At 40.5% G+C, this 70,595-nt stretch overlaps 5 protein-coding genes across 14 annotated transcripts; 1 reads left to right on the top strand and 4 right to left on the bottom strand.

Annotated features, from left to right (window-relative positions):
• Positions 1–8,264: 8,264 nt before the first annotated feature.
• Positions 8,265–12,038, bottom strand: gxylt1b (glucoside xylosyltransferase 1b). Its single transcript, XM_079454769.1, has 7 exons — positions 11,780–12,038; positions 10,705–10,885; positions 10,440–10,571; positions 9,771–10,022; positions 9,381–9,504; positions 9,126–9,298; positions 8,265–8,992 (listed from the first exon to the last, which is right to left on the bottom strand). Exons 1-7 carry the CDS (start codon positions 11,959–11,961, stop codon positions 8,831–8,833), a joined length of 1,206 nt encoding a protein of 401 aa, XP_079310895.1. The 5' UTR covers positions 11,962–12,038; the 3' UTR covers positions 8,265–8,830.
• pphln1 (periphilin 1) lies at positions 11,127–38,070 on the top strand. 7 transcript variants are annotated; one of them, XM_079454771.1, is made up of 12 exons: positions 11,127–11,286; positions 22,082–22,177; positions 24,812–24,864; positions 25,016–25,098; positions 25,196–25,405; positions 25,490–25,557; positions 27,828–27,962; positions 28,124–28,299; positions 28,813–28,848; positions 29,887–29,963; positions 32,589–32,720; positions 37,277–38,070. In XM_079454771.1, coding segments are annotated over exons 3-12 (1,113 nt in total). In that variant the 5' UTR covers positions 11,127–11,286; positions 22,082–22,177; positions 24,812–24,863; the 3' UTR covers positions 37,472–38,070. The 7 variants fall into 7 exon arrangements, with proteins under 7 accessions (XP_079310897.1, XP_079310901.1, XP_079310898.1 ...); XM_079454772.1 differs by having other exon boundaries at positions 11,276–11,433; XM_079454775.1 differs by lacking the exon at positions 27,828–27,962 and having other exon boundaries at positions 11,191–11,286.
• yaf2 (YY1 associated factor 2) lies at positions 12,708–21,200 on the bottom strand. Of its 3 annotated transcripts, XM_079454777.1 has the most exons (5): positions 20,936–21,104; positions 20,530–20,655; positions 17,061–17,279; positions 14,136–14,288; positions 12,708–13,860 (listed from the first exon to the last, which is right to left on the bottom strand). In XM_079454777.1, exons 1-5 carry the CDS (start codon positions 20,959–20,961, stop codon positions 13,617–13,619), a joined length of 768 nt encoding a protein of 255 aa, XP_079310903.1. In that variant the 5' UTR covers positions 20,962–21,104; the 3' UTR covers positions 12,708–13,616. The 3 variants fall into 3 exon arrangements, with proteins under 3 accessions (XP_079310903.1, XP_079310904.1, XP_079310905.1); XM_079454778.1 differs by lacking the exon at positions 17,061–17,279 and having other exon boundaries at positions 20,936–21,200; XM_079454779.1 differs by lacking the exons at positions 17,061–17,279; positions 20,530–20,655 and having other exon boundaries at positions 20,936–21,196.
• On the bottom strand, positions 21,752–24,251 carry zcrb1 (zinc finger CCHC-type and RNA binding motif 1). Its single transcript, XM_079454781.1, has 8 exons — positions 23,919–24,251; positions 23,719–23,808; positions 23,558–23,586; positions 23,347–23,458; positions 23,149–23,256; positions 22,941–23,053; positions 22,702–22,774; positions 21,752–22,168 (listed from the first exon to the last, which is right to left on the bottom strand). The coding sequence occupies exons 2-8, from the start codon at positions 23,800–23,802 to the stop codon at positions 22,028–22,030; spliced, it is 660 nt and encodes a 219-aa protein (XP_079310907.1). The 5' UTR covers positions 23,803–23,808; positions 23,919–24,251; the 3' UTR covers positions 21,752–22,027.
• A 60-nt stretch (positions 38,071–38,130) lies between the features above and the next one.
• Positions 38,131–58,948, bottom strand: prickle1b (prickle homolog 1b). Of its 2 annotated transcripts, none has more exons than XM_079454768.1 (8): positions 58,696–58,948; positions 44,735–44,917; positions 42,717–42,830; positions 42,005–42,139; positions 40,996–41,199; positions 40,698–40,884; positions 39,762–40,607; positions 38,131–39,655 (listed from the first exon to the last, which is right to left on the bottom strand). In XM_079454768.1, the coding sequence occupies exons 2-8, from the start codon at positions 44,903–44,905 to the stop codon at positions 38,769–38,771; spliced, it is 2,544 nt and encodes an 847-aa protein (XP_079310894.1). In that variant the 5' UTR covers positions 44,906–44,917; positions 58,696–58,948; the 3' UTR covers positions 38,131–38,768. The 2 variants fall into 2 exon arrangements, with proteins under 2 accessions (XP_079310894.1, XP_079310893.1); XM_079454767.1 differs by lacking the exon at positions 58,696–58,948 and adding an exon at positions 47,611–47,864.
• Positions 58,949–70,595: the final 11,647 nt, after the last annotated feature.

The raw sequence follows: 70,595 nt of genomic DNA on the forward strand, positions 1-70,595 counted from the left end.
GGGAGTATGTAGCCTTTGTTTTCTCTGGAGCTGTAATGATCCAGCACAGGTGAGAGATTTTCTAGTTACACATCATCGATCCATTTCTCATTGTTATCTAACTCCTGACCATTCTGCCCAAATATTTTCTCTGAAAACCTCAGCAGGAGTATATGACAGTTAGAAAATGTTAAGGCAATGGGTGCTCTGCTATCACTGAAGTGATATTAAAGCGGCCCTAACTCAGACAGTTTCTGTACATCTCATGCTAATCTTGAGTACTTACAGAATAGTATCGCAGCCTTTAAATATCCGCAGAGTCTTTAGATTGAACACATTCACATCCAACGTTTTTATAACGTTCATTACCCAAATGCAGTGAACAAACAACACAGCTGAACTTGGCGAACATAGCTCTCTCTCCTGCCTACAAGTAAAAGTGACTTGTGTGCTTGCTCTTTCTCACGAAATTCTATTTAATACATCCAACTCGTTTTTTGACAAGTTGACCGTGTTAAGCATGAGAAAACAGCACTGTAAAAAAGTCAGAATGCATGACACACCGTTGCAACAGCCTTTTAATTATTACACAAGCAGCTTCTATGACCTCATATTGGAGAGATTTGGGAATGTGTGCGGAACTGTTTAAAATAAAACGGTACACATACAAATGTCAATAAATGTTCAGATATGTAAAATAAATGGTGGTGTAGATCTTGAAAGATGCACTTTATTTATACATTCACATTTTCTGGTCAAAATTCAAAATACTCATCCACACATTTCAGAATTCAAATAATTTTAGCTTTTGTCTTTAGAAAATTGCATTCTTCAGAGTGTTGCATATTGTTCGTTTTGCTCAATATTCTGAGTGCAAATTCTGATAAACGTGAAATGGCCCGTGCCAATTGGCCATATGGTTTCCTTTCTTCTCCAAATCCAAGACTCCCTTGTAAGTGTTTTTGGTTAAGTGAGACTTATTTTTATAAACATGAATCTGGTTGGTCGTCCACTTAAAAAAAATAAAACTTCACTATGGAGGTGCAAGGTCTGACAGCCGACTGTTCCGAGGGGCATAGATGGTGCTACTCTTACGGAAATCCATTTGAAATCCCTTTGAAGCCGTGGAAAAATAAAAATAAATCAAGAAACACACTCAAGAAGATTGAAATGGTTCATTCAGACTTCACGAGAAACAGAATTCCCGTTCCTGGAGATTCATTTTCAGACACCTGATGTTAGTGGGTTAGTGATTTATATCTAACCAGTCCACTGCATTGCCATTGGAATCAACATATCAGCAAATCAAACGTATGCTGCATAAATTTTGAAAAGACAATCCACCAAAACAACATAATTTTTCTGGACACAAATTTAATTGAAATATGCCACTTTTTTCTACAATGAATAAAGTGTTAAAGCTCTCTTAAGTGCACAAACTGCAATATATATAATGCAAGAGTCAGGCATGCTCTTCTGTGATCAATAAAAGATTCATTTCAGGAGAGAACGCGGGTGTGTAAGTGAACCACCGCCCACTTTGTGTGCAGGCTAATAAGATCAGCAGACAGCAAGATAAACAGCCCTACATGCAGATATTGATTTAGCTAATTAAACTCAATAAAAGTGTTTGTGATTGGAATCATAACCAAAGTCAGTTGATCCAAGAAGATCCACCAATGACACTTTTGCATTTGCTCATCCAACGTATCGAACGCTCTCTGGCGCCAAATGAATCCACATCATTTCGGCTCCAGACTCAAACGTTGTGTACTTTACATTAAAGCCACTTAAGACTAAAGTGCTAAGTGGCACATGAAACATAATTTTGGTGACTGGAAGAAAATCACATTTAAAGCAGTAATCTGAAGGTGCGTGGCATACGTTGGGTATTTCTTCGGTGAAAGAGCTGTGACCGTTCTTTTCGTGACAGGGAACATGTGTATGAGTGTGATGTTTGAGAGTTGAAGTTTGAAAGTCATCATCAGTCTATGGGATTTTTGGGAAGTTTGATCGGCTGTATTTTAGGGAAACCATAAGTACGATCCCTTAGAAAAGATATAGCACACTTCTTCAGACCAATCTGAAGATCTGGGTGAAGTTTGGTGAGTGTAGGTCGAAAGCTGTGATGAGTTAGAGTCAGAATATTGTGTCTCAGAAGAATAAGAATAAATGGTTTAAGTGAAACATCAGTATGTTGGCTTTCTCTAGCAAACACAACAAGAAAATTGAATAGAAATAGAAATGGATTCATGACCATGGTGATGAGGTTGGTGCACATGCTCGTATGATCTCCACAGCAACCTGTTCCTTTTGTTAGAGACATGAGTTTGTTCCTAAGTGATCTGATGCATGGTGGGTAGATTCAAAGTCTATTTTATTATTAGGTCTTATATTAAAACCATGCAAGCAGTGATTAGTTGTTTAACATTATCGTGTTTCACAAACTCGGATATGTAGATATAAGAAAATATGGCCCGGTTTCACAGACACAGTTAAGTCAGGACTATACCTTAGTTGAATATAGATATTTATGTCGCTTTTATAAAAATTCCTCAGAATAATACATTACTGGTGTGCATCTCGAGACAACACAATGGCACTGATATATTTTAAGTTATTTCTGGGCAAATTATATTCAGTTAAAACAGGTCAAACATTCATTTTAGTCAGGGACTAGCCTTAAACCTATAAATCTTAAATTAATCTGTAGTTGAATTATAAAGTTCAGGTGAATATGTGATTATATTGCCTTCCTCTCTGTGCTTGTTTGTTTATGCTTTTATTGCCTATGCAATGGCAGTACTGTTTTGGGCTAAATGTTGAAAATAAATCAGGTTTTTGCATCGAAATAAAGTCTGGGCTTTCTTTGACCTCAATACATTGAGTGTGTGCTTCTAAGAACCAGTCAGCTTTCTGTGAGTGTTGCTCATAACCAGAACTGGAGCAATTATTCGGGAAATGTGCTGTAGAAGCAAAACTGGCAAAAATAGAAAGACCTAGATACAGAGAAGCGTAAAATCTACTGTGTATTTGTGGATGATTCTGTCGAGGAAAATTCTTTGCCGGTCTCTCTTGAATTGGTATGCACATCAATTGTAACCTTTGTCAATATTTAATGCTCTTAAGTGTGTGACTTAAGTATGTGAGAGTGATGTATTGCCTTCAGTAAAGGGTCTTTCCACGCTGTGCATGTAACATTAATACCTGCCGTTTTAAAACTAGATCTTAATGACTTTCCAAATGTATCAATTTCCCATTGATTCAATCCGTTTAACTTTCAATCCATTTCTCTCATGGTCATGTTTCTAAACCCCAAAGGGGCCAAAACTTTTCCAACAACCTGCAGTTGCCCAAAATGCGATAAATTAAAGTCTCCCGAGCTTTCATTTCAATTCACAGCCTCCGTTAAACATCCTTCATTCGAGATTCACAAAGATATGATAGCTTTTCTTGTGGGATGTGTGAAAACATATAACATGGAAATTTATACAAACCCTAACAAATAGCTTTCAGTGTTCAGTTTATCGACATCTTGCTTGTTCCTATTCCTCAAAATATCTTCATGCTCCACTATCAAGATTGATTAATCTTAGAAGGTGTCTCGAAATCCTCCAGACACTTCACGGCGTCCCCCTGGGCGTCAGAACTCGCGTCTCGTGCATCTGTCAGGATCTGTATTCCCTCTTCTATACCGCCGCATTCTGTGAAGGACAAATTAATTAGCTGGTGCAAATGTTGGCAGATGGTTTTGAAGGACACGTGTGCTGCCTCAGGTGAAAGTACTTACTCGCAGCAATTCCCTTCACATACGTCTCATATCTCGCCCACCCTACGGAAGCCCTGAAGTGCGTGCTCTATATAAAAACACTGTGTGATTGAATTTGTGAAGCAAAACCTCTCGTTTGGGATCTTTATAAGCGGGTGAAAAGATGAATTCAGCATACATAGAGGCAGCTTGTGATTTTTAAGAGGGTTGGAATGGCAACCGCCGCGATCCGGCGTGGCCTCCTTTCACTTCCAACTACAATTACGAATAATCAGTCCAATCAGTATGCTAATCTCTAGCGTTCGGAACGACGATTCATCAAAGTCGCTAATTCGGTTGCCGTCTTGGGTCTTTTATTTTGCCCTCTTTCCTGCGAATGAAATTACCAGTTAACATTATCTGTGTTTTATCAGGCCGGGGCAGGAACAATGGTGACAGTCCAAGCTTGAATGAGCTGAAAAGGTTGCGTAAATAGACAACCATTGTGATTTTTGTCACTGCGCATCTGATAAAGAGAGTGTACGGGAAAGAAAAATGGAGGCCTATCGGTTATAGCTCAATTGCTTCCTATTCATTTATAATTTAATGAGGGGAAGACGGGTTGTGTAGCTCCGGTTCGGGGGACATACAAAGGCGCCAGTGCGCAGTACGCTATGCACTGGAAACAAAGCAAAACAAAAGCGTTTGTGAGTATCTTAGGGTTTGTATCCGAGCAGAAATTAATAAAAGAAAAGTTGAATTACCATGTTATTGTTTGTGTGCTTCAGTCAATCGTATTGAGACACAAAAGATCTAAACTCGTGAAGTACTTTAAATGACAGCAAATTCTGAATGCACATGCTGTTAAAAAAACAGCATATGCTGAGTTAGGTGGGTTTTGATGCTGGTCATGTGCTGGTCTAAGCTTGTTTCAGCTGGTCATGTGCTGGTTCTGAGCAGGTTTAAGCTGGTGAGGAACCAGCACACGACCAGCTTGGTGAGCAACCAGCACACGACCAGCTAAAACCAGCACATGACCAGCTTAAACCTGCACAAACCAGCATCAAAACAAACCTAACCCATCATACGCTGGTTTTTTAAACACGGGGTTGACGAACACATTTATTACAAATCACGTTGCCGTCTTATCTGTTTTTAATCTGTCTTGTCTGGCATTTGATGGAGCCGTGTTTCCTAAGGGCCCGGTGCCAAATTATGATGAGTTTATCAGCAAAATGCAAAAGAGACATCATTATTCTCATATAGTGATTAGACGTTAGATTTCCCTCCAGGTACAAAGCGTCGTCTCACACAGATTGCAGCAAATGAATGTAAACGTTAGACCAACAAATGAATGATTACTCCTCTCTAATTGGAGATGTTCATTTGGAGACAACATCAGCAGCCGCGTGCGGAAGAGCGGGGGAGATGCTTTATTGACATGGGTCTTCGCACAAATCAAAGGTGCAGATAAGCAATTGAAGCCATTCAGAAGTCAAGCACAAGTGACAAATATTCCTCCGCATTAGAAGATGTGGTGACTGCTGCATTTTTTGCATCGCGAAGTGACAGTTTAATTACCTTTGCCTTGGATGAAGATGAACCAGGTCACTATGTGAGCAGATACACATTTAGGAAGAATGTTTCTTTTCGCTTTAAATGACTCTATGAATCACAGGAACGCTCACGACAGCAGTTTTTAAACAAGCTCACCACTTACATGAGTCCAGAGCTGATATCATACGTCATTATATCTCTTTTGAGAATACCATTGAATTTAAATGATGTTGCTTTTAGGGAAGGGCTGTAAGAGTTTAAAAAACGGTTCACGCTTGTACATTTACAATTTAACACTGATAAAGAAGTTTTTGTCGCCCAAACATTCATGCAATTTTTTATTCTTGGCTTTCTGCTTGTCTACCTCTTACTCTCATCTTATCTTAATATAAAAAAGACAGTCGCAAACTGAAGTCAGAAAGACAAAGTTATATAACCTGTAAGACCTATTGTCACTCGGCTGGAACTCAGATCAAAGTCTGAAATCTATAGATAGCAATTTGCTCATATAAACGCACATATTCCAACCTGCACCACAGGGACCTCGGAGACCCTGAGATTAACTATTTGCTTTTATGTATTTTTTATATTTAATAGAGTTAACTCAATTCTGTTTGACATACGCTTCAATAATATTAATTGAATCACCCCGGGTGAGAACAGCTGATTGACATGTTTTGCCACTTTGAAGCTCACAGGTTTTTGTTCATTGGCTGCTCTGTGAATGGATTTCATCATCATCTTGCTACAAAGACATATGCATTAAGTTCATTGGGTTCTCTAACAGGGAAGCAAATTCTAACTGAATCGATACAGCGCTGTGATGAAACAGACTGAAGCGTAAATTGGCACACTTGGGAGACAGAGCACTTTCCAAGAGGCAATGGCCATTAAAGTGACCAGGAACACTTCATACAAGAGAAAGTCAATGCATATATACAGTATATATTAGTAAATGCTTATTTGCAGGAAAAGACTTGGCCTAATTTTTGCTTCCATTCTAGCAGTTTGATGTCTTTTATTTCATATTCACCTGGGTCTTGTTTTATATAATTGACCTGCCTGTTTATAAGTCTATTGTGTGTTTACAATAACATACTTTGGGATGTTGTTTGTCTTTAACAGCAGTGTGCGAGTTAAAAATTATTCAACACAATTTTAAGCTTTTTAAAAACACACATTTTTTACTTCTTTATTGTACAAAAAGTTTGTTTTATATGCCACAAAATGTTTTATAAGGAACTACTGTTTCCCCTTAAGGTGTAAAAATATCTCAAAAGTATTTTTAGGAACCATGTATCATAAATATTTTACTAGAAGTAATGCAATGATGTGACACACTAAACTGTTTAAAGATATAAAGATTTTATACATCATTGTACTGCAGGGTCTTTTATAAATGATGTTGCCATTGTTGATTCTAAACCTCATTCACCTTTACACTTTTCACCTTATAATACATTGTTCCCAACACCAAACAGTTTAGTCCATAATAAAATGTGACTCATTCATTTTCTCGAAGGTTCATTTTGTTGATGCCAGTCCAGAAATGCTTTAACGTTTCCCAGCATGAAGCAGCCCCTACATGCCGCCGGTCTGCCAAACTGAATACAAATGCATATATAAACAACTGAATAAAGCAAGCGCCTCATTTATTTCTTTGCCTCTGTACCTGTTTCACAGATTCTGCTTGGCCATTGATTAGACGCCACATTGGCTGGGTTTGCACTTCCCGGAGACTTGGACCCCTCTGAGCGGCCACACAATGGGATGGCTCACGTGCCAGGTAATTGGCGTCTGTGGGGGACAGGTGCTCCCACAATGCACTGGGGCTCTCGGCCGAGTCTCCTTTCACATGGCTGTAATTACCTAATTGAAAAGCTCACTGGGGGGAAATCGGAGAGAGAGATAAGGCCTCTTTCTCCAAACCACAGGCTGCCTTTTTGTTGACCAGAAAAAAAACATCTATTTGTTCCCACTTGAGGTAAATATTGTCCAAGGGAGAAATGAGAGGAGGGAAAGCAAAGATAGGGTATCCATTGTAAACGGGCTGATGGGAGTGCATACAGATGAGGGAATGTACAATAGACCCAAGGGTTTTTTTTTAGGATATCCATTTCTTGCCCGTAAACTGAAATTGTTGATAGTGGACTATAAATATGTGGGCAGACGCTTACAAATGGTCTTTTATGAAAACGTATTTTCATAAAACAACAAAACGTACAACGATGGATAGCTGTTGCGTTGTTTCATGAGAAGAAACTAAAATCGATCTCTTTGAATCTCTTAAAATAAACAACATGATCAGAAATGAATAATCAATGACCTTCACAAGATGTCCTGAGTGACAGTGGTTTTTAAATGCAGGCATGTTTGGTTATTGCTTATTGTGTTCTGTACTTTCGGTTGCTATTTCAAATTGTATCTGCCATTATGCACTTTTTATATACAAAATTCTGCAGTTTATTGTTGTTTATGCATCATAGAATAAAGCTAGTCCTCAAATTCACAGTGGCAGTGTTTATAATATTGAACAATGCTGCGCCCTAGTGGATGTAACCACCATTACACGCAATACCAATAACCTCCTTTAGAAGCTTTATTTTATTTGGTTAAGAAGCAGGGCTTTATTATGTAGTCCCAAAGGCTTTGTTTGACTATATTTTATGTTCTAGTATGTTGCAAGGTATATTACAATATTACCTTACAGTATGCCTTTGACAGCCTAGAGCAGTCCTAGTTCTTTCTGTTCTGTTGTCTTATATTATTTTAACCATTGATGGTATACAATGACAAAATGGTATTTTAATATATAATGATATTCATGATACTTATATAATTATGCTAATAATATCATCATTTTAAATATGTTGTTACAATAGTACAGATTGTGTGAAGACTGCATTACTGTCTGTCTCTCTTGAATATGAAGTCCCACGCAAGTTGTCTAAGTGATAGTATTTTTGACTCGGAACTGAAACCATTAGAAGAAAATTTAATTAGTAACAAAGTCATAAGGTCAATTATGACTTATATATATTTATTTTATTTGAACATCATTCAAGGAATAGCTTACTCAAAATGAAAATGTTAAACACGTTTTACTTTGTTTCTTTGATAGGCATACAGTTTAAGTGAATGGAGACCATGGATTTGGGTTCTGAAACATCATAACAGTGAGTACACAACATTTTTGGGCAAAAGTACATATTTACATTTTCGAGTATTTCCAACGTTATCTCTTGCAATACATTCAAAACAGTCTTAACAGGGTAAATAACTGAAATGCAAATGGCCCCTCAAGGGGTATCAGTAGCAATGCACATTTCATTGTCACACTGAAATTGTTAAGTCTTCAAGTCATGAAAACTTAAAGGTCACCATCCAGTTTCACGTCAGGGAGTTTAAACCCGCAGCGTGCGATCTTGAACTTGAACGTTGACGCCACCGATCGCACACGAGACTGGAACCGATGGCCCTTTCATCCAGTTCCTGAGAACTCCTTTCTGCTTGTATTCAGATACTTAAAAAGTCCCAGTGTCAGTCTCAGCCACCAGGTGCCATTGTTTTCTGAATCCTTCTTACAGACTTTGCAAGTCCTTTGGTAAACAAATGGCTAACTTTTCCGCAGTATGTGTGCGTGGTTGCATTCAGCGCCACCTTCAGGGGTAACAAGAATGACTGCAGAAGATCCTCTCCGAATATGTACTGCCAGAGAAGAAAGAGTGAATCCAGAATTAAACATTGCGGAATGTGAAAACTGTGGTTGAAAGTGATAGCTACTTGCATCTGCGTCGACTAAAAATGTATTTAGCCAAAAACAAGTTGGCAGATAACTCACCTGTTCAAAAGCCAGATACACAGCTTTGAAAGCTGACTGTTTGTCACTGTGAAACACTCCTCGGTTGCCGTGTAGCGTGACCACACCCTCCTCCTCGGCCGGTACGCAGTTGCTACCGTAGATGCAGTGGTCAGGACGGTAGTTCCAGTTGCAGGGGAAAATACACAGCATCTCTGTTTGGACACACACACATCCGATACTAAACATGAAAAGCCATAAAGCGATAGAATGTAACTTTATGCAAGAAATGCTTACCTGGATTGTAATGAAAGATGATGTTAATGAGATCTTGGTCCCCCCAGGTTATATTAAGTTTATATTTCTGTAGTAGAGGCATTAGAAGCTCATTCCAGTGAAGATCAACAGGTGTCATGTCATTCTGTTCATGAAAACGGCAGAAAGTACACAAATACAGGGTTAAAGTTATGTTAACAGTTTATAAGTCCCACAATGTAAAGAATGTATGTAAAAATGTAAAAAGATCTTTGCCACCCTCTCCTGGACACAAAACACAATAACATGCGGCCGAAATGGCCCAAATAGTGGTCAAAATGTAAACTTCTGCTGTTAGTTCCTCTTGGTTCAACCAACAATATGTAAATGAATAGCATCACTCTCCCTTTGTGGGCCGGCCCTTAACCTCACCTTGAATTGTGCCATTCGCATCCGGGTCAAATTCATAAGCATGACACCAGAGTTGATGCCGCTTTTTCCATAATATGGATGGCGGGAAAAGCGCCTGTACCAGCCTATTCGAGGCTCCTCGTGTTCTGGTGCCATGGCTACCAACTGAGTGGAGTTAAATTGTGCCAACATGTCCCAGATTAACTCCACGGGCCGGATGAAGAGGACATCAGTGTCCACGTAGAGTAAGGAGTCAACATTTCTCAGGATCATCTGTAAGGGACAACAGGAAATGAAACCGTGTGTTATTTTTATGAATAGCCGTATAATATCTTGACTGGTAATTTAATTATGTAAATTAGGTTATCGTATAAAATTTACATTCTTTTTAACACCTTGGAGAGGAAAAGCTGTACAGCAGTTTCAGATGTAAGCACTGTAATGCCCCAAAAAAGGACTTGCATTTGCAGTCAACAGCATATGTTGTGTTTTGAACGATGGTTGACAACATTGGATGTTGCATATTAAGCAACATAATATCCTTGGTCATTAACTAACTAAGCCTGTGCTGGTTGACCAATGTCAGGTTCTGCAGGGCAATGCCGTTTTACAGAGTAGACCAGAATCAAAGCAGCATTAACAAGCCTGTGAATCAGCATGGAAATGTTCCCCCATTACAGTAATACTCACCGGTAGAAAGAGTCTCTGTGATGCACACGGCTTGAAAAGCTGACTCCACTCTTCGTGGTTCTCACGGGGGAACGAAACGGGACGAACAACATAGCTGAATTTCAATGAAATGAAAGCTGGCCAGGAATCCAACTGTATAAGAGAAAGATGGATTTGGAAATGGCCAACCTTTTCTGTTAACTGAGACTGCTTAGCAACTTTAGTGTAACAGCTTTGCGTATTGACCTCTAGACATGCAGAAATGAAACAATATAATCATACTGACTGTGGCTTTAATGTCGGCGTGCAACCGATTCTCTGCAAAGATGTGAAATCTCATGGCACGGCTGCTCAGCATGGCCGCTGTCTTAAGCATGTTGACAGCTTCCCCGAGTCTCTGTCCGCAAGCCACCACTGCAAGGTGCATCTCACGCTGTCCAGCGAAATTCACTTTTTGTTCAACATCTCTGCAGACAGATTCATGTTTAACTTCATCTTGAGCTTAGCCGATACGATATAAAGATGAATGGTTCAACCCTTCCCCCCAAATCCCACTTAGATGTTTAGGGTAATATGTAGTCAGGTTTGTTTTGGGATGCGGATGAGTAAACAAACAAGGAAGTCAGATCCAGCCAATTAGTAAATAGAATCTTTTGAGTTTGACAATGAATGTGTGTTTATCTAGAATAGATAGTAATGCTTGAATCCATTATAAGTTGGACACTTTTGCTCACGATTGCTCATTAAACAATCACCTGAAACAGGTGTGCGTGAGAGAGGCGTGATTGACAGCTCGTCATCCGTTTCAGTGCTCTGCATCTCGGCATGATACAAGGCCATCCCTCAACACTTCTATTGAGACATAAAGGTAGGTGCGAGCATATTTCACCATAGTTTCACGAGTCGGTGTGGAATTAAACGCGTTCTTGTCACGTGCGTCGTTTCCCTTTCATGTGCGTTTCACACGTGTGGGACACTTCCTGTTTTCCTGGCTCCTTCATAAGCCGCTGTTGCTGTAAGTCAAAAATCATGTTTACGGACACAATGTAGCCTATTTATGACTTTTCATGGCAAACATCGACAATCGATCCAAATCCAGTTCTCGACCATTTACACTGTAAAACAGCCGCGCGCGAGATTAATATATGACGTTATCGGTTGGTTCGGACGCCAGGTTATCGTTATAACGTTAGTTCTCTTCGTTATGACGTATTTGAGTTGACACACACGACCCCCCATGTTGGTATCGACGCCGTAAACGAGCACATCCCGCGAAAGTCGTCATCGTTGTAAATCCCGTTCATTCACGCAAGATATCTAGATTGACTAGTAGAGAAATGAATGAAAAGAAATCCTATTACCCGACTTTTTGTGACCCCGCCGTTGCGGGTCGTTGTTTTGCTCCGTTAAAGTTCTTCGCAGGCGCCTTAACTTCCTTTAATCCGGCCGAATAACTTTCTACGTCGTATTTACTGAAAGCAAACAGCAAAGTGAGAAGCGCGATGGCCATACACAAGCCACATGTGCGAACATGCACCCGCATTTTACAAAGTATGGGCCTTGTCTTCGCTTCAGATGTGAACGGGGTGATCTGTCTGTACTCGCCCACTGACGACCACCATCCCCCACAAACAAGTTCTGCCCCCAGAGTCGCGAGAAAGACCCCTACATTGCTTTTTAGGGCGTTTTATTGGTTCCCATCCGACAGATATCATCCCACCAGTAAAACCCAAAGGATTATAATACCCAACAAAACCAATATAATTCCCATTATAGCACTACAATCTATTAGAATTGGTGTGATGTTTACTGGGATGTACTAATAAGCATAAACAAAGAAGGATAAATAAAAACAAGTACACGTTTCTTAAAAACAGTGAATCAAAAATGTTAAGGTAGCTAGACCCATCAAATTTCCATGTCGCATTAATATTCAGAACAGGTGGTGAGTTCTTTACAGCCTTACATGAACTGGCCTTTGTGTTCTTGACTACCAGCAAAACAGGCTTTCTGGCTTCTTTCAGTTGGATATGAATAAGGCATTAAATGTTTCCTGGTGTACACATTTTGTCAGACATGCTGTAAGTTGTTAAGAAACAAAGCATTCCATTGTATTTGACTGAACTCAGTTGCTAGATATTGCAAAACTCCTCATATTGTGGTAAACCCCAAACCGTTTGAAGGCCACAGTGAATATCAGTCCAATGCATGTTACAGGGAACAGAAACTGCTTTAACAGACAACTTCAATCCCTGTTCCCCCGAAATGAAATGTTGTTGACAACAGGAGTCTAAATCTTACATTTTATTAAGAGATATTTCCTATACTGCAATATATTTATATTCCACTGTTCGTCATGAAGGAGGCAATGAAATCAACATCTTACAAACACATTTTTAGTCATAAATGTTATGTTTTTGTGGAATTAACAGAATTATATCAAGATAATCTAACACAAAACAATGCTGGTAGAACAACTGCCGTACAAGTGATGCGATCTACCGTGAAGTGTCAAAACCATTAAAGAAAAAAAAGAAAATCTGCTTTTCAAGGTTTTTCCTTAAAACCATACCAAGTACCAGCAGGTGCGAGAAGCAATTGCTAAAGTTTAGTTTCCGTCACATTTCTTTATAGATTTACACTCGCCCTATAATGCATTTCATGTATATGAAAGTTACAATGTGCAACTGAAATGCCAGTAATGCAGATACAATTGCGTTTGCAAAAACGTTCCAGTTGATGCAACACATTTTTAACCACAAAGCTTGTTTAGCTTCAGGCCTGATTCCCGGGACGTGCTTTAACAGATCGTGACTTAAAAAATACAAAAGCATAAAACAAAAGTAAAGAGAAGGATGTGTGTCATTGTCTAAATCCTAAACACTAATGTGATTTGTAATTCGAACACGTTACGTTGATGCTGTACATAAATTCAGATTTGTCAAAATTATTTCTCCAGTTTGTTCTATATTAATCAAAGTTTCTTAAAAAGTCTACCATTTAGATGACCTATTGGGCATTGTAACCAACCCGTTAACATCCGGTTCTATAATTGTGGAAGTAGTGAGAAATGGCATGTATTGCTGGGTTAAGTCTGTGCCTTGGTAAGTCTTATGGTATGTATAAGCTTGCTCCTGTGTCTGCCCGTGGTAAAATAGATGCAGGACACTGGAAGTAGCGTTCATAATGCAAGGGTTCCTAGTGAGACTCCCCGTTGATTAATGAACCCTCCCCACGAGGGGATGAAGATCTGGAGATCCCCTTTTCTGTGTTATCCGAGTTGGATCCGCTCTGGCTGTGGTGGTCTCCAGAAGTTGCGCTGGAGGAAGAACTGGAGGAGGGCTTTGTTTTCTCCTTAAAGTCTGTTATGATAACCGTCAGGTCTCCCACGGTCACTTCCAGATGCTGAGCGCTGCTCCTGTCCACATTTTTTAACCTGGGCCTGTGGGGCAGAAAGCATACAAGAACAGATCAGACCTGCTAGTGCAGTAGAGTGTAAAGCACTTAGTGGTAAACAGAGTTAAATGGAACGTGTGTGATTAATATTTCAGATGTGTGCTCATAAAACCTGTCTGGCACTAAAGAGACTAAATGAGATACTCTACAGAAAAAAATCATATTACAACATCTTGGAAATTTAAGTTTTCTTATGAACTGATGTTATAATATATATATTTTTTGATAAATACAACAAGAGACCGTATCAGGGTGCATCACCTCATTTTCTTGTGGCAATTCTTTTTCAGTGTCGATTCTTTCTCGCTTTTGTCTTTTTCCGTCCTCTCTTTTTTTTCTTTCTTGGGCTGTGTGGGTGAAGCAAACTGCTGTGGGACTTGCTGAGCTGCCAGCTGGGAAACGGGACGAGGCTTCCTGTGGAAAAAGACGAAGTGAAAAAATGGGCAAGATAAGAGGCGAGAAAGTGTGTTATTTCGAAACTAGATGAAAATGTATTGGTGAGAAGGACTACGTGGGAAAAGAGCAAGTTAAAACAGGCAAGCGTGGAAGCTAGGTTGAAAAATCCTGTCTGTGTGGTGGAGTAATCTGAGAAGAATGTGTTTTCTTAACAGCTGAAAAACAGCAGCAAATTCCCTCATTGGTTTTCCCCTTAACCGCAGTAATACACAAACATTGGCAATTCAAATCAAGCGAAGCAGAACTTCCAGCTTTGTGTTTCGAAATGCAACCGTTGCTGTTGTTCAGGGTCGGGAGTTTGCTCAATGATGATCACCATACAGTATTGTGGGTGGTTGCTTGAATGTTGCAATGTGGTTAAAACGGTGTTCTTTAAGTGGTTAACTATCTAACATATTGCTTTGTGGTTGGTAGGGTTTCCTTTGTAATGCAAGCAAAGTAGATGTTTTCACCCATTTTACTGTCAGCCATACAAAAAAACAAGTAGAAGTTTGATTTAGGGGAATATTTGAGGTATCATTCATGTCCATAGCAGAAATAATGCAGGTATTAAAATGTTCACATAGATTTTCATTTACTAACAGGCGTTGAACTTTATTTATTATAAATGCTAGAAATAATGGCCTCACATTACAACAAAACAAAGCAACAAAATAGAAATAGGAAATAGAAAAAAGCAACAAAAGCTACAAATGTCAGGAGGACCAATAGGCAAAAGCCCAAACATTTCATCCTTCCTACAAACCACTGTTGGGAAACCATATCAAGGTTTACGTTCGCATGCATCAGTTGTTGCATCCCTATTTACAACCTGACAGCTGCAGCAATTAGATATTATATCTGAGACTGTGAAATAAACCACAATCATACTGATCTGAGATCGGTGTGCAAGAGCAGTAGAATAGGCCTTTTACCTGTCACTACGATGCAAGGTGATATTATGTGCTAATTAACATGTTGGTGAAGTACATGCGTTGTTTGATTTGACTGTATTTTAATACCAAATAAAAGCCGAAGTCGTTTACATATTTAACAGTTGAGTTTCATATGTCCAGTCAGTCAAAACAACAGGTGCTTGTACATGCTGTTCTGTTATCATTCATTTAAATTGTAATTCTTTGTTTTGTAATTCACTTAAAAGTAACTTCGCTGCTGTTAGGTCATGAATGGAGAAGACGCAGAGAGACATTTTTTTCCACTCACTGAAAATTGGAAGGTTTGTCCAAAATCTAGTCTTAACTATCGCTCTCTGTTTGTAAACACTGCACCACTGGTTTGTGCGCGCCTGTGTGTATGAGAGAACGCATCGAGAGGGTCTGGTTAAATGACAGATACATGCTTGGCAGAATCAGATCCAGAAACAACACCACGAACAACGTTAGAGATCGCTGTGTTATTATAAAAAGTGCAAAAAGATTTTCAGATTTGAAACTATGGCGAAAATAAATTAAGACTGTGGTGGGCTGTCATGGTCGCCTTGTTTATACACGCCCCTAGCTCCGCACCGTGGGTCTCCGCGATCCTGCGTGGGTTTTCCTCAATGGACGAGGCATTTATGAGTAATGAATGGGAAACGTATGCGTCCCTACGATCACGTTCTGTAAAGGAAATGATTGGACGCTACCATCCCAACGAAAAGGGGAATTACAAACTGCCCTCATTATAATCCGTCAAAATGGTAACGCAACCATCACAGTATCAAAAGTTATTAAGTTGACAGAGCACATTAAAGTCCAACCAAAGCATCCAAAACGACTGTTTTTTTACTTTGCTGTTGCCTGCTTTGCCAACACAAGCAAGCTGATTTTACAAACAGCATCAGTATCTGAAGCGCTGGTACAATGTTTACGCTTTCATCGACAACCCTCGGGAGCTTCGGGAATAGCCAATGAAGTTACAGATTGTGAAATTAGGACATCTAGAGCCTTAAAGCGGCGCAGCCAAGAACCGGTCATTAGCATTGATCCTGAGCCAAGGGCGAATGAAAACAGTCATTATTAGATGATGGTCTTCTGCATGTCAAGACCTGGCAGCCAGCTGTTGGTGCTTAACACCCTTCACACTCGCTGTTGTTAGGCTCTTTGCTTGGAGAAAATCAATGAATGACTTTTGTGATACATTTCCTCTCTGGCGGAAAGAATAACATTAATGCTGATCCTGCTTATTTCTCAATCCTCTTTAATAGGGAGAGAGAGATTTTGTGAAATTACTTGCACGCTCTTTTGTCTCGCATGTTAGGACTAAGCACTGTATAATCCTAGCTAGTAGTTTGCCTCTCACAAGTGCAACCTTGAGATATAATGTGGAGAACAATGCACAGATGGCTGGTCAATATTGAGTTTATTTAACAATAATGAGTGACTGAACATTATCCGGTTTATTACACAGCTGTTCTTTTAATCTTAAACTTGTCTCATAAAATAACTTTATAGCAATAATAGTTTTATATAAGCAATAATCTACTTGCTATGAGACACCATGCAGTATTGTAAATATATTGTTTTTTGTTAAGAATCCCTAAATCTAAATAGTTCCCGTATACTGTCAAAACGGACACAAGGGGCTGCGTGTCTCATCCAAGCGAAGATCCTCTCAGATGTGTTCAAATCTGCATGTTTGTATGATGGTGTAATGACTGTACTGGGAAGGGTTGTGTACTCATGGGCTTAATTGACGGGAGGGGACACAATGATTAATGCGCTACACTGTGTGAACATGCAGTCTCCATACTTCTCCTCGCATCTCTTCACTGCCAAGCCCCCTGTTTGACAGATGGCCCTTTGCCTCCCGCCGTTCCAGATCTTCCTTCCACACGGTTTTCTGCCGTTCTCTCCAAGCATTTGCTTTCCTTTAGCGTCTCCTAAAATCCAACATTGCAGTTCTGCATTGCCTCCCTCTGGCTTCAGTTTCCAGGTCCCTTCTGCTTTCATCGAGGCTCCAGAACTGTGTCTGTATCAAAATGAGGTCAACCCATTTCAGAGAGTACACACAGGATATGCTCCTCTGCAAACTGTATTCAGAAATATGTCTAATAAATAATAACAGGCTCTTGTAATTACTCCATAACGTGGCTGTTTTATGTGGCTTTTGGTTTATTTGGCAGAGGCATGCTGGGAAGGCTTTCTCAGACTGCATTAGTTTCGCTTTTTTGGGCAAAGAGACGAGCGACGGCAGCGCTGCTCTCTGGGATTCTGCACACATGCAATTAGAGCGAATTTCATACGCCGCTTTGCTCCTTCAAACGGTGCAGTGTGAGGATGGGTCACGACGGTTGACTAGTTTATTTATTTATTGTATTTTATATATTCATAGCGGGTGTTTTTAATTGCCGTAGTGACAGCATGCTGAAATTTGCATGGTAAAACTTAGAATTTAGTACTTCCGCTGAACATCCAGATGGACGTCTTTGCCCCATCTTCGTCCCACTACGGGTGCTGCATTTTTAAGATGCTTTGTAGAGTTAAAAATAGTTCATCACATTACAAGTGTGTCTTGACATGTTTCATTTCACTGCGCTCGTTCTAGGCATTTTTCAAAGCTTCTCATGTAAACTCCCTTAAGAAACGTGTCCCCCCCCCCAGGGGTCGGCTGAACCCGAAACCAGTCTAATAATACCGGCCTTCCTCATAACGGGTTAGTCAACTATTCATTCAAGCAACGTTCTCAGAAATGCAGAAGCTGTAAAAAATGTGTGCAACTGTACCACAGTGCACACGCACATTCGACCCTAAAGAAAAATGACTGAAATGCTCGCTATAATCATTCACTATAGAAACCGTTCATTTGTCATCACCTCACCGACACGGACATCCATGAAGGATGATGGGTCCGATTCTCTCTGTGATACCCCTATGGAGCATACAGGTTAAGTCAACAATGTATAACAGAATGCCTTAAATTTGTTATGACAAAACAGACGAACATTACTGTCAAGTCAAATAGAACGCTCAAGCTCGTCTGGCAAAACAAAACGTAATGTTTTTTCTTTGCTCAATCTGTCATCGTGAGGGGCTTTGAGTAAAAACCGGCCCAGTCTAAAGGGGGGCATTCTCTCCGTGTTTGTGGTAATTGAATGGTATAATACTCTCTCCTGCAGAGTGACTGTTTTCGCCGGGGGCAAACAGTGTCAATATGCTGAAATTAGACATTTGCTGGCTGGTTTGGGGTCAGTGAGGCAAAGGCCTGAAATGGTCCGCATGAAGAGCTCCAGCTTCATCAATTAACTGTCAGTCTGTCAGCACGAGGTAACAACCAGGTAAACAAATCAACAGTGAAAGCAAATATAGCCAATGCCAAAGAAACGCTACAGAGCCCATTTGCTCGGGAGTCTGTATTGGGATAATTTCTGGCTGTGCTTGATTGGGAAAACATAGTATTTGCTCTTTTGATACAGCAATTCAGGGAAAAGCTACAAGCCCTATTGCTGTCTTTTAACACGAATTATGTATTTGATGGGACAGCCAACAAACGTGCTCTTAATTTACACTTGTGTCATGCGACGGCACGCATGAGACACGGGCCAAGCTATTTTCTCACTCATTTGCCAAGAATTTAAAAAAAATTAAGCAGAAATCAATATAAATGCCACATTGTTTGTGTCTATGCATTCAAGTCCACTATTAACACAGCATAAAGCAGAAGTTCATATCTATGAGTCAAGTCTCAAACTCCTAAAAAGGTAAGAACAAAAAAAATTTTACACTACCCTTTTCTCAACGCAGTCACTTGTAAAGTAACATCCCGTAGCTATCACACATTCAAGGGGACATCATCATTAAAACCATCATTTGTGGCTGTCTCAAAGGCATTATAACGGGGTAATTGTGCAACCACGGTTTCATTTATGGACACGAGTGTCCGCGTGCGCATCCCGACATGACGATGCCTCCTTTTGATGAAAGCGTTCTTGATTAAGCCGTTGAATGCAAATGAGTTCAGGCTGTCTGGACGCCAGCTGCTGTGGTGACCTGGACGAGTGACAGCTCCCCACCCCCACATAAAACCTCCGCCTTCCCACACACGGTTTTGTAATGAAAATGAACATCGGTTGGCTCTGTTATGATACCTTAATTTAGCAACCGTAATGGATCCGAGACTCGCGATTCAAACGCTCAATGGTAATTAAGCCTTTATAAACACTCCACCGTGAAAAACGATCGTTATCTGGTGCTGGTGAGAGCCGAGGTTCATCATCATCTTCATAAGCATCTGTTTTTTTCCATGTTGCGAAATGACGATGAGAAATGTTTTACTTCCTGGCCTGATCTCATCTTAACGACATAAGGGAAATAAATGATTACCGACTCTGAAACCCTGAGAGTGGATTTTTATAACAGACGAGCTGAAGGTGAGAAAATACGAGCCCATTAAATGTTCTTTCTCTGATGAGGTCATTAGAGCTCTCCTGGGTCACCGCCAGTGAATAGACGCATTTCGAAAACAGGGAAAGGCATTACCAAATGCTCATTTTAAAGCCACAATTGCTTTTTGATAGCAAATGATCAAGATTACAAAACCGCCGGCCTTCACGACCTGGAGATTACACTGAGTCTATGACTGCATATAGCTACATTTATCTGAACGGTAATGAATCTGTGCGCGATGGCTCATTAAAACATCCATTTGACTTCTGAAAATCTAATCAGCGCCGCTTTCTAAGCCCAAAGTGAAATCATTTACAGAGATCATTTTGCGACACACTGGTTAATGCAGTATCCCAACGTGAAAGTACAGTGTAGTTATTGCTTATTGTGGGTTGTGCAATCCAGCCAATGCCTTGCAACTACTCATCTACTTAAAAAAAGTAACAATACCTTGACAAAACTAAAGTAATGGGAATTATTATGGGTACACCAGACGTTTAGCCATGTCAGTCTCATACGTTACAACCGTAGACGTCATAAACTATGTCATTAATTGTGGAAACGTGTTCAAAACTCAATGGCTATACCGAGACGGCGTTTGAACATTTACTTTAACATTTGTATTCGCTACAGATGTAAGACAGACATGTTAACAGTATGCGCGTTGGTTGATACTCGAACCCGTGACTTCTGCGTCGCGAGTTTACGTTTACCGCTCTGCCAATTTAGCTACAGGAACACGTCTGCCTTCTAAAACGCTTCCTATGTAGGCAACTCGCCACGATTCGAGTCCCCGTCCGTATCATTTTCCTAAGCAAACACTACGCTGTACTCACCGCGTTGACGTTCCCTTCCTGACATCGCACATCATGCATTTGAACGCTTCGGCGCTGTTCTTGAACGTACACACGCTGCAGTCCCAGAAGCCGTCGTCGGAGGAGGGCTTCGCTTGCCGTTTCGGCCTTCAAAAAGCAAAACAAATAGACAGAACATCACATCTCGAACTGCAGAAATGTCCGACACACTCATCTCGTCTTATCCACGAACAAAGTCACGATTCCCGCACAACAGACGCCGGGTTTTATTGGTTTGCTACTTTAGGTTCGTCAAACAGTCGGTCCGCCATGGTGGCCACTCTGTTGCGTCTTTCTCATTCACACGCACTCAGCCTAATGGTCTAAGATTATCGCCTCGGCTGTGTTGAAGCCGCGGCCGTGGAAGTTTTTCTCTGTTTGTTTTTACCTCGTCGGACTTCTCTTGTCTCCCATGCTTCGGAAAGTTTACGCGAAGCGTTGAAGGCACGACCGCCTCTCGCGCTTAGCCGCGATGCGCGCTCTCTGTTCTCTCGCGCGGCTCCCAGCTGTCGTAGAATCTACAGCGCGGCGTGGTGGTCACGTGACCGGGCTACGCCAATCCCGCGTTGATTTATTTTCTCAAGTCAGGCCCGTCGGGTTACATGCGAGTCGTGCTTGGGTGTCCGCTTGATGACTGGACGTTGGGTGACCACGAGATTCGGGAAACGCATCCCTCTTAAATGACTTCAAGGCCAGACAAGTAGAAACGCCATCAGCAGCATCATCATATAACCAGCACTTCTTTCCATATTTTAAATTGAGCGTGAAAACTGGAATGAGCGCCGTGAGAATTTAAGTCCTGTTCACTGAGCAGAAAGCTGACTGGAAAATGATTGTGCACGAGCACTTCAATGGGCAAAGGATGAACATCTTGAATGACTTTATTGCTAATAAAACACATTTTTCAATTCAACGTTTTTTTGTTACATTGCTCATTTATGTAAAAAAAACATAATGTTTTGTTGTGCTCTTTATTTAAAGCATCAGTCTGGTAACCCTTATAAAAAGCACCATGGTTTTGAGCTTTTATGCTGTGTTTGAAATGCACTATATATTTAAAGTTACATATCCATCTTCAATGTTAAGTGGGTCAAGCTAATGCCTTTATTCACTGCCAAAGCTGAGGACACGATGACAGGAAGATGTTTAAATAATGTTTTTTTGTTTAACGTTTTCTGGATTGAGTATAGCAAGAATGCTGAAATAAACAAAACAATGCTTTATTTATCAGATAAAAAAAAACACATTTTACTCTCTGTGCCAGATTTTTTAAATCTGTGAAAAACGTACATCTGTACAACGGAATGAGGAGCATTGACAATCACCAGCTCAAGTCAATATAACTACAGCTTTCTTTTGCTCTGAATGTCAAAGTTTATTTCAACAAAACGCACTGTTAAAAATAGAAATTGTGATCTCCTTAATGGGTAATAAAGGGCTGAGAAGAGAAAATGTATTTTGAGAACATATAGGTTATGAGTCAGTCGCTCAGCTCCTCCTCGTCACTGAAGTAGGTGCTCTTTTTGATCCTTAGCTTGTGGGTGTCCGCTGATGTTGATGCTTCAGACGCCGCCTCTGTGACCTGTTTCCGTCTCCTCTCCTCCTCCTCATTGCGAGCTTGCTGTTAACGGTAGGAGAAAACTAATATTTTCCTTTGAAACAATTTCACTGGAAACCTGACTGTATCATGACTTATCTACTAAGTATTATGTTTTCAAATCACAATAAAAATCTGCTTATACAGTCATAAAAAAGCAGTTTGATCCATTACGATCATGTTAGTCATTACACTGATACTAGTGTTTTTTAAATGTATTGGTGAATTCGGTTCAAGTTAAGGGGTATGATATAACTCTTTAAAACAATTTTTGAAAGGGAATAGTTTTCCTAGCACTGTCTCTTTGAGATTCCATGTCAACTAATGCTGCTCTGAGTTTTCAAAACCTTGTTTGTTTACATGTAACATTGAGTTTTTTAACAATAACATTTAACGTTTGTGTAAACGAATCTTACTAATGTTATTTTAAAATGTTTTTCATGGTTTATTGGTATGTAACACCTGTGCATCCATTAAATGCATAAGTGGTGTAAGGTACAACCTTATTGAAGACGCCAGAATCCACCGTAGCATTAATGCTTAATACACTCACTGACCTGGAAAGCTATTGCCTGACTTAAACTGTCCAGTGCTGGATCCTCTCCCTCATCATCACTGTCCTCAGGTTCTCTAAAGGAAAAAATTTGAATTATTACATAGTACTTACTAAAGGCAAAGTACTTATTTTTTTCTTAGACGAATAAGGATAGTTTTAAAGGAAAAATACATAATTTTTTCTTAGACGAGTAAGAATAGTTTTAAAGGAAAAAATACATTATTTTTACGTAGTACTTACACTTCTTCAGGCTGCTGCTGGGCCTTTTTCTTCTTTTTCTTTTCTTTTTTAGGTGGAGGTTCTCGCTCTCCGAGTAAATTTTTTGGGCAAGCGTAACTTAAGTGCCCTACTTCCTAAGGGAGGTAAATAATATGATAGAACTATAATAATATAAATACTTCCATATATTTGATCTTATTGTTAGGATTTTATTAATTAGAAACCATACCCCACATTCATAACACTTAGATTTATCTGTGTAGTTTCTCTTCCTGATGAATTCCACAGCTCTGCCATTGTCAACGGCAATGCTGGCTTTCACTGTTCTTCCAAACAACTGAAAGATTTGCAAGAGCAATGAAAGCAATCCGTGTGTGCTTCTTGATAATAAGCTGAAAAGTCTTAATACTAAGGTTAAAGAGCATACCTGTTTGTTGTTCAATGCACGGACACAATTATGAGCAGACTCTCTGTCCAGAAACAGCACAAACGCTACTCCTTTACTCATACGTGTCTGCTTGTCTTTGACAATAGTCACCCTTTAGAAAATGGCAAAATGATGATCATACCATGCTTTGACACAATGCAAAACAACAGACAAAAAAGTGTGATGTCAAACTAAGTTAAAGAACACTTACTTGACCACTTTGCCATATTTAGTGCATAACTTTAAGGAAATAGAAATAAACATTCACATTTTAGATAAACGTACTGCATAAGATTTTGCCACGGTTTAGTAGATTTGGACATTATAACTGATCTGCATAATGAATGCAGAGAAGCGCATGCAACGTAGTACCTTGTGCAAATCGTTGTTTGTCAACGAGAATGGGATATTGGACACATAAACAGTGCTTTTGCTGGGTGCTAATCCTCCACTCATCGTTATCTTTAATATATGGAAAAGAAGACGACACATACGTCATGCAAATACACTTATAACCAAGCAAAGGATAAAATACACAAAAGAGAAACACCGCGGACACATATCAAACATACCTAACCGGCAGAGTCTTTCTAAGTTTAAAGCATGTTTACGATTAGAACAACAACTTCGTGTATTGTCAAAACGTGGTCAAATTAAGACATTTATCCGGCGTTTAAATCAAATAAATAAGTCTGAGCAGGCTGACCCGGAAACTAAAGAACGGCCGGCCGCCGTTGAAGACACCTCCCAGCATTAAACAAATACATATGAATATATACGTATATATGAATAAAAGGAGTCTAAAAATAATTAAGACAACGTTTTTACCGATTATTGTATTATTTGTCAAATTTACAGACACTTTAGTTACATATATGGGATGATTGCGTTTTATTTTGAAAGGCAGACTTTTGCGGAAACGGAAGCAGTTTCTTTTTGATCGTGGGATGTGTGGAGTTTTGTTTTGAGAACGAGCTGACCGTGTTTTAACGTGCTCGTTATTCATATTTTATTTAAGTTAATTGGATACAAAAGACAGATTTATATTAACGTTGCATGATAGGTCAAGCAGAGGATGTGAACGGTATGTAAACGCTTGTTTGGGTTACGCATGTGTTCTCGGTTTGTAAGTTACTGGTGGAAAACAGTATTACATTGTCGGAATTCATTCAAACATTTCTTTATATAAATGGAAATTATTTCGCTGGAAAACCGACACACGGACCATGAGATTTCTTGTTGAATGTGTTTTGGATTGTAACCGGCCTTTTGCACCGGAAATATTTGAACTGTCTTCTTAATGGAATCTGCCAGATTGCTGTTCAAGTAACGTTACATCTGTATTTAACGTTATGGATAAGCTCATTTACCAATTTCTACAGTAAAATACGCTGCCAAAAGTATAGATGTACATGTGAAATAAATGTGTTTGTCTTATTTCCGGTTTTTGTTCGTCTTTGGATAGGTAACAACATTATACAGCTGAAGACGTCCTTTCAAAATTCTGAAATAATAAAAGTAAGTTACTGTGAGATGGTAATATATTTAATTTGATGATTCTTAGCTATAAAATAGTGAACCAATAGCATTGACTCCTGTCTAATATAAAGGTAGCCTTTTGTGATTACGGCAAATCTGAAGCTAATATGCCCTGTATGGTCTCTCTCAGTGGCGTTTAGGAGAGAAAGGAACCTCAGGGATATTTACGAAGAACGGTTTCCTCCAGAAGAACGGTTTCCTCCAGACAGAGCGGTAAATACTCATTTCTTTTAGATGGTTATGTATGCAGTTTCATCTAACTGCTTATGTTTTTTGATAATTTGTGCTTGCAACAAACTCTCTGTTCCAGGGTCCATATCCGAGAGGGGTCCCAGGAGATAGGAGACCTCCGTTCGGGCGGCCGGAGGAAGAATACGGCCGTGGCTTTGAATACGAGGGCCCTCGGTTTTACCCAAATGGTGGCCCTCGTAACTATCAAGGCGAAGAGCAGAGGGGTTACCATGGAGATGGCCATCATTCATTTCCGAATGATCAGAGGGGTGGGCCGCCTGCTCGAAGGGTAAGCATCAAAGGTCCGACATGTACTGTACACTGCGGTTGTATAACTCCGATATTCATCATATCAAATGTTTTTGTATATTAGCAGGAGGATTTTCCATATTACAGAGGACCGAGAGAGGAACCACATCCTGGCCGCCAAATGGACTTTAGGTACTTATGTAAAGGTGTATTTCATGTATTTTCACATTCTGGTTTGGCGTATTTACCAAAAATTGCTGTTTACATGCTCTGTAGAGCTCACAGCTAATAAACAAATTCCTTTCTACACCGTAATTGGCATATTATATTAAAAGTATTGTATTCATGTTTTTCTCTTAGTATTCTTGAAATAGTGGTATGCTCGTTTTTGCCATGTATTCTTTTTGCAAAGGATCCTTTTGAATGACCTGGAAGTGATGTTTATATCGTGTGGATCTAAGGTTGTCATGTTTATTGAAGGTTATTTCTCCAGTAGATGGCAGAAGTGTACCTTTTGAAAGACAGATACTTACAGCTGTGTTGTATTTGCAGTTTGAGTAAGTGATGGAAGTTTACATTGTTTGACATTCCTTGTCTCATTTTCGTGATTGAGCTTCCATGGAAATACTTGGAGATAGTTACTCTCTCTGGATGAGCTGTGGTTTTGCAACCGTTCACAACAAGGACAGACGACAGCTCTCAAAATATTGATATGCCTCCTGTTTAAGTGCATTACCAAAACATTTGACTTTGTCTTATGTATGGTGATGACATGGTTTTCCTTACTTGATAAACTAATGCCTTGAATCATTTTTCAAAGATTTATTTGTAGAGAAGAGAATTGTGTAAACTTTTGTCAGAAATGCTTTATGTATGACAGACCAGACAAGTTGAATTTGAACCTAAATGGCCAAAATGTCTGGTCTGCACTGACAACTAGGCCACAGATCAATTTTAAATTATAAATATTGAAGTGCAAAGCCTGGTTTGACCATTTGATGGCGCTGTTGCAATCATTCAGAAAAGCACACTTGTGTGCTTAGGCTACTCTTTTGTTACTTTTTCTTTTATATGGTCCTGTGTGACATTTTTTTGATTGTACGCGTCAAGCATGCTTTGCAAATGTACCTTGTGTTTGACCTTTACAGCGCTTTAATCTGCTGTGATTGGGAGTCAGAGGTCAACCTTTTTTGGGGGCTTTGGGTAATGCCTTGGCCTCATATTGGCAGTAAAGACAGACATGTGGTAATTTGCTCTGTTGGTCCAGGGCAGACAGGGTCACCTGCACTTCAAACAGATTTGAGGGTCATTAAAGTTTTGCGAGGTCCCTGTATGCGGACACATTGTCCTGTGTGTTTGTGAGATTGAAACCTGGCTGGAGTTCAGGCCAGGGTCACTTGGACCAGGTGCCTCTGATTCTTTTACGTCCTGCCGCTCGCCTGCGCAGCGGGCCGTATAAGTGGCACGTAATCAGCCCGTGTGACCGGAGGGCCCCGGCAGGCACGGTCGGGGGGAGCCGAGTAAACCGAAGGGGGTTTTACTGCCGCTGGAACAGATGTGTGTTAATGAATGTCTTGGTTTGCGGGCGGACTCAGCAAAGCTGCGGTGCTGCTCCGCTAAGCAGTATTGCAACTTTTACAAGGCTCATTTTGCTCTTTGTGCAGTTTATATTGAGTTGCGCTTTACAGGCAGGATGTGAAGCCTCTTTCAAGATCCTTAAATGAAGCAGAGCTCGGTATGAAGAGCAGTTTAAGAGGGTCTCCTCTGAGACCTCCTCTGTGTCATTGAAATCTGCAGAACCAACAGATTCAAGATTTTCAAATCATTAAAGAGAACATTAAATCAAAATGGACCCATTTTCTTCTTAATTTATGTATATTTCAGCACAGTTTATTAATAAATCAGTGCAATACTAAAGTTACATTTGTTTCTAATGCAATTTCCCCTCCCTCAGTTCATTGTCTTGAAGCTGAAGTGTAAAGACAACATGAGGAAGTGTGTATGTGTTATCTGTTGCTCGAAGTGAGGGATGTGAAAGGTGTGAAGAGCTGTCTTTCACAAATTCACCTCGTCTGTCTGCCTTTGAGCCACAGAGATGGATATATTTGGAGGTGTTGACTGAAAGAGTGAAATTGTGGCCTCTTGTTGCCTTGTTAACACAAATAACAGGCATCCAAAATTACCTCGTTGTCTTACTGTTTACCCGGTGTACCCAGCATCTGAGACCACTGGTCATCAGACTTGTCGACTGTCCCTCTTAAAAGCCCTTAAACTTACTTCAATCACAAATATTAGAAAAGTCTGAGTGACCGATAAAATGACTGCAATACCCATCCCTAAAACACGCTTGGGTTTGTTTTCTTTTTACTTATCACTTATGCCTTTGCAGGACACTTATAGCTATGTGGAAAAAATGAATTTCTTACTTTACTGTTTAATAATGGGATACATTTTATTGTCAGGCCAGGCAATAGAGCAGGTCCTCCCCCAAACGCTCGGGTCCAAGGTTCCTACCCTCCACCCAGGACTCTGTCTGCCTTAGGACCTGAAGCTGGAGATGACAATCTGATGCAGGCCATCATGAGCCTGGACCGAGGGTTTGTATTTAAACCACTGATCTTATACCTCAAAATTGTCATTGGTTTAATTCCCCTGATTAACGTTGAACCTTGAACGCCTGACTCTTTGGATACAAATATTACTAAATATAAATCAAATATAAATCACTTTCGAATCACATTATGTATGTCCTTCATAGAGAGGAGAGAGATGGCCTGAGACGAAAGCCTCCTTTCCCCCCAGTACGTGAACGTTCTCCAGCCCGCCGTGATGTGCCACCTTCCCCCCACAGCCGATCGGGATCCAGCATTAGCAGCCGCAGCTATTCGCCAGAGCGGGGCAAAGCGCTCCCCTTTCCACCCCAGCAGGGAAAAAGTATGATGTATTTCCATATCTTGAGCAACATCAGTCAAATGCTTTTTTAGTAACTTTTTAAAGCTTTTTCAGCTTTTTTTTTCTTTATATAAAAATTATATAAACAAACATCCTTATCATATATTTGTTTCATTTGAGCCGTCATGTTCGACAGTTTGGGCCAATGCAGACTTGCACTTCCATAAGATTGAAAATCAAGGAGCCTGTCTTAATAAAGGCTCACATCTGCATTCATTTCCCTGTTTTCTGTTACTGTAATGAGATCGTGTCTAATAAAGGACAGGGTAAAGCACAGAGCAGCCGATATTGTATGCACGTGTTTAGATGACATACCCCTGGCGAGCATCTCTAGATCCTCTGCTCCTCTCACAATATGGAAGTAAAATGAGTTCATAGGGTCAAACATTTAATATTGATAAATTAAATGCATAACAAGACCATTAATTCTCTGCAGTGGTGAAATTTGTGTTTAGCTGGTTGTTATATACAAAACTTATGTTTCTTGTCTTTCAGGATACGAGGAGCCATATGGTCCAGGCCGAGCTCCAGGTGAGTAAAACCTTTTCATGGTGAGAGGGACTTTTTTCAAGATAATATTTTTGCCTAGCATTCAAATACTCAAGCACAAAACTTACATCAGTGATCATATAGTTAACATATACAGGGATTAAGGAGGATATAGATGATGTCGCCATTCAATTGACCAGCATAAAAATAGAGTTATGAGAAATACAATTGAGTTGTGTGGTTAACTTTTGTAAAGATCATTTTAATGTTTTTCTTGCATAAATCAAGGCTGTGAGTTTTATGGAGGAATTAGAATTTTGGAAACGAAGTTTTTTTCCTGAAAAATCGTGTACCTTTATAATCGTGATAAAGGTAATTTTTTACTGCTTGGCAAAAGTAGATTCTGTTTCCGTAAGTGAAAAGTCAAGTCACTTGAGAGAAAGCGTTGCTAATCCATCCAGCGTAGAGCCTCGTTTGGTTTGTCTGCTTCCTTTGGCCAGCGATCGTAAAACGGCCACAGACATAAGTTGGAGTGTCTGATTGTTAAAGTTTTCTTACTCTTTTCTCTATCTGATTTTTATTTACCTTCCTTTTTACATCATTGCCAGTTGTTTGAAAGCCTGTGCACGCCTGCGTATTACAAAGAGTTATTGACATGCATCTTAAGTGTATTTCACTATACATTTAGTAAAACATCATTCAAATCTATGTTCAGTTTCTAGACTTCCATGAGCTCCAAATCAATTCGGCAAGCGTGACTGAATCTGTAGGTGTCGAACCCACAGCTCACACAGAGAAGGTCATGGGCTGACACTGCAGGCACCTGGCTGTGGTTTGCCTGCAGGGAAGAGCCCCGATCAATGTAGAGGAAACCACCTGGTTCTGCAAACCAGCTGGATGTTCGGAAAGCGAAGAATGATCCGTTCCAGCATGTGAAAACGTTTATGGCACCAAATGAGTCAAGCGACGGCTTATTCTGCAGCTTTCTGGGGGATGTTGATCTACATCCAAACTATAGCTGCATTGTTGGCTTATGTCCTTCAACAGATGCTTTTTGTGCTTGTCTTTCATCTTCCACAGACAGAGAAAGGCCCCCCGGCCCCTCCGTGAATGCATCGCGAGACGGTTCGCCACACAGCTCCGTATCGGCCTCTAAGGTGAGTTGCGCATCGTGCACCACACACACAAGACATGTGGGCGGCTCTCAAACAGATGTGCTTACCACAACACCCCTTTCATCTGCTTCAATAATAATACGTGTGACATGCCAGTTATGGCAAGAATCCACAAATCTTGTTTGAATTTCCATCAGTTTCTAGCATCAGGGTTTTGCGATCTCCCCCAGCAACCTCAAATGTTTTTTGGGAAAGAATTGTTTCACAAACGTTTCATTGTCCCTCCCACATTTAAATGTATTATAGAATATGTACAGTAACTGGAGAGCTCTGATCCATCTCTCTGTGCACTGAGGGGGTCCCAAAAAAGACTGAGGACCCCTGACTTATTGCTCTTTGCCATATGATGAGACTAAATGAGTTTTAAATGGTCCTGTTTGATGCATGAAAGGCAAGTGGTCCGTGTCATGTTTACTCTAACTCTAAGCACGTTTCGGAGTCAAACCCTGGAGTAAGAGTTTGAGGGGATCTAGATGTGGGCCACCCAGACCGCAGCAAGGCTAAAAAAGGAGAGCGAAACGCATTAGCTCGACGCTTGGCATTATCGAGAGATCTTATCAATGACTCTGAGCACTCTGGATGCACTAGGGAGCACTTAGAGCCTAAAATGAATTTGTAGTTTGACTCTTTTCTTTTTACTTCTTGTTTTTCTTTGTTTAGTCTTTCAGCAGTCATGAACAACATCTCTCTCAGCCTTCAATCTGAATATGACGTTTGATTTAAAGGGGTCATATGGTGCAACATGTGTTTTTTGTGAATTTGTTGTGTTATAAGTTGCCCATGCATGTATTAAACACGAAAAAAATTTAAGTGTTGGAACAAAACATTTACATTGTCATATAGCAGACGCTTTTATCCAAAGCGACTTACAAAGAGTTCGGGGAGCAAAGAGCAATAGTACAATAGGTGCTAATACAAAGTTACTAGTTTCAACAAAAGCTAGACCACTACCTTTTGAGAGAAGAGGGTTCGTGTAAGTTTTTTTCCCTTCATTTGTCTGTCAAGTATTTGCCGAAGAAGTGTGTTTTAAGTAGTTTTTTGAAGGTTGTGAGAGATGTGGTTGACCGGATTAGGAAGAATGTTCCACCAGGAAGGAGTTGTGAAGGAAAATGAGCGGGAAAGGGATTTAATGCCCTTATGAGAAGGCATTACAAGGCGCCGCTCGTTTGCTGAACGCAGGGTTCTTGATGTGCTGTAGGTAGGAGTGTAGTAGGGTGTGAAAGTATGCCAGCGCAAATCCAGTGATAGTCCTGTATGCAAACAACTTGAATCTGATCCGGGCTTCAACCGGTAGCCAGTGGAGAGAGATGCACAAAAGATCCATTCTATCTAAAAGCTCACCCAGACCTGCCTGAAACGCAGGATGTGCTAAATGCTAAATGTTTATAGATGTGCTAAATTCCAGTTCTTGTAACGGCATATCATTTGAATGAGAATGAGACCAAACTTTGTAAACAAATTCTGCAGACAGGTTTTTGAAAAGAATGAGTGATGTCAAATTGGTACGTTTCTTGTCTTTGTGTGCTAACTTAGATATGCTTCTGAATGTGCAGATGAAAGTTTTTTCTAATAAGTGACCGTCCATGAATCTCCGTCCAGCGTTTGATCTGCTTCTATGGCTCCATTCATGGGGCATTGGCCATAACCTTGTGCCTTACATTTCAAGGCCAGTGTAAACTGGGCCTGATAACCGGTCTCCTAAGTTCAACAAACACTCATGCTTTGGGATTCATTGTCTAAGAACAAAGAACAGATGGAGAAGATGTGTTTCCTTGCGGTGGTCTCAGGTTTGTCTGTAATGCCTTTGGAGATCTCATCTTAAACAAATATTCATCCCAAACTGAACTTTGTTACTGATTGTCATTGGCGTTAGTTTGGTTAAATATTTGACAATGTTAATGTTTCTAATTTGCACTTTGCTAATGGCCACGTACGCCTGATGGCTGTATTAAAGGAATGGTTCACCCGAACAGTGACAATTGAATTTGTGTCGTCAAGAAAGTTTTTAGTTACCGACCAGATCTCAGAACATGGAAATCTCTCATTTTGTGATCCTAGAAAGGTTTAAAACTACATGAGCGTTACATAAACAACAGTATTTGCATTGTTGGATATAGTGTTTCTTTAACATGCTAAACAATTTTTATACAAATTTTGTTTATTTCTAAAAGACCTATAGAGGATTTAACAAGTCCGTTTTACAGCCCTACTTATGGTAGCTAAACAGCTGTCTTGGCCAGAAGATGCCACATTGTCATGTCTTAGGGCTAATGGGGCAAGAAATAATTCAGCTAGTTAGTTTATTTTGAGCCAGTCCAGCCCTCTTGAGTCATTTTTCATTTCCAGACAAACAGCGTTTTCAAGCCCGCGTCACAGATTTAAATGGACAGACCCTGTTTATTCAACTTTCTGCCTTGTTTCCATTCTGTCACAAGGTTACGTAGCTCTCCTTGCTTTCTTTGTACTTGAGCAAAGCACATTTCTGAATGGTGCATCTCTCCGTGAACCACCTGTGTTTAAGAGGTCTTGGCATTAAAACATTTTTGTACTTGAACATACATAAACAAGTTTATTTAGTCTTTAAAAATCTGTGTTGATGTGATGCAGGAGGAAATGCCAACGATGGAAGGGCCCGCAGAAGAACTTCCGACCCCAGCAGAGGAGGTTGCATCCATCATGGACGACTTTCAGGAGCGGCGAGCTCAAGCTATTGCTGCAAAGGCTCGGGAAATCGAGAAGGTTTATCAATGTTTTTAAACTTTTTTTAATGATTGAATGTTGATTTTAGTGCCTCCTAATTAAAAAATGTATATAATTAGTAAGCATAGTTCTTAATATTGAATAACTGACCAAAGATAATTAGGAAAAGCTGACTTGCTGTTAATTTTAATTTATGTGACCCTGCAACCACTAGACCACTTTATACCATCTACATTTAGTTTATGTCATCATATTTTTTTATACATGTGGATGACCAAGTGTTTTTCTATCTTGTCTTGTACTGTACACCAGAATCCCCTCACCCCTCTTTGCAAAATTCCAATTTCACCCCGGTTGACAGTTGAAATGTGTGCCTTAAAGGTTCTGGCCTCTACTTTTGCTTTTTTACTGGTCCTATTAAACAAGTGCTGGGATCCCCAGGGGGCGTAGCCTCTGCCCTCACACAAAGCTACTTACTTTAAAAACTGACACTCTTTCAGTTTGTTAGAGCTTCATTATCATCATGTTTCCAAACCTGACTCACCTGCACTACAACATTGTCTCAGTCAGTGACATGAGGGTGTGACCATCTGTTTGGCTTACCAAAAGTAGACAGAGTGTCCATCAAGCAGTATTTTTGCATTTCTGTTCAAAACATGTACCCTGGCTTTATTGTCACAGATATTTATAATTTGACCAGCTTATAAACATTTACTTTTTTACATTTGGCAGACGCTTTTATCCAAAGCGACTTACATTGCATTATACTATACATAGCTTCTTATGTGCATTCATTTCTAAATTCTTTACAAAACATTTCAGGGATTTGTTTAGGATTCTATCTTCTATCAAGTGAAGTGTGTTTGGATTTGCCCTCTAAAGACATACTTGAGTGACAGTGTGTGGATGCCTGTCAAGCCAAAGCCTGTTATTTCACAAAGTGTGTGTTGTTTCAGTGTTTAACAAGTGTCCACCAGATGTTAAGCTTTTCTCTCAATCTGGTCTAGCCATCTCTACACTCTTCTCTATACCTTATTTTGACAAACATTTAGCTGGCATGCAGCATCAGACTTTTTGTATGCTTGAACAAGGTTTGTATAAACGGCCATCGCTGCTCACTTTCCACTTCCATTTCACAGACTGGTGAATTCTCTAGTAACAACCTCTGATTGTGTGAAGAAGTCCTAAAACTTTCTTCTTCCAGGTTTTATCAGATTCAGGTTGAAAAGTATGTCTGCGTATATTGAGGAAAAATTTGGAGATTGAAGCTTGTTCCCCTGGTGGTTGTGCTGTATTTCAGATGTAAAATATAGTCGAACCCTGTTCTGATTGGCTCTTGAATGTTTTGTTTTGACCAGTAAGATGTTTATTTTGCTGATGAGCTGCTGTGATTTTAACAAGACTGAATTCCTTACCGCTAAAGTACTGTAAGTAGGGCATCTGTGTTGTGATAGTTCAGCGGCCCACGATGAGGCTTAATCTGGGACTGAAAGCGGCAACCGAGCGATTGCGCTGACAGGCAAGTCAGGCATGTACGATTCCTTCGGTCTCTAATCGTGTTTGATGTTTTTGATCTGAAAACGTCAGGACAAACATGTAGAACAAACGGTAGACTGATAACTGGAGCACAGTTTCCCGAAGGCCATTACACTTCTGTGCTCTTGTGCTGTTTCTATACCCAGCTTTCTCAGATCACATTAGGGTGTTTTTTTGCTTTTGTATTGTTTTTATTAAGGGAATAGTTATCCTAAAAGTAAAACTTCTGTCTTTTACTCTGCCCACTTATGTTTTTCCAGACCTGTTGTTAGTTATGTAGAGCGTGATAAGATGTTTTTTAGAAGTAAATCTATTTATATTTTCTCACAAGGTGTCATGCCCCAAAAAGACCAGAAGTACAAAAGTAGTTATATATAAGCGAATACATATTGCTTCTTATACAACCGAATATAAACATATTTGTATGAATTACTTATTAATTATGTATTCAATAACAGTGAGTTCGATTTAGTATACTAAAATAACTGTGAACTTAAGGCCAACAGACCGTAATGTTTTTTTTAAGCATAGAAACTTTTACCCTGGTTGTCTCTCCCACCCTTCCTGAATTATCTGCTATTTTTACTCCGAATCAAGAATGAGACTCCCACAGTATCAAAATGACACATAAAAGAGTGAACTAGAACACAGACGCCATTTTTTTTTAAATCTCTATTGTAATTTGTATTTTTACTGATCCTATTTACTGATCTTTTCTAGAAATATCTATAGGGTTTGTATTATTAAATCTGTAATCATTGGCTCGAATCGAGATCTTGTGAATCGGAATTGAATAGAATCGGAACATCAGAATCGATACCCAGCCCTACTCCAGCGTTTCAGCTCAGCCTTCCTGTTTGATTGATTAACAGAGGTGGGGTTCACAGGAAGTGTGTGAAATAAAAGCACACTAAAGGAAAACTTCCCAGCATTCCTTGCATTGTTGTAAAGCATTTAATATCAGTGTAGCCATGCTGGGTTTGTGTGTATAAGCAAGGTTATAAAACATGTCATCATGGGACACGGCAATGGTTGCTTGGACATGTTATTATACTTATGAATTGATTCGAATTTGAGTTCCAAGGAACTGATAAAATGTATACTTTAAAAGCACTTTAAGTAACTTTGGATAAAGGCGTCTGCCAAATGCCTGAACATCATTGGCAGTTGGCTTCTGTGTTTTTAAAAATAGCACACAGGCTAAAAGGCCCCAGCAACAGTGTTTATTGGTGGAGCGTTAATGAAACTAAACAGTCACATGGATTGACTCTCTAACTGCAGTCTGTCTTAACTCACAGCCTCGGGCTCCCTCAAACTTCCTCTCCGTCTAAATCGTTTATCCATTCAGGACTGGAATGCTCTAATTGACTCCCTATTAGACCGATCTCATGCAACCTCTTACTTTGACTTAATGACTATTAGAGGTGAGCTCTCACATAAGAACTCTGGGGCTTTGTGTGTGGGCCCTGGTATTCCTGGAACCAGGTGATCTCATTTTAGTAGAACCTGACTCAGGCATGGGAAAGAGCCCTCACGTGAGGGTCTAATGAGGAGCTTGATGCTAAATGATTACTCGGCATGATTGAGTAATGCATGCATCGTTTTATAGAGAAAGAGCTTGTAGTGACAAAGGATTTAGGATGGGTGCATTATCAAATGTATACAAGGTATATAAATACATTAAAAAAACCTAATTGTTCAGTTCTTGTAATGTGTTAAATATCTGCAGGTGATTATGGTGTAAGATATGAAATGTTATGAGCTACAGTGGTCCCAAAAGGTACTTTGGCATGTTTGGGCATTAGAGATAGTTCACCCTCATGTAAATTCGAACCTGTGTGATTTTTCTTTCTTGTGCAGGACACAGATATTTGATATGGATACATTATATGGACATAAAACCACTGAGGCATTTCTCAAAATATCTTCTTTTGTGTTTTACAGAAGAAAGTCATTTACAGGTTTTGAATAACACGTGGTTAACTTTTCCTTTAAGTCTTACTCACTTAAATCTTATTTATTTAATGCAGCGTCATTAGTTTGGATATAACATAATCAAACGAAAATAACGCTAAACCTTACATAGACTTCCTTCATCAAGTAGGAACAGATGTAGTTTATCAAAGTCTCCAGATATGCCCTGCTTTTATTTTCAGTAACATATATATTGTTTTGCTATTAAAAATCTAACAAACCTATTTTTTTACGAAATGTTTAGCATTTTTTATTGATATTTTGTTAATTTAAACCATTTGAGGATTTGTACAACGACGTTAAGGGTCTCTGTTTGTTGAAATCTTAATCTCCATTTTAGTTTTTTAATCAGTTTGGGGTGTTGCACTGCTAAATAAAACCGTAAAATCATGACAGCACAGCACTTTCTGATTTTATCACGGTCTCCTGATGTAAATTGAGTTCATTTCAGATATAATCTCTAGCTATCAGTTTCTTGTCCTAAGGGCTTTGTGTATTTGAAGGTAATTGCAGAGGTTATGGAGACTCCCCTGGGTCTGAAGCATTGCTTTGATGGCCAGAAGTGTTTGATTATCCAACCACAACAAACTTAGACTGGATTTTCAGGCTCTGTTCTAATGTCTGAATGGTGGATCAGACAACAGCTTTTTCCTGAACACACAACAAAACTGCTCTGTCCTTTGTCTTCTGTTAAGAGCAAAATCACTAGACATCATTGGATTAAAAGATGCTTTCATGGATCTGTTCGGTGAGATCCCCATATGGACTATGGAGAGGACGATACTAGATTTATTTGAAGGGCATGACAATAAGTATGAACTGGAATGCAGTTACTGGCTAATTGGAGAGTGTTGGGCTAACTGAGGCTTTTTATTTACATTAAGGGTGTTTATTTCTAAATAGATTACAGCTTTTGTTGAAAATTAGATGTTTTGCTGTTTGGTAACAGAGAACAAGGCCTAAATCTTTGTGACTCAAGTAAAAACACATGAATATATTTAAAACCATTAAGATTATGCGTGGTTTACATACCCTGTTGGAATATTTTGACATGTCCAAAAATTGGTCTGTATGTCAATTGGCAGGTGTACCGTCAGGACTGTGAGACGTTTGGCATGGTGGTGAAGATGCTGGTGGCCAAAGAACCAAGCTTAGAGAAGCACCTGCAGAACCCACTTAAAGAGAACCTGATCGAGATCCGCGAGCGATGCCTTGAAGACCTGCGACACTTCATTGCCGACCTGGATGAGGTCATACGGCAGCCTGAACCTGCTGTCTAAGGTGACATCCTTTCTTTCGACCAGCACTGTCGTATTGTGTTATTTCGAGCCCAAACTAAAGACCCTCGTTGTTTTTTATGTATTACGTGAACTCCATTGTACGTAGTGTACTCTGTACACTGTCGCTGATGCTGTCTCATTCATCCATTTGTAACCTTGCAACATTAAGATAAGAAAAAATGAAATAAAGACAAAAGGAATGCCATTCTCTTCATTATCGTGGGGTATAAAGACATGCTAATCCACTGGGGATGTCTATTTTTGATAGAACCCTCCAATTTAAACACGTTCTATGTTGTTGTTGCCAGTTAAGTCACATTCACATGCATTCTTTCTAAACAATGAACATTTTTTTAAGAAAATCCAGTAAATAATGTATATGTGTACATGCAACTAATAACAATGTATATGCAGTACTATTAGGCTGTGCATCCGACATCATCTGTCTTTAGATAAAAAAAATAAAAACAAGTTTTCTGTAGTTTTTCCTTTATGTGGTATTATAATGTTTTGAACCCGCTGTAAGGCATGCTTTTCCTTTTGATGTACTAAATCCTTTTTGTAGCTTGTTTGTTATTAAATAAACTTGCTGTATTTAGCATTAATATATAATTTTTCAGTTGTATTTACCAAATCAGTCAATGAGGAAAAAAGAAAAATCAAGTTGCAAAAAAGTATTTATTCTTTTATAAACTGTTTTATTGACGTTTAAAGGGGATAGTATGGTTTCCTGTAATTAAAAGTACACGATGAAGAGAAGATCCCCCACCAGCACTGTTTAGGCCCATAAGCCTCATGAACCGAGAAATGTTAAGGAGTGCAGTTATTACACACACAAAGTAAATTAAAAGGCCATTGAACAGTGAATAGTGCATATATTTTTTGCATTTGCAAAACCCTTGCAAATGACAAACCACAATTTTGTTCTTTAATAATCATAACTCCATCCATGAGGCCAGTAATTGTAATTTAGCATTTAACGTATTTGGATATAAAAAATATCAGTCTTCCAATCTTAATTTAACAAATATACATTGTTTGCACTATTAAATAATTATTTAGTAAGTCTACATGCTACTCATTAATTTGCCTTTGGAAATAATGCTTTTGCTATACAATGTACAGGAAATAATGCGAGTCCAATGTGCATACAACACCAACAAAACTAGCATGCTGTTCTTTCAAAGACAAACTTAAATCTCAAATAAAAAAGATTTGTTTTCCAGCTTTCTTTAGAGTCAGCCATGTATATGTTCCAAGTGCAACACATGCATGCAATAGATCCTTAGTATGAAGTCTATGAAATTATGCAGTTCTTGCCCTTGTGACCTTTCTTTTTCGATTTGGTCCGTGAGCCGAAAGGTGGCGTTAAAGCTGTAACGCGTGTCGGAAAGTCCTCTGTGAAATAATGAAAGCTTTGGGATCGAGGCTTGGGGATTGGCTGGCCAAGGAAGAATCCTTCTTCCTCAGACTCTGAGGATGAAGAAGAACATGTGGAACACCAGTCGTCTTCATCATCACAAAAGTCTTGGAAGTGTTGGGCATAGTCTGATGGCATTTGGTGGTAGGGGTGTTGACTGTGTGAAGATGGATTAAGAAGGATACCGTTCCTAGGCTCTGGCCTGCTTGAGCTAATTATCTTCGGCACAACGTGCAGTTTTGCCTGCTCCTTTGGTAAATGTAAAGCATTTTCTGAGCGTGTTTTTCTGCCCTGTCTGTGTTTGTGGTGATGTCTGTTTAAAGGACGTCTGGGTTGCTCCTCCATGTGATAGGTCCGTCTGCGAGTCCTCTCACTCATTGGTGGTTGCCTCAAGCCCAGCCCTCCATAATATTTCGTATCCACAACATCATCCGAGAACTTTACTTGTTGTGGTCTGGATTGGGGCTGCGATTGAGACATGGTCCTTATCAACACAGGAAGATCCAACATCTCCTCTCCCATATAAGGTGCAATTGCATCCTCATCCTCCTCTCCTTCTGCCTCCTGATTCCCAAGTGCATCCTCATGGTCTAGCTCAGAGTTTAGGCTCTTAAGGGAATTAGCACTCCTGTGAAGCATTGAGGAGTTAAGTGTGCCCATATTACTAACGTTATCGAACTCTTCCACCTCTTGGTCCTGTTCTTTAATGTTTTGGAGGGAGTATATGGTCTGTTTGTCTCTGCTGTCTCCATCAACTGAAGCTCCTGAAAAATTAAGATCTCATGGGTCAATAAAATGTAATTAGTAAGACTAATACAGAGAGTTTGACCATAAAACATTAGGATAGCAGGTTGAACAAAACATCCTTACCTGTAATATTTGACAGTGCTAGAGAATCCATCGAGTCTCCCATGCTGTGCTCTGTCTTTCGAAGTTCAGTTGTAATGCACTCCAGAGAATCTTCATACCATTGCCTCGGCTTGGACCAGAATCCAGGTACGGCTGCTTGATCAAGCTCCAGCTCTTGAATCTTTCTGGCACTAGCTGGCCCAGGGTGACTGCCGTAAGCTGAATCTCCGAGTCCGTCCTGAGACTGGGCCCAATATGTATCCGTGTGATTCTTCTTGCTTGCCAAATTGTGACAGCTGATCTTATTCTGAGGTCTGGTTCTATTGGACTCGAAGTCTTTGCTCATCCATTGCTCTGTCTGCCTGGTGTCCTCCTTCTGGATGACTCCTCGGTCTCCAAACTTCAGGAGCAGTTGGGTCATGTAGTCATCATGCTCGGCCCAATCCTCCATACAATCTTCAGGGGCTTCCTGCTCTTCCCGGTCTCGCCAGTAGTTGTCGTCTGTGAAGTTGAGTCTCTCCAGTTTATGGCACATGTTCTCTGTGTTTTCGCTGCAGGCATTAGAGATCCTGTAGTCTGTTGTTGAATAGAGTAGTGTCTGCTTTCGCTGCTCTGTAGAGCGACTGCTTTTGCCCATTCGTATGCTGCGACGTGAATCCCTTGACCTGGCAGACTGGAAGGCCGAGTCGGACGAGTCTGAAGCATGGATGTCTTCACCTAGGCTGCAAGATTTGGAGCAGTATATCCGACCATCTTTTGGAAGGAAGGGGCAGCCAAGCAGGGACGTTTTGCATTGGGTGCAACAGAAGCATTTGTCAGTAGCGTGCCAGTGTACTCCCTCATACGTCATCTGTGCGTGGTCTACTCCTAAATAAAAAGGTAAACAACAACTGTGATACACTGTTGTTTTGCAAAACAGCATCATCAAAACTAATTGATGTTCAAAAGATGACTTGCCTATGTTTTCCCCACAGGCCTCGCAATACTCCGCATACAGGGACTCGAAACATCCACAGCAGAATGGTCGGCCATCTTTCATGATGTACCTCTGCCCCCCTAATATCGTCTCACATTCAAAGCAAGAGAAATGCTTCATGTGCCAGTGGCGACCCTCAGCTTCGGTGCACTCGTCAGCAAAGATGATCTGTGAGGAGAAAGTCAAATTTATGACAAGTGTTAGATCATGTGTGTTTAGTCTGTGTATTGACTGTAAACTTTTTATATTTTAATAAATCAATTCATTGAAAAAGCTCACCTCATCACATGCCGAACACCTCGGTTTCAGAAGCTCTGCGTGATGTCTGCCGCAGTAGATTTGGCCATTGTGGTAGAAATAGATGAGGTCTACCAGAAGTTCATTACAGGTGGAGCAAGTAAAGCATGCTGGATGCCAACAAGTCCCAGGACCTGCTCTTGAAGCAAACACTGCCATCTCTCCACCCCTGATGTTCTCTTTACACTAAAATTCGAAAAATTTATGAGAATCAAAGGCAGGCATCTCTCTCGTGTTTAGTGCATTGTATTGGTTTTTTTTCTCTACATTCTTGCTAGGAACACAGACATTAAGTTTTAATCAAAACGGACCTCCACCTCAGTCGAAATAGCCTTCTAAAGACCAACTAAGCATGACGAAATGCACGATCGTGAGTCTTTTTATAAGAACTGCTGCCAAGGTATTCATTTCACAGCTGCTTCCCATTATTACTACATGGCCGTTGGCCTTGGAAACAGGGGTGTTGAGTGTCCCGCAAATTTTTTCGGCAATGGAAACCAGAGACCCGAGACCAGCTCTGCTGTCTTTCGTGGTGAAGGGATGCATATGTTTTTTGAAAGTGATTATGATGCTTAGTCTTTTGTATGTTTTTAAGTCTTCACAAACAGGAAACAACACTCTGAGATGTCTCGCATTTGACGACTGAAGGAGAAGGTCGTGAGCCAAAGACTGTGCATTGTAAGCATTGCTACTTATAATCTTTTCCATGATTCGTCAGATGTGTTTTGGGTTCCTTTAGGATATAATTGGTCAATTTTGCCTCATTCCAGGTTGTGTCATTCGCCTTGAATAATCAAAATTGCTTCCAATGGAATCTAGCATGAAGCCGAAACGTAGTTTTCATTACTCAAACTAGATTTGATAAGGTCAGAATTAATGGCTATGGAAACAAATGCAGGTTCTCTCTAGCAAGACCAATCTTGAATTTGAATAGTTCAAGTCATATCTGACTACATTTCTCTGGATAAAAAAAGTATGTATTTGTACATACATGCTCGCAACTGTGCTGCAGGCCTCTGGGAAGCAGTTTTGGGGTTCCCCGTCCGAGTGCCTCTTTCTTCCTCTGAACGCTAAACATGTGGAGTTCCCGTCTCTCCTCTTCGCTGAGGGACTGGCAGTAACGGATCTGTGTGAAAGAGACGAAGGTAAAAAAAAAATATTTGCTCAAATGAAAAACAGACAAAAAGAAGAAATCACTTTCATCAAAGGCATTCTAAGAGGCGGAGACAGAAAGCGCTTAATGCCAATGTCGGCCATTTCTGTTCTCCCCACGTTTCTCAAGCTAAGCTGAAAAGTACACAAACCTGCCTCAGAGTTTACAATAGACTTGTGGAAGTCATAAAAGAAGACGAGAGATAAATGGTTTGCTCTGTTTGGCACTGCAGGGGGTTAAACAACGATGCCACACTTGAAGGGCCGTTTAGATCTGTAACCCACAGTTATGCCAGGAATTTGCTAAAGCACACAGTTCTAGCTCTGACTGTAAGCACCATAAAAATCACAGGGGAACATTTTACTGCTGCTAACAGAAAGAAGATGATATCCCTTTGTGAGACCACCAGAACATCTTTGTATTCAAACTTTGTGGAATTTGTATACATGGGACCACCCGCACTTGCTTGTACCGTAAAGTCATCCAGCATATGAGATGTCATCACCAGCACTTTCAACATTCATTTTTCTTTCTTAAAGGTGGCTTGTACCTCATTGTCATGTGGTGGCAGCTGATAGAGAAGTTGTCTGATCCTGTGTTTCTCTCCTGGGCTGTTGACATACGGCACCTTCTCCTCTGGCAGGCAGGAAAAGTAGATCTGGACCTGACGGAGATAGCAGGCAAACGGAGAGTGAGGGGATTAGGGTTTGCTTTCAACAGCTGAAAGTTGAATGAAATGACATGAGACTAGCCTCAATTGGTGCTATATCATTCAACCTGTCATACGAGCTTCTCCCAATTGTCTCCCCAACAAGGGGTGAGTGGGTGTATCATTGACTGGGACAAAGCGTTTAAACGGCAGTGTATGTCACTGGCGACCCTGAAGGATATTTATGAGGCAGTACACTATTAAAGACACTAAGAAGGAAGCCCGGTGGAATGTCCCTTGTGTTAAGTGTTGCTATGTCGATAAATGCAGACCGTTATTTCTGTATCAGTTGTAGGGTTGGGTGTGGGAGTTGATACTGAGAGCTGTCATACAAATTGCCCTGAATTCCCTTCAAACTTCTAGTAGTGCCTGAAGAAATCCAAGTTTTTATCCTGATTCAAATATGATTGCACACGTTGTAGAACTGCGTGAGAAAAAACATGTATGAGAACATTAGGCCTCCCACTTCAAGTTTTGAGAAATGAGGGGAAGGTGGGGGTTACAAAAACAGATATTCAACTTAATTCCAGACCCCCTTTCACTCTAGACCCCACATCCACCACCATTGATTTCGTGAGTTTGTTTGTGTATTGCCTTGTTTCCAAAAAGTGCCAACTAGCCCCCAAGACATAGGCTCAGTTTTGTTTGCTTACTGAACACAGCGGGGAATGAAAGCCGGTTTCTAAAGGGCCAATCTGTTGGGTGATTGAAGCACACAAGAGCAATTCTGTCAATGTGTTAGTTCACCTTTTGACAAGAAATGTAGACCAGGCGTTCTTTAGGATTTAGAATGCATATTAGGAGTACAAACTAGTGTATTTTTGAGAAAAATACTAGAAACCTTCATATATCAGAAGGTATTAATAATGAAGCAGTTTGTTTAAGCATTTTTCCATTATAGACTCCACTTGCCCACGTCGGTCTCTGAGGGACATACAACGCAACAGTTTGTACACTGCAGGGAGGATTCAAAGCAATTATTGCTAATTCTCATTCCCCGCCACAGCGTTTTTGGTCCAAGAAAATATGGCAACTTCTCAGTTTGTAAAAATGTTTTTTTTTCCATAATTTTCCTAGCGCTCACATTAGTGCTCTCCGGAGATATTTACTGCTTGGGTTGCCCTTTAAAAGTTCTTAGCTCTCATAGAGTAAGCTGTTGCCCCTATACAATCAAGGTTACTGTAACTCACAAACTCTCCTTTGTGCAAGTGTTATGCATGCTTTCCTCTTCTGTAAATCTACAGCATGGCTTCATGCCGCCTATCAACGCCCTGTCAGTTATATGAAGGGTTTGGGCAAATGTCCTCAATGTCAAGGTTGAGAGGTCCAGTCTGAACACAATCAAAGAGCTTTGCAGACGTTGATCGTGTCATGTGGATTCATGAAGAGGCATATGTCACTGACACAAGGTTGCTTGCAGCTGTGATTTTGGGCTTAGATGCCAGGGGCACATGCGTCCTTAAGACCTCAGATGAACTCATGGTTTGATGGCTCACCGCTTTTTTAATTCTCATACTCGTATGTGAAGGCAATGCAGTGGCAGCCGTCAGTCTTCAAAAGCTTGACTGATTTTACATCAGGCACCTAAATTGGCTAAGAATCTGACTTAAGGTAGAAACCACTTCAAAAACTTTAGGAGCCTTGCATAGCGTTTGTGTTTTATATCAGTGGTTCTGAAACTTTCAGAATTGTGGTGTAAAGAGAGGATTTGTATGTTTTCAACAGAACAATCTTCAAGTGTCTACAGGTACTTTAAGTATCAAGAACAAGACCATCTATATTTGTCTTTGCAGCTGCCTGACCTAGATATAATATTTTAGTTTGAAGACAATGGAGGCGATATTATACTTTAGGCTTACCTGATCGGGTCGTAGTCCAGGTGGAACCCAGGTGTACTCTTCCAAGGCACATCCAGAGTCGTCATCAGATGTTGAACTTCTCTGAAACCCATGTGCCACTTTGGTTCCTCTCGAATCCATCTCCGGTGCCCGGGTGATGGACCGGACACCTGATGTAGTCTCAAGACTCATCAGATGAGGGCGCTGTTCAGGGTAAGAAAAAGTGTTTTTGAGTATACTGATGTCCAAAAGTTAGATTTTTGTAAGACAGCGCTGTTGACATCAGCTGTCCATCGTGAGTTTTTTTCCTGAATTGATTGTAATATATTTTATTGTTTAATGATTTTATAAAAACAAATTATGTTTAAAGAGTTTTACAAAAAGTTGAAGAAACCATGACAAAGAAATGTATAACATTCTGTGGTCATTCTTTGTCAACATGAACTGAATAAATATGTAAGTTATCAATAATCTTAAGTTATTTTGTCATTTGTGAAAGAATGTTCTAACCAAAACGTATTAAAATGGAGCTGTAGGGCAACACCAGCACTGATATAGAGTCGGGGGTTTAAGGTGTTTTCACGGTTTGGATTCTTTTGTCTATATGGGCCTTGAGGTAGAGAATGGCCAGGAACTTAAAACGAAGGGAAAACTGTGCTTTGAAATGTCAGCGGAATCTTGCCTTTCAGTCCGAGCCTTTAGCCACAGATAAGATGTCAGCGTGTACGTGAAGCAGGATTTAACACTTCTATCTCTTTCTCCAGGCCTCTGTTATCTTGATGCTTAAGCACTTCAGAACCCTTTTTGTCAGATAAAATACTTGAGGTTCCAAGGTGTTGAACTCTCCTACTTCATCTGAGAGTTTTGACTTGCAAATGAGGCCGGTGTAGCGTGTGAACGCCCTTGTTTGGGTTAAGCTTCATAAGTTCCCTCTCAGTTTACCCCAAGTCACAGGGAAAGTCCTGACACCCCCCCAGCCATTACGTGATTGACAGTTTAAATGTTCAGCCATTGGTTCTCTTACCCAGTATCAATTTTGTTTAAGTTTGTTTTAGTTTATCTGTTATGATGAACATTTTTATATGCAAATTAAACTTTGCAACACAAATAAAGAGAAATTGATAGCTAGGTTATCTTGGAACTGATGAGATTTTCCCTATTCTTTTAATGGAAAATATAATGAGTTCCTTGATCACAGTCCAACTTGCCTTCTGTGACCCCACCAGTCAAATGGAAATGCAAATTCATTTCCCACATCAGTAGCCTGTGTAACCTCACTTCAACACAATTACCTCAGCCAAATGATTTTAAATCTTCGGATATGGCCAGAATGTAAGTATTAATATGTATTCTAAGATGTACATGTAAGAAGTTAAGACTGTCATTCGATTTTATGATATTACTTAATTAAATTAATCACATATATTAATATTTGCAGAAAAAATGAGCGAGCCAGGTATGGCATAGTATAGCCTCCCAAATTTGAGGTCCAAAAACTGTTCCAATGGTGCACAAACCTAATATTACGGCTGTTACTCTTGAAACACTGTGTTTACACCGGGCAGATTTCCCTGAATCAGCTGATTTTAACTCAATAACTTGTTTGTTTGTCAGCTTTATCATGTCGAATAAACAGTCCCACCGAATATATTATTTTTAACATAAAAAATGTTGACACTTTTTTTTCTGCTAATAATTTGGTTGAAACATCAACCCCTTAACCCACAGCACTTTCTCTACCAGGTTCTCCTTCCAAAAATGTTTCTTTGAGAGCAGGAAACGGCTGTCCTGGATTCCAGAGCCAACATATACAAGCCCTCACGTTACACCTTGTCACTCTCTGGCACTGACACAATGTGTGGCTTTGTGGCAAAAACAAAAACAGAACGGATCTACCCTGCCCTGTTTTCGAAGGAACACACGTTAGAGGAACGGAACATTCGGGAGAGGTCATCTTTAAAAAAGGCACAACATAGGAGAAATGTAAACAAGCCCCAGATGTACGTCTTTGATCTGACTGGCAGCTCGGAGGCTGGAGTGGATTCTTAGCGCAGGCATGACTAAGTCAAATATAAAACACTTATGAAATAAACAAAGACTGGAGCTTGCATTAACCGATGCTTGGATTACAGCCATTCCACTTGAGGGTAAAATTGAACAAGCATGGATTTAACTGTGCCACTGCAGTCATGTTAGAGGTAAAAAGGTTTCTTGAATGATGTTCTAATGCAAAGTGCCATGTCTGGCATGTTAAAATAAGCATTGATTTTTGCCAAGCATTGATGCATTCAGTGCAGAGATCAAGGTTAACCTGAATGAGACATACTGCACCACACCAAGACATTTTGACATAAATCTTTTTGTATGACCCTGGGCTATAAAATAATTATTTTCAATGACAGATTCTTAAGCGTTTAAATCTGGGTGCCACCCAATAATGAATAATTGCAAAAAGTTTATTGTATTTTCAATGGAGTTGTCTTTAAACTTGTTACATTTAATCTGTATGTGTTTGCCTAGGATTCAAACCCATGACCTTGGCGTGGCTTGCACCATACTGCACCAACTAATCTACTGGAACCAAACTGAACAACCTCTGCAGCATTTAAACCAAAGAAGTTTGTAAGAACCCCTGCGAATATATATTTAAAGGTGCAAGTTTTGCTAGAAAAAGTTTATGCATTCAACACATACCCTTCTCTCACATCACAAAAAACTACTCACCTCACATTCGTATCCTGTAAGTTTCACTGCTTCTTTCTGTCTGTCATCAGATACTTATCACACACAACCAGTCGGACTCTATGCATCGCTAATGTGAGAAGTCAAACACCAACTCTCTGGTTTCATATATTCACACAAGTTCAGACTTGATATCATTTCACGAAGCATCTTACCTCTGTGTAATGCATCCTGCATTGAGTAAAATGCATCCTGCGGCTTTCAGTAAGAAATTCCAATTGGTGCTAGCAAATGAGTCCAGCAAACATGTCCACAGTAATATCTAGTTCAAGAAAAATGTTTTCTAAATTCAACTATAGGTTTAGTTTACCAGCGGTTTTAAGCAGCAACACTCTTACCAATCTACAAACACAGGAGAATGCAATTGTCTCCTGTGTTTCCAAAAACGATCCACTGAATGCATCAATGTGTTTGCCAAGTGGCATGACTCCCTATAGTCAGACCCCCGGGCCAGCCCCCTTTGCACTCAAGCCCCTCCCCCGCACTTCAAACACCATCTAGACTCGAGCGGCCCGCAATCCACCCCCACCCCAAAACTGCCCTTGTCCGCATTCTTCCTGAAAGAGCTGTCCACATCCCACTGCAAACTCTTTTCAATCGACAGGGCCATTTGTTTGGCCCTTTCATTCAAAGTCAAGTACATCCTGGAGGAGTTTGTTCGGCATTGAATGCGTGCATCGGGATTTCTAGTTGCATAAGTTGTAGCAACGCTCTGTTGTTTTCTACCAATGGGCAAGAGTTCCTGTTATTTCAGCCACATTTGTCATGTCAAGAAAAGAACAAAGGGTGCTTGGGAAATATATGTTAACATTGCAGACTAACACACACAGACAGAAAAACAATGATTATGTATCTGTTGCTCTTATTTCATACTCTCGTATTGACTCGTTGCTGTAAATGTAAAACACTCCAAGCAGTCAGGATGGGTGGGTGGGAAAATGTTATAGAAATAAAATTTAGTATATGTGAATGTTGTATGTAATAATGTTTTACTAAATGTTTTCTATTTATCTGCATCCCCCATAGGTGCTTATTTATGTTCTTACAGCCTGTTGATTGTGACAAGCTTGAGTTTGTCTACATTGAAAGCGATGCCGCTGCAACGTTCTCGCAACATTCACCAACGCACATCTACAGTATATGCTTAAAGTATGATCCTAGGTCTTTAAAATTTTCGTTAAACCTGTCTATTTATGGCTAAAGCTCTGTATATTTACCTAGTTTTCATAAAGTCTAAGCCTTTACATAAGCTTCAATATCACCCCCCCATTCCCTTAAACAGAGGTTGGTGTGTTGACAGTGATGATAGCCCTGATGGCCATCTCTCACCTCTATACTTCAACCGAATACAATGACCTTATTGTGTCGCTTCCTTTCCAATTCTTGATAATCTCACAAAGGAGAAACCGGTGATGCACGGGCCTCTCTTTTATCTGTAATTTAAACATGAGATTATGCTTGCTGGTAATAATCTTACTGTTACATTTAGTTTCATAGAAAAAAAATTGTTTGGTATGTTTAAGTATTTTAAAGCGAGACCCTGTTATGCCAATACGTAGCTTCCAAATGAGAAATGGATTGCATCATTGTACTGCACACAAAAGCCGGACCCTCCCCGCACACATCTCTGTTTAGTCATAGCTGCTCAGACCATTGCAGACTACTTCATCACATTCCAGTCTAAATGTCAGATTAGTCTAAATAAATCCTGTGTGAAACTGCAAGGCTGAACAGTTGCTAAATCATCCTTGTTAAATGTCTTAAACTGGCCATAAAGCGAGTGTGTCATTCTTGAACACGAGTTCAAGTGTCTTTTACATCAGCGGTTCCCACCCTTGTTCCTGGAGGACCCCCAACGATACACATTTTAGATGTCTGCTTATCCAACCACACCCGATTCGACGCAGATAAGGGAGCCATCCAAAACGTGTACTGTTCGATGTCCTCAAGTAACAGGGTCGGGAACCACTGTTCTAGATCAGAGAGCTCTCGTTTTAGACGGCGAGATAAGATAGCGAGAGGAGGATGCCAAATAAAACTCATTCCTCTTTGGGTTTTTGGCAGCCGCTTTGAAGAACCACTTAACCATCTCGGTTAACCATCACAGTAACCTTTGTTAGAAGCTTCTTTCGCTTCAGGAGATGTTTATCAGGGACACCTTGAAATAGCAGAAATTGCCATGAAGAAATTTAATAAGGAGAAATGTGAACCATATAAACTTAGCAGGTGTAGTGCTGCTTGAAATTCCTGGGAATCGAACCCGGTTCCAAACATTTGGTCCACATATAGAGGTACACCACAAGTAGCATGCACCGTCCGAATTATTTTCTGGAAATATGAAGGGTGGAAAACACAACCCTTCCTGCTTCCTTAGAGAGTTTTAAGTTTCAGTCTATGTCCCAAACCCTACACAGTTACCTCTAAAGAATCTTAAAGGAAAGGGAAGCTACGTGCCAAACACCTAAGGTTCACATCCTCCTCTTTCCATTGTAAAACAGGGCGGCCTTCCCCTGGCAAGCCATTATATGCAACGACGCATATTTCACCTCATTGCTACGCCAATTGACAAGCGTTTAAGAATGGATGCTGTCCTTCTGCATTCACATGTCAATGCTACCTAACTAATGATGCTTTTTCTCAATGATCTTTGACCCCCGCACACACCCCGTACCCTCTGCCCATCTCTCTTAGTCTTAAGGTTCTGTTCTCTTCTGTTACCAACAAGGCGTTGAATTAATGGATTAATGGATGTAAGACAGTTCGTCCCATCCAGCTGCACTGATTAGAACAAAACATTGTGAGGGAAGCTTGCGTATTTGGTAGGAAGGTGTAACAATCTCCAGAGGTATTTTTGCGTTCAGGCTTTGAACATTTACATCCCAATTTTCTCTATCCTAGCATCTCCAGCATGTCGATCGTTCTATTGATTTGATAATGAATGATCAGAGATTGTCACACCACATGTGTTGTGATTCGCACTATCAGTGCAAAACATCATAGTCTCTGGGTTGTACGACAGTTCACGCCTGATAACCGCAGTCGCTTATAGGATGTCTTTAGATCTGTGATTTGGATTTTAAAAACATATAGGAGAAGAAGGGCTGCATATGCGGTGTTCACAAATACACTTTGGTATACCAGTGAATGGAAGCAGACTTGCTCTGGCTATTTTTTACCAGCTACCATCGTACTGAACATCTGTGCAGAGGAGCCCATTATGACTGGGGGATTTAATAAATCACAGAAATTTCTCCCTAAAGATTATTATATATTAAAGATGTTTATTTGACTTAATTTAACAAAGCAGCCGGTGATATTAAATGACAACTTTGGAAACAAGCCTCTGCAAACCAGTTCCGTGGACGGATCCGGTTAGCGTGAGTATGAAATTGTTATTGTTATATATTCAGTTTATTATAATTTGTTTGTAACTATTCAAAATGAAACTGATCTAAAAAAAAAGCAAAGCCTTCGTCACACTTTTAATCTGCTATACACGGAAGATCAGAGCGCGCACAAAATGTAGGACTTCTGTTTTTCTTACAGTGCAGACCACAAAGCGTCCGCTCCTCCTGCAATTCACACAATTCCGATTCACACCCATCATCAATCCATTCACACTCACTCCGTAACACTACCCAGGGAGTAGGGACTACTGAAGTCTGAATTTGAATTGACTATTCGCACCTGGATGCTGGCCTACAAACAGAGATTAAAGTCTCACACTCTGAAAGTACCGCATCTATCAGCAAGGCTCAGGGATAAATGCTTTAGTGAGCGCTCTTCTCACTCCTGTGTTAATATTTAGAGTCTCGGCACAGGCTGGTGTGAGATATCGGGTCATAAAAGAAAACGGAACTTATGTGTGCCAAAACTTGATAGCCCGCCGTCGGGTGTTTTTAAGACACCTTTGCAACAGAGCGTGGGTTGTAAAGCGTAATAAAAGGACGTACGTTCCACTATAATCATAGTCCTGAATGGTTTGCGAGCAAAGAAAGGTCAGATTAGCTGGCATTACCAGCATACAGTTATGTGTAGGGACACGTTGTGTGATTAAATGCTCTTTTATGGTTTTTACATGAGAGAGATTTAACCTGGTTTCAGCGCTTTTTGACTTTGATTTTGTTTAACAGTCTGAGAATTCAGAAAAATGACTTTGTGTTGATCTCATGAGTGTTGCAACTTTGTTGTTATGTTCTCCAGGCCATTTAGATTCAAACCTGTACTCGTATGTAGAGTAATATACTGTAATTAACACTGTAAAGTACTGCAATCTGATTTAGGTGTGACTGCCTCATAAACGTATACAATATGGAGAAGATTATAGTAATGATGATATATGCAGTGCGTGTCAGGCACTTGAAGAGTCAAGGCTGAGCTTGGCCTCTCATCCACAGGGACCAGCTGCGTGTGTGCATGCATTTAGTTCATAATGGGTCCTGTTTTATTAGAGGCCTCCTTGCCCTCTCCTGCCTGCCTAATTTGATATTGTTAACTGATACATTCCCCTTTAAAAGAGAACAGAGGTCACGCTAACCTCTACAGATGTGTGCTTGCCTGCAGAACATTGAAGGGAATTTTATTATAACGCCTCGAATATATTTCTTTTTAGGCCATTTTAATTGGCTTAAAGAATAAAGCCTTTTAATTTCACTCATGTCATTTCAAAGCTGTTTAAGCTCAGACTTTTTTGCAAAACACAAAAGGCGATATTTTAAAACATTGGCCCTCATTAACCATAACTCGCAGAATAAAGGGTCATATACATGTTTTGAATGACACGAGGAAAATGAAATGATTATTAGTTTGCAATTTATGTATTTTTTCCTTGTTACTTTTGAGGTTGTGCTTTATAATAATGCCAGAATGCAAAAAAAGAAATAAGTTACCTTCATTTGACTTTATTAATATCCAATTAAACCAAGGAAAGTACAGACACTTTCTTTTTATGTGTGTGAATGTATTTGTTACGCACATGTGCATCTATTAGTTTTAAAATAATACATTTTTCACATTAGTCATTAAAAGTTCTGCAACTTATAATTCAAGGTGGTCTGAATATGTCTTAAGGGCCTCACGTAGAGAGTTGAAGACCACCCAGCCAAACAGCAACCCTTATCAAACTCCACCGGGCTTCTACTATGCTCACTGACCCTTTACTGTTACACATCCCAATTACGATCGTTTGCTTCATACCGAACAAACAGAGAACATCTGCTCCAAATGCCGTTGAGTGTGATTATTAAGGAGATTTTCCTCCCAGGCCGACGTACAGAGGAAGCGCAACAGACAGGAATAACAAGGAGAGGTACGAGTGTGTGCGATTTTGTTTTTATCAGCGACGATACGCTGCAACATGTTGAAACAATGAGGCTGTTACGTGTTGCTAGTTCATTAGTTGTTTTTTCCTGCCGCCCCTTTCTGTCGTGCAGTTTAATCGGGTGTTGATGATGTTCTTGTGGTTTACTGTTTTATTACTGAATATTACTCTGATTTACGGTAACATACATTATATTTGGTAAAATACACAGTTAAAGCTGCAATTTAGCTTCCTGTCAAAATAAGCAATAATAAGTAGTTACAGAGCACATACATCATAAAGTCTTTGAAACTGTCTCCCTAATCCCCTTTTGCATTGTTAAGCTTATGAAAATGATTTTTAGTTGAGCTGTCGGGTACAAATATTGTGGGAAATGTTCATGTGAAGTCATTTTATTTCAACCCCTGTATGTCTTAGTAAAATATCATGCAGGTTTATCTTTCAAACAGAGATGGCGATATAGAGTCAAAAGTTATAGACTGGAGCTTCAAAGTAGTGACTTTTTGGGACATTCATTCAGGTAGCAGTGAACATTTCAGGTCGCACTTCGGGCCACCTACATTATTTTGAGAGTGCCAAAATCAGACGTCAGTCATTATGTTGATAAATCGTGCAACTCTGAATACTATCTTGCATCATTCCCATTTGGAGGGTAATTACTCCCCTCCCAGCAGGGAAATGTAAGCCTGGGGTTCGGAGAGAAGGGGGTGCGTGCAGCAGTAATGACAATAGACCCCTAGGGCAGGTTGGTTATTAGGGCTTAAAACGCACATATGTTCACACACAACGCCCTGTTACACAATCCGTTCCCTTTTCCCACAATTCATTGCCACTGACATGACAAGCTCACCGGTAATCGCCCACCTCAATTTATGACAAACTCAACTGTACTTTCACCGTGAGGCTGTTATGGAAGAGCGCTGCTTAGGGTGACTGCGATGACGTGTAATTCAACACTGAGTTGATATATTAATCCTCACATAATGGCCATCTGTGTCAGGGGCCCCTCTCAGAATATAATGCTATTTTGCTCCTTAAACGGCAAGAAAATTTGAATTGTATTTTGCTTGTGGTGCGAATGATACTTTGCATTTTAAAGAGATTTTCATTTTGAAGGAAGTCTTATTCGCTAATTCCATTCATTTATTTTTTTAATGTTTCATTTGATAATGATTGTAATGTTCAAGCGGTCTACTGCTGCCATGGTTTCCCTCTTAGAGGATCTGTTTACCTCCAGGTAAAAATACATAGACTTGAAAAATGAATGCTGCTGAAATGCATTTATCCCAAAATTCACTCTCTGCTTTGTTGGCTCGTGTCAGTTTGATGTGATAAAGTGTCTCTTGCAGATTATCGGATGATGTTCATAATATCTATATATGCAGCCGTGACATGCATTTATTCAATGGTGTGCTGCCAGATGAATTTGTTTTTCCTCCCCAGATAAGTGAGAGAAAGGAAATGAGACACAGAGAGAGAAATTTCGGTTCATTACGCACAGAAGAAGAAATGGGTCACGGGAGTGAAACGTTGCTCCTTGGAGAGACTTGACTTCATAATACAAGTATATTATTGGAAGGTAAAGCCCTCGGTCCCCAACAGATGTCACTGACCCCTGGGGGCTTTTCCCAGCAGAGTAAATTGCGTGCACGCACACATATTTGTTTCTGTACTGTTCTTTACTACGTTTGTTATTAAGGACATCTCATAGACTCACTGATGCTATTCTCCAAAAATTTAGGGTACACTTTTGTATTAGTGAGAACTGCCTTAACATATTTAAAAACCATATCCAAACTTGTATACGCACACGTATTGTGTGAAATTTAGCAATTTTATAGGATTAAAGCCATAAAAGCAGGACGAGTCGTCAAAACAAGCCTTTGCACGTTGCATTCACAGCCAAATGCGTTCGGATAATGAATCGTGTCATGATGTTTTCTCTCTTCCTAGAAAAGCAAACCGTCTGGTTCCGGGGTTCATTCATGTTAACACACAGCGTGACTCTTTACAACCTGTTACCAATGCGAGCGATTAAACCCCCAAACCTTTTTAGGCCAAACAAGCGCACAATAAAATCTCTGTTTGGTTGCAAGTTTTCATTTACCAGAAAGCCCCAAGCATTCATTAGCAAACCCCATGGTAAATGTCTTCCGTCCCACACTCCACATGTGGATTATCCGTTTCAGCATTGTAGGGGTTGAAATAAACTTTTATTCTATCCAAGTGTAATATGCAAAGACACCTTTAAGCAAACTTTGTAGGTTGATTTCCCAAAAGTATAAACTCTTTGGCACTAATGAAGCGTTTCTCTGTGCGTTTGGGTATCCAGACCAGGCCGACACGCCAACATTTGCTCAACCAATTACATCAATTTGAGGCAGGACTAACTTTGATTATCCGACTGATTTTATTTTTAAATGCCTTTCTGTGCATGACTGTTAAATGTCTGAGCAAGAAAGAGCTCCTGTGTATTCCTGTAACTTATTGTAATTTGCTAATTGTGTACGTGAACGGGGATATCCTGATTGAATTTGTGACTTGAATTGGCTCAGTGATCTAATCTTTGTCTTATTTCAGATTCGGGAACGTCACGGCATTTGTGTAATCTGTGGCGGCATTGGACAATGCCAAACATCTGTAATTGATACATCACATCTGCCCACTGAGTCCTAGTTTAATAATCTTATCTCTGGAAACACTCTGTAGTCTGATCATATTGAACTATTGATCCGCATTGCATCTCGATTGAACCAGAGGTGTTTCAGCTGTCAGGTTGACTGTGTTCATCTCGGCGTCAGTTGAGTTGCTCTTATCTCCATGCTTTGCTGAACGTCTGCCGCACGCGTTTACTCATCTCACGCTTGCGCTTTGATTATAAAGGAGCTGCCGGCAGTCGTCTGCCCAACCAAGTGAAATCATTACCTGTCTTTAATCTCCACGTCTGATACGGCTGTCATGGGTAATTACTGCGGTGCCAAATAACCTTGCTGGAGTTAAACATGTGCTAATCAAAATTAATTGCTACGATGTCTTGGCTTTGCAAACCCCCTCACCTCAAACCGTTTTTTGTCTCCCTTAGGATCGTAGAGATGCCATGTGTTTTAATAGCCACCCGCTGTTCCGCAGCCTCACCGCGATGTGCTTCGCGAGCGAGCCAAGGCCAGACATTTGTGTTTCATTTCTCAAGCGCTGAGGAACCAGTCACCGAGTAATTAGAAATGACTCGAGCATCTCCCACACAGAGCCAGACAAGTGTGTTGACCTACAAGCTACCACTCGTGGTGGGTTCAATCTATTTTTTGGGGCCTTTGCGCTCACATGATCGACGATGCTTGGTTCTCGTGATGTTTCAGGACAGTGAAGTTTTTTTGCTAATCAGACACAAAACATTGGAGCTGTGGATTTGCAGTCTGGCATGTTGCATCGCGGTGCTCATGCGGGCTATTTATGTTCCAACAGTGCATGCTTTATTTGTCATGATCATTTCATGTGACTTCTATACTGCCTGTATTAGTTTTAAGACCTTTTTTGCTTTTTTTGACTATGTACTAGCATGCAATTGCATTGCTTTGGTCCAATGATTTCCAGCCTGTAGAACCAGGCTCCACCTCTTAGTCAGACCAAACCTTATAAGACCTAGATTTGATTCCTCACATAAGTAAATATAGTTTTTTAAATCTTTAAAGAACTCCTTTTGTTTTATATATCCTCTCTGTGGACCCCCACAGAGTGCCTTCACAGCCCTCTGATTGAAAGCCCTGGCTTTAGACTGTTTGGTTTGACCGTGATGTTGTTTTTGCTGCTATCTGTGGAAATATCTATTGTTTAAAGAAGGGGTTTGGATTGGTTGCTGGGCTAAATGCCAGCTGGCCGTATCTGAGTCTGACTGTTTGACTCCATCTTCACAACTGAAGAGCAACTTGTCTCGGACCCCTATCCATGCTTGGCAGCGTTCAGGGGCCAGGCAGATAGAAAACTGCCAAATGCGTTGAGGTGTGGGCCGATTTGCATAGAGAAGCACACGTCGGGCCTCTCGGCACAAATAGGGCACTGTGAGCCCACTCTGCACTCCGCTAGTAAATCAACATAGACTTAAAAACAAGCACTCCTCTGAGCATATCCTGTGGGCCAGATTTGGGGGTTAGAATCGCTCTTTCTGTCCTTTTTGGAGCTACATTTGCACACGTTGACTTGTTCTTAAACAAATATCCCTATTCACAAACCAGAGAAAAATGATTTATTGTATACATTTTAAAGATGGTTCCAATCAAGCCTAACTAAGCTGGTGGTGTTTCCTAAAACTTTTTTTCTAGGAATGCAAACGTCTGTAGAACGTTTCCCAGACTAAACATTTTGTCCATTTTTATCACCAAATAGAAGTGCATGCCAAGTGACTTTATAAATCAAATTGTTTTCAAACGATCTAATTTAATTTGGAACCCATGTTAGAAACCCTCAGAATCAGGCAAAGAGTAATGACCAACTTTAAACACATCTACAAAACCTTTAGATCAACCCAGGAGGAAACATCGCATCATCTCTACATTCCAGTCAGATGAAACAGAGCTTCACATGTGGTACTAATGGCTCATTTATTAACCGAGTCTTTACATAACAATCTCAGATCTCTATTTGGGTGCCACATTTGGAAACCCGCCACTTATTTCCAGTCAAGTCACCTGAGACCCCCTAGGGGTCTGGTTAACTGGTTTGTCATTGTGTCAGTGTGAGTCCCACGCAGAGTTTTGTATGAAATATCACACTGCTGGAAAAATCACAGAAATTCCAATGGAGTTAATGGTCATACTGGGAGTTGTATTGGTTTCAATAGATACTGTAATGGTCTCTTTGGGTCTCTAATGGTCTTATTGGATGTTACCTGGTGGATGTGGACCAAAACACACGAGAATAATGCTTTTAAAGTTGATCGTTGTAACAGTTATTCTGCCAGTGACGTTGTCTTTCGGTCCGTTGTCTGGCGACGGCACTAGAGACACTGACAAGGCCAAACCCTCCACAAGCAGAACAACCGCTAGGTGACACTAACACCTAATGTACAACGAGCACGCTGTAGTACCAAATATATAAAACTGCTAGAAAACAGCTCTTTGACATTTAATTTTACAATGTCACACATTGCATTACTTAAAAAAAATTAAGTCCTAATACTACGCGCGCAAAAGCTATGGTTAGAGTTGGCAATTCACTGTAGGTAGCCAAACTTCAGGCAAATGCAGATAACTTAAGTTATCAGAAAATGTTGCCTACATGGAAATGATCCCTAACGGCAAGTGTTTAACACGTAACAGTTTTTCTTTAGGAGACTGTGGGGAACACGACTGGTTTTATTATGAGCAAGATTGGCTATTTGGGTCGCTTATCGTGCGCAACGCGACAAACGGTGAAGTAAATGACAGGAAAGCGAGCAACTATATTATCGACCGTGACCTGATTGACATGGAACAGCTGAATGCGAGTACGCACACATCTGGAGACACGCAGGGGCTTCACTGCGCTCTCCGTATGCCGTATCTTACTGTGCGTCTTTACGCACTAGGTGGGCAGTTGAACGCGGGTATTGCACAAGTTCGCATTGAGTTTCATTAAACACAGTTGGAATTTCATATTTAAACAACAGTTGTGTTTTTCGTTAGCGATGACCATGCAACATTTGTATGTTGTTCAATTCTTGTAAAATACGCATCGCGCACATGCATTCCAAAAGCGCATATAAAGTTCTTATTAGTTTACACACTTTTCTGTTTTAGTCTCTTTTAATACCTCTCTTGAAGTTCGTCTCTTTTTTGCTGAAAACCATTATACTAGTTTAACATATTGCTTCTATTACAAATACTCGAAATACATTATTTGCCCAGTGTTAATTACGACCAGCACAATACAGAATAAAAATACTTACACAAAAGCAAAAAATGTACGAAAAGCGACGAGCCGATGTATTCCTGTAGCTGTTAGAGAGTATTCACAGCTGGTGTCATTTGCCCGAGTCCGGATGACGTTAATAAACCAGCGATCTTGGTAGTGGACGCGGTGGGTTTCAGTATCCAATTTACGCGCACCGATGCTTCGACATAGCGGAGACGCAGAAAGCGAGTGTGAATCCCAGCTGCGATGAGTAAACATGCAGTCTGTGGCCCCGCCAGTTAAAGACCCCGTGTGTTCACAGCGCTGAAATGACATTAGGGACTCTCTTCTCTGATTGGCTCAAACGCGCAACCCCCACCAGCTCCTGCACAAACTGACATTTTTCCTTCTCTCTCACTTTCCTTGGGGTCCAAAGTAAATTGAACATCTCACGCGGGTGCAGTATGGTACAAAATCCAACATAATGCTATTTAATAATTTTGTAAAGAGCATCACTGAAAAATGTAATGGATTATTATGACAATAATAGGAATTGTTTGGGTTTTAAAGGAAGCTGCAGTATTCTCTGTAGGTCTCTACTGGTAATATGTTGGTGGTACGTTCCCCCAGCTGGAACCAGTAGAGCAGTATTATATCCAAAAAATAGATGTTATTCTAAATGGTTGATGGTTCATACTTTTGTAATGAAAACATAAAAATGTGTATTATTGTTGGACAAAGATTGCCTTTTGTTTATAGGTGCGCCAGACACAATGCAACCTTAAGCGCGTTTTCGGTTAAGATTTCAATGTAAAAAGAAATGTGTTGTTTGATTAAATCCTCGCTGCATTTCTGGAATTCACATCCTACTTGAAATGTTAATACCCCACCGATTTATGTCAACAACACTGTCATGTCTATCGTATCCATCATCTGACTATTACTGTGAATGTTTGCATAGAAACATTCACAGAACACAAACATCACGTCTCCTAAAACCTTGACAGAACCTGCTCGTCGGCCCTCTGCTGCAGACAGACTGGGCCCCTGACCTAATTTACCGCCACATGCTTCTCCTAACCCACATACACCAAAACAAAAGAAAGCCATTTCTACTATGCATTTTAATCTCAAGGGTTTATCCACCCTATTCACTTCAAGTCTGCACACGATACATACGTGCGTACACCTGATATAATTAAAAATTTGTTCAAAAGTCAGTTTATGGATTCTCATTTCCTCTTTTTTTTCTCTCTCATCTCTTTCCAACTGCTCTTCACAGACAAGGACCCCTAACAGCGCTTCTGGCCTTTATGGATCCCATAGACAACTGAAACACTAATCCTATTTACAGTGGGGCATTAAAGGTAAGACTATACACATGCTGGGAGAAAGGGGAAGTTCAGATGAACTTGGCAGAGCACACAGGGGTCAGACAATCCCCAGCTGATGTTTTGTGCTTCCAACAGATGTTTGCAGGACATTGTCAAACTTAACAATGATATCTTGCGTCACAACAACGATAGGTTAGATCCAATCCTCAGGTAAGAGTCTGCTTTAAAAACCAATCCTCCTACTGTGTCTAACCTGTTGCTTCTGTCTTTGCTTCTTTAACCTTGTGCCTTCAAAGATTTTTTCAATTTATCTGAAGGAAAGATGAGTTGCCTGTCCAAAACATTCTGCCACGATGCAATTGGTTGCATTAGCATTGTTAGAATTATGTTGCTGAGGTCTTCTAGGAGGTTACTTGGGTTTTGCTAAGGTGTCCTTGTGGTTGCCATAACATTGCTGTGCCGTTGCTAAGATGTTCTATGAGGTTTCTGTGGTGTTGCTAAGGTGTCCTTGTGGTTGCTATAACATTGCTGTGAGGTTTCTTAGGTGTTCTAGGAGGTTGTCAGAGTGTTGCTGAGGTGTCCTTGGTTGCTAAAAAAGCCCACCCCAAAACACTTCCTTAAAGTCAAGGTATTTCCCATAGAGCTTTTTGCAGTTTGCATGGTTAGAGTGATAATATGGTTAAAAAATTAAAAGACTTTGGAAGGTGTCAGCATCTGTATTTCATGAAAGGGATTTAAGATCTGTCATATTGATCCTCCACCCCATGAAAACATCGCATCTGATCACTTGCACAGCAAACTTAAATACTTTGGGTTAGGTTGTCTACCAGATGAATGCTCCACACTTGATGTTTAATCAATCTTGGTAAGATTCTGACCCCTGTCAAAGGTACCACGTGGTCTATTTACATTCAGTTTGTCAGGAATTTAGACACAGATCTTTTCAAATAGCCATGACGTATCGTATAACACGCAAGTTATACTTTTGTGCGACAGTACAAAGCACTTCCCCACGCCGTTGTTGAATCGATAGTTTGAGCCTTGGGTTGTAAACCCAGTAATCCGTTTTATAGCACTTGAGAGGGTCAGCAGGTTGTATGCAAAACCAAACCAATAAATACATTTTTCATCTCCGAAGTCGCAGCCGCGTATTCCACCCCTAGCCAAAATGCATGGCAAGAAGTCATTAATGTTTCATTAAGGGTGTGTGAGGGGGTGTTAATCCTTAAGACAGACCAGCACTGGTTATGCACCCTGTTTTGTGTGTACCCCACGCACTTAAACTCTGCCCTTTGGCCAAAACAAAGAGCCTGTTGATGCGCAGAGGAGAGGTTCTCTTGTTACTGGAGGCTGGTTAAAAATTCCTATACATGAGCTCTGAGTCAGCTAAATTGTTCTACTTTCGACATTCTATTGAACATTCTTTCTTTAGCAGAACACAAAAGATAAGTCATATGGTTTGACATGACATGAGGGTGAGTAAATTATGACAGACTCTTTATTTTTGGTTGAACTATGTCTATAAATTTGTTTAAAGAATTCTCCTGAACAATCCGTGAAATTCGTAGGACAAACAGGACAGAAGTTTAAAACAAACATTTGCTTTTTGTTATTTTCAACAATGGAAAGTCTGCTTACTCCCATTTATGTTAGTTTTATTTCTTCTTTTCATCCCTACTGAGTTTACTTCTAATCTAGGCTTAATTAGATTCCTGGTACAGGATCCAGACTTGCTCTTGAAACAGGTCAAGCACACTTAAGTACTTCGCCTGATCTGCCCATCACACAGAGTCAATCCGCTTCCTCCTATTCCCTATTAGCCAGACTTTAATTAGCCTTTTTCTCTGGACATAATTGACAGAACGGAAGTTTCTTTGCGCTTACTAGAGTCAGCTGCTCTTTTGAGGTCCGGATACAGATGATTTCTGGGGACTTAAAGTCAGCCACTAAGAACCGAGGCAAGGATTTGAGACTTTCCTTCAATTACCTCAGATTATGTTTGTTGTACATGGACAGTGGGAGTTTTATATGACAGGACCAACATTTTGTCTGAGACAAAAAATAACAATAATTTAACTTGATTCAATGAAGAGTTGAATTGAAAATATGAACATGAATACTTGCATTTTGTGTAATGCTACATGCTTTAAATTTGGCTTGGGCTTAAATGAAACCTGGGGATCCCAGCATGATTTATAAATCCTTTACGGTTTATCGGGTATGCTTCAATGGAGGTACTGTTACCACAATATGACGTATTTACTTAAGGACCTAGAAAAATCGCGCAGAATCATGTCTAATAGTCCATTTAACATAATTACTTTTTTTGTAATGTTATAAACCCGAAACGTTTGTTTCAAATTACATTTTCAATCTCAGATTTCCCATTTTCTGACCCCATTGTATTTCTTTGGAATTACACCTTATTTAAGCGAATATAGTGTGCAAGACCAGGCTTGAGAGTTTTGCTTCCTCTGTTTTTCTGGTTCCAGTTGAGTTGAACTGAACTGCTGTGGAGTTTTTCATATAATGAGCACAAATTGAGTTTTCATTTCCAGTGAACTCGAAGGCCAAGCGCTGCTGGAAATGTTTGTTTTAGAACCGTGGCACCCTACGGTTGATGGTCACACGTCATTTCCGATATGACATCGTTTGGCATGTTGATGAGTGGTTATAAACCCGATTCACCAGTGTTCTTCAGGTGACCTTTTCCGTCATGTCGGAGCTTCAGCCTCTGGAGGTTAATACTAGATCTCTCATTAACATTATTGTCTTTTTTGACACTCTTTAAACCAATATTAACCCACTGGATTTCAGTTTAGTACTAATGAAACCAGCTAAACAAACAAACCCGGGGTGAGACTATCACTGATACTTGGAAGTCTTACCGGAACTTTGCGTGATCATTGATTGGAATGTAAAACAAATTGTGGGTGGTTGAAAACAGGACCAAGCAAATATCTAAATTGTTTCCTGCTTGGCCTTGGGTGGTAGAATAGCCTGCTTTGATGGGGGCAGGGAAGGGTTCATCTTCTGGTTGGTTATTTACTGTGTCTGTGAAAAAATAAGAAACAAACTTGGCCTTTTGCAGAAATGACAATTCTTCATGAATTCAATGTGTTGGGTGTTTTGAATGAGCTTATGTGGTTCATCGTGACAGACTGCCGCTTGCACAACATTCATTGTGTGACTTTTGGATTTTGTCAAAGAAAAACACAAAAAGTAGTCACAAACTATAATTCTTATTTGAATCTCACCACAGCCACGATGATCTGAACAGAATGCTCATCGTTCTTTCATTTGCATACTTGTGTTAACAAAGTTTTAGATGTAGGTTACTTCAAAAGATGTACTTATCGTATGCCTCTAACCATACAAGTTTAAAATCTTGCACAATGAATCTCTTTATTTCTAGGAATAGCTGCTAATCTGCAGCCGGTGTGGGTTGATGTAGGGTTTGGAACATGAGGCTGAAGTCTTCAGGGAGTGAAAGCTGTTTGCCCATCTCAGCAGGGAGGAAGTGAACGGCGTCACAGATCTCCAGGTTGTCCTGTGGAATGTCACAGTCGTATACAATCCAAGGGCAAACCTATGGTCAGTGAGTCAGGATAGGAGGAAGGGAATGGAAAATGAAAAGAGGGAACTGAAACAGATTTATTGTGATACAACACTCTTTAGAATGTGTAATTTTTTCGCGGCTTCCCGGAGACGTCTTCAAGAATATAGAATCAGGACAATGCTACATGTCACATTTATCCTTACTTGTGGTACTATAAAAGTGCCCCAGAACAGTTTGCTTTCCTACATTCTTTAAAATATCTTCTTTCATGTTCAACAAAACAAATGCATGTGAGAGGAATGAAGGAACACTGAAGCCTCTTTAATAACATTTTGTGATAACTCACTATACAAATCCATGTCAGAATTTTTATTTTTCACTTAAGTGACACTAACCATATGTTAGTAGACAAGATATTCTAAAAATAAAATAGTTATGTATATTTAAGATTAATACAAAATAATAAAATACATTTAGACGGATGTTTACTGTGGTATGTAGCTGTGTCGTTATCGCAAAATAGTCAATAAAATAATATAAAAATGTTTTGGTTATCATCAGATCAAGCAAAGCAACAGTTAAGAAACCTCGGCAAGTACTCAAAGTTAAAGTGAAAGCTGCAACCAAAATCCAAAACAGACTTTGGGAGGACCGTACCCTTCCCCGACGAACAGCTTCTCTCAAGTTTCTGAGATAAGTCAGCCTGTGTGACTGTGACCAAGACCGACTCTAATAGGCTGAGGTGAAGATCAGGAGGAAGTCTAAAATCTCTCCATTCAGTCTCTCTGGGTTTGAGTTTCTGCCCCTCCGCCACCCTGCTCCCCTGATCCCTCACTGACCCGCCGGTCACAGGACACTTTTGGGGAGGGCTTTGCTCTCGGTGTGAAAGCTGGCAGCCGTGAAATTGGGAACCCTGAAGCGCTGTCCTCCTGCTGTACCTGTGACCACCCGCAACCGAGATGTGAATCAAGCTCATTGACGTTCACTGGGTTCTTGCTTTCTTGCTTTCTTTCTTGCTTTCTTGCTTTCTTTCTTGCTTTCTTATTTCTTTCTTATTTCTTTCATTTCTTTTATTTCTTTCATTTCTTTATTTCTTTCTTTTTTTCTTTCCTTCCTTTTTTCCTTCCTGAAGTCGCGGTTCTCTGTCTTCCGCAAATATAACTTTGCAGATGGTGAGAAAACGACAAATTTACACGAGTTGTAGATGTTAATGGCCCCTAAAATACACACCTTTTTTTTCAGACGGACTTATGTTGGCTCTCTCTTGGGTAGTGTGAACCCACTTGAAGAAGACTACAACAAGCGTGCGATTCAGGGGGGTTCTTTTATTTAGCCAGCACATTCACGATCATTCCGCAGATATTGTTACAGCTTTTTCACTTGCTACAGACTCCTTAGCCTCTCTATACACCCGTTTGCCAACTCCTCTTTCTTCGTTTGGTCTACTCAGGGAGTCTCCATATCACTGTTGCCACCCAGTGCACATTAACCACATCTTAGGTTTTGTTATGAACGTTCACTTTTCCTAAATAATTAAACATTAACAATTAACAAATAAAAATTAAACAAACATTGCTAAATAAATATTTGGGGGCTAACTCTTTCTGCGCATTTAAACGGATTAACACAAATTTTCTCCACATTCTCCCCTAGAAAATAGAAGGTAGTCCCGACATTCTCAGATACATTACTGGTTATCCGTTTTGAGATTTTTTTCTTTGGTAGGAGTCAATGATGCCACAGTTCTAGTACTCATGCTATTGTTTTGCACGCCACACTACATTTATCTCCTTTTCGTGCAGTGTTTTGGCAGCAGACATCATTGTGCACCATGATCTTCTACCGCCATCACTGTTCATCAACAGGAATCCGTATTACCACTGAAAGGATCTAAACTTTTACCGTTGAAACAATCTGCTGTGTTACTATTTCTTCTGGACTGGCTACTACAGTATAAATAAACTGAACTCGTACTTAATTTTAGTTAGAATAGTAATTAAATCATCCCTTCTAACTCCACAACTTACCCCCATACTAAACTAGGCTGACCTAGGGTATGGTAAGTAAACATTTGTTTTTCTGTGTCTTAAAGGATACACTCTTTTTCAGACAGGTTGTGAGAGATTTTCCGTCTCACTCTCTTCAGCCTCATCTGTTTCTCCGACATCTCTTCCTGATGACGACACATAATTTTTCTCCCGTACCGCTCCATGCTCATCTTCCTCTTCGGGATCGTTCGGTGTCCCTGGGTCCTCTGGATGATGTCCTGGAGATTTTGACAGCATATCTCTAGGATCATTTTGACTCTCTCTGTCGACTGGCATTCCAACCAAACATCTCCACCCCTCCTCCTCTTCTTCATCTGAACTTTCACAGTCTGTTTGATCTTGCTGGGGTGATGTTTTCCTAACCTTGCTTTTTTCTCTTTTTCAGGTCTTTCAGGTAGGGGTTCCTTCTCGACAGGTAAGTAGTCACATGGTAGTAACAGATTCCGGTGCAGTATTCTTGTTTTTCCTTTTCCCAGAAGGGTCTGAGCTTTCCTGAAGGGTCCACCTCTCTCTTTAAAGTTGCTGTGAGAATCCAGAATTCTCCATGTCCTAGCTGTTTCAACATGAAAGGGCCGATATATGTTTTGTCTAGGATCTCCATTATGACAGCGTGCTCTGTACACGTTGATCTAACAAATGTCAGATTTATTGTGTTATCTTGTTATTGCATGAGATGAGCCCATATATACTGAGCCCATCTTTAGTAAACTTGGACTTTGAGTGAACTACTACTGTGTCATTCTTGGTCCTCGGATCTGGTTCCTCTGATTGCTCCGTCGACTAAACCCTTCAACTCATGAAAGCTGTATACCTAGACAAAGTAATAATCTTACAGTTACAAACCAGTACTCTTATTACGGGGAGCAATTCAGCTCCATGGACTTTCTTATCATACAAAGTTTTTCCTCTTTCCTTCCCTTTGTGTCACACTCGTGAGGCTGACTCGTAAGCTTCCCTCATTCTTTTCCTCCAGTCCTCAGTGTAGTCTTGGTAAGAAGAGCTTTGGTCTTTCAATGGCACACCAAACATTGTCAATGGCCAATCTGGGTGTACGGCCGAAAATAGTGAGCAAACCCCGTTGCCTTGTTTCTTGTACAGTTGTACGCATTTACAACCTTTGCAAGTGATGTCTTCCAGTCAGCGTTGGTGGTCTCAGGTAATGTTCTCAGCATTGCAATGAAAGTTCGGTTAAATCGCTCAGTTTGCCAGTTTCCCTGCGGAGGGTACGGTGTCGTATGAAAGCCCTGCACCCCACTGTACTCTTGCAGTTTGGAAAACAACTTCTTGTCAAACGCTCTGCCTTGGTCATGATGCAATTTCCTGGGAAATCCAAACTTCAAAACGAAGTCTCCAAATACTTTCTCGGCAGCTGTTTTGGCACTCATGTATCTGCAGGCATATGCTTGAGCAAACCTTGTAAAGGGATCCACAACAACTAAAATGTATTCATAACCTCATTTACACGACTCCAGATGTAGAAAATCAATTGAGGCCAACTCAAAAGGATATGTGGTGGCTTGAGTCACCTTGTTCGGACGCAGGTGCAGACACGTGTGACAATGCTCCACTTGCTTCTTCATGTGAGGCCAATAAAATCGATCCCGGATCAGATTCACCACTCGCTCTGCCCCTAGGTGGCCCATGTCTTTGTGTAGCTCCTTAAAAACAAGCTCATGGTATTTCCTTGGCAGGATCAGCTGATTACGGGTGAATGTTTTCCGGAACAATATACCCTGCTCATCCAAATATAATTTAGCTCGTTCTCTCATCAGTCCCTGAGCCTCTTTGCTCTTCACTGGCCGTGATTTATTTCGGAGACTGATCCAGACCTCTCTGATTTCAGGCTCTTCTTGGGCTTTTCTCAGAACTTCCTTTGGGATCTCTGCGACTGACATGACCTGATTATCTGACTGTTCTGCTGCCAGCACTGATGCAATGGTAAGTGCTAGACTCTTTAGACTTTGCACCACTACAGACTGAGTTATACTGACCAAGACATCAGGTTGCACATTTTCAGAGCACGCTCTCATATACTGTTCCATCGACAGCGGCATTCGTGAGAGGCCATCGGCATCCCCATTTGACTTTCCTGGACGGTATTTGATGGTGAAATGGAAGTCGGCAAGCTCGGCTACCCATCTGTACATGGTTGCATTCAGCTTTGCTGTTGACATCACATATGTGAGGGGATTATTATCTGTGTACACAGTGAATGATGGTGCATGGTAAACATAGTCTCTAAAACTCTCGCATATGCCCCACTTCATTGCCAAAAACTCCAACTTTCCCGAGTGAAGGGGGTAGTTTTTCTCGGGAGGGGTTAGGGTTCTTGATCCACATGCAACGACAAATAACTTGCCACTTTGCCTCTAGTACAGCACTAAGCCGAGTCCTTCCTGTGAAGCGTCACAGTGGAGTATAAAGGGTTCCTAGAGGTCTGGATATCCCAGCACAGGTGGATTAGACAAGCAGTCAAACAACTCACTCAAGACCTTTTGATGCTCATCTGTCCATATGATCAGATGGGATGATGCGAGCTGTCCGACAACCTGTCCCTTTTCTCTTCTGCTTCGGGTGAACTTTTCCTTCTGTTGGAGTCGTTCCAGTGAGCAGCCTATAAAGAGGTGCGGCCTTGCAGGTAGGGGCCGGTAGTAAGAAAGGAAACCTACTAATTTTCTCACTTCGACAACCTTTTTAGGTCCTCTCTTTCAGTGTTTGGACTGGAGCGTTGTCAGCTGGGTCCATGGTGTGCCCTTCTTTGGTCACCAGCTTCCCTAGGAATCGTACCTGGTTTCGAAACACTTCACATTTTCGAGGGGTTCATTTGACACCATGTTTCTGGTAAGACTGTAACACTTTTCTAAGATCCTGATGATGATTCTCAAATGTTTTTGAATGCACAAAGTTATCTCAATAAGGTTGACATACTTGATCAAGCAATTCTCTCAGACACTCCTCACGCTCCTTTGAAACTCGGCAGGTGCATTTGACAACCTGAAAGGGATCCTCACCCGTTCATACAATCCATACGGCTTGATGAATGCAGTGAGAGGTCGGCTGGATTCCTCTACAAATCCCTGGTGGTAGGATTTGCCTTTATCGAGAACAGAATACCAGGCGCTACCCACCAAACTGTCGAGCATGTCCTGTATACGAGGTATGGGGTGTCGGTCTGAAATGGATTTCCTATTCAACTCCCGGTAGTCACAGCAAAGGCGAAGAGTTCCATCTTTCTTGCGCACGCAAATGACCGGCGAAGAGTATGGTGACTTAGATCTAGTAATCCATCCCTAGTTCAGCAGGTCCTCCAGATATTCTTTAACCTCTTTGTGCGCTGGCTTTGGAAGAGACATGTAAGTGTGCTTTACGGGTGTGGTGTCACAAAGGTGGATTTTTAGCTGGAGAGATGGAATTGCTCCATCGCAGGAAAAAGCACCACTCTCTTCTCTCAAAAGCTGCTTTACTTTCTGTTGCTGTTCAGCTGTTAGATGGTCAACGCTGACTGGAGGGTCCCAGAGGTTGTTTTCTTCTGTGGCGAGCATAATCTTCACATTGAAGACTGAGTTTCTTGTTCAATCTCCTCGGGCATCAGGCCTGGAGTCGTACGTGTTACAATCTCTCTTGCACTTTCTTGCCGGGCTGTCGCTGGTCTCATCTCAGCCGGGTAAACAGCCTTAACTCGTTGTACATAGCCCAGTACTGTTCGTGGAGGCAGATTGATGTCATGGACAGTATCGTTTCACCACAAGAATGCAGATGCGTGAACAAGTTCCTCTCTGGAGGCGGACAATATTTTCGTCTACCCTTAGTCCATCAGGCAACGTTGTACACTCATTCGGCACAAGAAGAGCATCCTGATCCGATAACAATGGGCCCTTTTTGATGCAATATTTAATGGCTTTAGCCTGCTAAGCTGGAATTTTTGTTACTAACCTTCCTGCTTTTACTACTCTATCACTGCACTCGTCGTCTTGACTCTCCACGAAGTTCAGTAACAGCTCTGCTTTCTTGCAGTCGCAGGGCCAGAGGCGGTCTTAACATAGAGGCATAGGTAGGCAGCTGCTTGGGGGGCCCCAACCAACCTAAAAAATTTAAATAAAACCCTTATCATCATGAACACTTAAAAAGCATGGTAAATTGTATTAATATTCTTAAGAAATATGTTGCAACTTTGTAGTATGTCCCATTCATGTTTATCTGTCACTACACACATACACCCCCTCGTTCACAATGAAATGGACTAGTCCGTAACTGTGCACACCGGGCGGCGCGAAAGATAAACACAGAGTGACAGGAGGACTGGGAATGTACACAAACAGAGACGAATCAAGACCAATATAAACACGAAAATGAAACGATCCTACCCAAGCCGCTGAAATAAAAGAAAAAAGCGAAAAGACACCGTTGTTCAGGAGATACTCGATAACGTTGTACCCGATTATTGGCTCTTCTGCCACTCCATCCTCACTTGAAACTAATACTGGTACCTCAAATTCCAGGGGTGTGGATTTATCTGTTCCAAACTTGAATGTCACTTCAACCCAGCTTTCAAATGGAATGATTGTTTGATTTACTGCTCGACCATTGAGGCTTCCAGGTCCTAGGATCTCATCAAAGCTGTGTAGTGTATGATGTGTGGAAGATGTTCTTCACTCCACTTTTCATTAATGAGGCAAACTTGTGAGCCGGTATCCCATTATGCTTTAGTTTCCACACCATTAAAAAAACATTTCACCATACATTTCTCTCCGATAAGATTCAGTAATTGGGCGTTGCGTTTGGTGGACAGCTGATTGGTACTCACAGATCTGATAAGCTGTAGGTAGTTTTCTTTCTGCTTTCCTGCTTCACGGGCTTTTAACTGCTTAATGTTATCACCCAGGATTTCACTTTGATGTGGTAGCCTCTGTGATTCTGGGGTGTGAGTTGTCACAGACATGTTGTCAACTGAGTGTCCTCTTGCTGCTCTGTCTGCAGGTGGTCCTTTGCACCCTCTGGAAAGATGCCCGCATTT

This window comes from Barbatula barbatula, assembly GCF_947034865.1.
Source record: "Barbatula barbatula genome assembly, chromosome: 4".
Classification (NCBI taxonomy): Eukaryota; Metazoa; Chordata; class Actinopteri; order Cypriniformes; family Nemacheilidae; genus Barbatula; species Barbatula barbatula.

Coding starts and splice junctions, on each gene's coding strand:
- gxylt1b (XM_079454769.1), bottom strand. CDS start 11,961: ATGCGGGTGCATGTTCGCACATGTGGCTTGTGTATGGCCATCGCGCTT. Junction 10,572..10,704: donor ACGCCGACATTAAAGCCACA/GTCAGTATGATT, acceptor TCTCTTATACAG/TTGGATTCCTGGCCAGCTTT. Junction 10,023..10,439: donor CACAGAGACTCTTTCTACCG/GTGAGTATTACT, acceptor TGTCCCTTACAG/ATGATCCTGAGAAATGTTGA.
- yaf2 (XM_079454777.1), bottom strand. CDS start 20,961: ATGGGAGACAAGAGAAGTCCGACGAG. Junction 20,656..20,935: donor GACAAGAGAAGTCCGACGAG/GTAAAAACAAAC, acceptor TGCTTTTTGAAG/GCCGAAACGGCAAGCGAAGC. Junction 14,289..17,060: donor GTGAAGAGATGCGAGGAGAA/GTATGGAGACTG, acceptor CTTTTTCCACAG/GAAGCCTCGTCCCGTTTCCC.
- zcrb1 (XM_079454781.1), bottom strand. CDS start 23,802: ATGAGTGGAGGATTAGCACCCAGCAAAAGCACTGTTTATGTGTCCAAT. Junction 23,257..23,346: donor GTGCATTGAACAACAAACAG/GTATGCTCTTTA, acceptor CAAATCTTTCAG/TTGTTTGGAAGAACAGTGAA. Junction 23,054..23,148: donor CTAAGTGTTATGAATGTGGG/GTATGGTTTCTA, acceptor TACCTCCCTTAG/GAAGTAGGGCACTTAAGTTA.
- pphln1 (XM_079454771.1), top strand. Junction 27,963..28,123: donor ATCATGAGCCTGGACCGAGG/GTTTGTATTTAA, acceptor TGTCCTTCATAG/AGAGGAGAGAGATGGCCTGA. Junction 29,964..32,588: donor GCTCCGTATCGGCCTCTAAG/GTGAGTTGCGCA, acceptor GATGTGATGCAG/GAGGAAATGCCAACGATGGA.
- prickle1b (XM_079454767.1), bottom strand. CDS start 47,646: ATGCATTTTACTCAATGCAGGATGCATTACACAGAG. Junction 42,140..42,716: donor TGCCACCACATGACAATGAG/GTACAAGCCACC, acceptor TCTTTCACACAG/ATCCGTTACTGCCAGTCCCT. Junction 41,200..42,004: donor TGCAGCACAGTTGCGAGCAT/GTATGTACAAAT, acceptor TTCGAATTTTAG/TGTAAAGAGAACATCAGGGG.